This window comes from Salvelinus fontinalis, chromosome 2, assembly GCF_029448725.1.
Source record: "Salvelinus fontinalis isolate EN_2023a chromosome 2, ASM2944872v1, whole genome shotgun sequence".
Classification (NCBI taxonomy): domain Eukaryota; kingdom Metazoa; phylum Chordata; class Actinopteri; order Salmoniformes; family Salmonidae; genus Salvelinus; species Salvelinus fontinalis.
Window position 1 is genome coordinate 71,956,268 of NC_074666.1, and position 60,948 is coordinate 72,017,215.

Consider the following 60,948-nt stretch of genomic DNA (forward strand, 5'->3'; position numbering starts at 1 on the left):
GAACCTTCCCTGTTGTTCGGGGATGTGTTGTGGAGTTGTTGGATTCATATCGGAATGTCCTGAACCATCGGCGACTATTAAAGGATGTGCTGAGCCAGCAGCTCCTCTCCTCTCAGAGGACAAGCTCGCAGTCAAGTCTCCCAACAGCAACACACATTCACCCCCCTCTGCTACTCTGCTCTCCTCTTCTCCACAACAACACAGCACACAGATTTACATTTTATTGGCACCTTGGCTCACCATCATATTCACACTCTGATGTTTGTTTGAAGCTGGGCGGCGGCCATAGCGTACATTACAAAGCTTTGAAGTGCAAATGGCGGTCTGCTGCACTGCATCCTATGGAGGGCCAGTGTAGAATAACCACGGTGTGAGAGGAATACGCAGCCAGGGATCATGTGTTGATAGTCGTTTCCTTGTGTGGGGATAGAGCGGCGTCAGCAACCCAGTGTGATGCAGGGTCAAGTTCAAACCAGACGCCAACACTGGTGGTCAGAACCTCCCTAGTCAGCCAGGCAGCAGAGTAGAGCTGGAGGAGGAGTCAGGGCTCTGAGGGCTGACCTGACTAAGTCGCTTAAAAGCGTTTGCTAAATGGCATAGAATTGTTCTATTATATTACCTCCAGAATCAATGCAATGAACCAACTTGAAAGGGAGAAGCAGAGTAGCAGTAAACATTCATCAATATGAAATCAAGTTTAATGGGGCAACCCTCAGTTCTAACAAAGCACCTCCCCGCCATTGTTTCAGTAAAAGGCTGAGGGATTGGGCAATGTAACCACTCTCAAATTCATAGGCAATGTAACCCCTCTCAAGTTCATAGGCAATGTAACCCCTCTCAAGTTCATAGGCAATGTAACCCCTCTCAAGTTCATAGGCAATGTAACCACTTTCAAGTTCATAGGCAATGTAACCCCTCTCAAGTTCATAGGCAATGTAACCCCTCTCAAGTTCATAGGCAATGTAACCACTCTCAAGTTCATAGGCAATGTAACCACTCTCAAGTTCATAGGCAATGTAACCACTCTCAAGTTCATAGGCAATGTAACCCCTCTCAAGTTCATAGGCAATGTAACCCCTCTCAAGTTCATAGACAATGTAACCACTCTCAAGTTCATAGACAATGTAACCACTCTCAAGTTCATAGACAATGTAACCACTCTCAAGTTCATAGACAATGTAACCACTCTCAAGTTCATAGACAATGTAACCCCTCTCAAGTTCATAGGCAATGTAACCACTCTCAAATTCATAGGCAATGTAACCACTCTCAAGTTCATAGACAATGTAACCACTCTCAAGTTCATAGACAATGTAACCACTCTCAAGTTCATAGACAATGTAACCACTCTCAAGTTCATAGACAATGTAACCACTCTCAAGTTCATAGACAATGTAACCACTCTCAAGTTCATAGGCAATGTAACCACTCTCAAATTCATAGACAGAGCTATGGATGCAAGTACTGACCTCGCATCCATGATATCAACACTCTAGCTCTAACTATGTTTTAAGGCTATACAGTGTTTGTTTACATTTATTTTGTTTACAAACATTGGAATAAAACAAGCTAACCGTTGAACTAAGCCCATGAGGCATTTAGAAGTTAGATTCTTCAAGAATCAATGCGTACATTGAATGAATACATCTATTGATGCTCATGGACACATCATCAGTGATGCAACCTGAGGTCATTTGGTGTTTGGGGTCTTTCAACATGAATTTATAAGGCCCTTTAACTGGAGATATTGATTTTGTCTTTTAACTTTTACATTTTTAAAAAACTTGTTGTCTCCCCCTGTCAGTTTGGGAGGTGTGCTGCTGTCCTCATTGGTGCTGATGTATTTATTCAGGCTGGTCTCCTTCAACCTCCGTCTCTGACACCCCCCTTTGATACTTTATTTTTACCTCGCTCCACACCATCAGCCACCAGCTGGCAGAGTGTGGCTTCTAATGGCCTCAAACCCTGGTGTTACTTAACACGTTTACCTCGTGTTTACCATACATTTACCTCACAGGAGGTTGGTGGCATCTTAAATGGGGAGGACGGGCTCGTGGTAATGGCTGGAGCGGAATCAGGGAATTGGTATCAAATACATCAAACACATGGTTTCCAGGTGTTTGATGCCATTCCATTTGCTCCGTTCCAGACATTATTATGAGTCGTCCTCCCCTCAGCAGCCTCCTGTGCTTTACCTCATATATCCAACATGGTCGCCCACAGTGTATACCTCACTCACCACAGAACAACCCTTTTCCCCTCAGGCAGACAACTCCCTCTCACAGACAGAGAGACAGAGAGACAGGCAGAGAGACAGGCAGAGAGACAGGCAGAGAGACAGGCAGAGAGACAGGCAGAGAGACAGGCAGAGAGACAGGCAGAGAGACAGGCAGAGAGACAGAGAGAGACAGAGAGAGACAGAGAGAGACAGAGAGACAGGAGGAATGAGCGATGAGGTTGACTGTCAGAGGACACTGAGACGTCCTGTCACTCCTTATCCTGTCTGGGTACTGGCCTGGGTAGGCAACACTGTATCTGTGTTTATATACACTGTATTTGTGTATATCTGTGTGTGTACAAGTGTGTGTGCCTGTCTATATGTGTGCATGCATTCCCATGTGCTTGTGCACAGTTGTGCGTTTGAGTGTGTGCAGTGTGCTTGGGTATAAGAGCATGTGTGTGCAGCGTGTGTAAGAGCATGTAATGTGTGTGTTGTGTGAAGAAGAGAGAGGGACATGAGGGGGAACGCTGCGGTGCTTATATGTCAACCAGTGCTGGAGGGGCCGATGACTCCAATCCTCACCCACGGAAAGCAAAGGAGCATGGCTGACTTACCCCCTTTCTCCTTGTCTCCCTTTTATCACCCTGTCCCTCAGAAATGTAGATTAAGCATCAGTCCCTGCCTGTCCCTGCCTCGCTCTGAGTCACACACACACACACACACACACACACACACACACACACACACACACACACACACACACACACACGTTACTTCAACCCTAACCCTCTCTCAGGAAAAAAGGGAAAATTAACACTACAACAAGCCAACACTTGAGATATTTCCTTCCCTTTGTTTAATTAAACATAGACTCCATCTGCTCTTTTGGTTTGCTTCTTCTTTTCTTCTGCAATATTGACTATGGTTGTTCTCGTGATTGTTTCTTATGACTCTGTTCTAGCCTGTTCTAACCATGGGTGTGTGTATTAACACTGGAAACATGTCACGTGTGTGTGGAGGAGGGGTCATTTGTTCTGCTTAAAGGTTCCGTGACAAATCTTTTTCAGACCATTCAACCTCTGTTCATGTGCCATACTGAGACATTTATGGAATAAAAATGACGTTGTTTTTTCACATTATCCCCATTGAGATGCTGGTCGTTATTTTGAGTGACAAGTGAAGTTTGAATGTCTCAGAGAGAGTACAGATGAAGTCTGAAGTTTACATACACTTAGGTTGGAGTCATTAAAACCTTGTTTTTCAACCACTCTACAAATTTCTTGTTAACAAACTATAGTTTTGGCAAGTCGGTTAGGACATCTACGTTGTGCAAGACATAAGTCATGTGTCCAACAATTGTTGACAGACAGATTATTTAACTTACAATTCACTGTATCACAACTCCAGTGGGTCAGACGTTTACATACACTAAGTTGACTGTGCCTTTAAACAGCTTGGAAAATTCCAGAAAATTATCTCATGGCTTTAGAAGCTTCTGATAGGCTAATTGACAGAATTTGAGTCAATTGGAGGTGTACCTGTGGATGTATTTCAAGGCCTACCTTCTCAACTCAGTGCCTCTTTGCTTGACATCATGGGAAAATCAAAAGAAATCAGCCAAGCCAAAAAAATGTAGACCTCTGCAGGTCTGGTTCGTCCTTAGTGCGCAAGTATATGTCACGCCCTGGCCTTAGTATTCTTTGTTTTCTTTATTATTTTAGTTAGATCAGGGTGTGACATGGGGAATGTTTATGTTTTGTTGGTTTTGGGTGTTTATATGGTAAAGGGGTTATGGGGTGTAGTAGATGGTTTTGTGTTGAGTGTATATGTCTAGCGTTGTCTATGTTGGTTAGTTATCTAGGAGAGTCTATGGTTACCTGAATGAGTTCCCAATTAGAGACAGCTGATTTCGGTTGTCTCTGATTGGGAGCCTTATTTAGGGTAGCCATAGGCTCTCATTGGTTGTGGGTAATTGTCTATGTAAGAACGTTAGTAGCCTGTATGTTTGTGCACAACGTTTGTAGCTTCACGGTCGTTTTGTTGTTTTGTTATTTTGTATAGAGTTTTTGTGTCGTGTTCATCTTCGTTGTGTTTAATAAAGAAGATGGCTTATTTTCCAAAAGCTGCATTTTGGTCCGTTAATCCGCCACACGATCGTGACAGAATTACCCACCATAGGACCAAGCGGCATGACCAGCGGCAACAGGAGCAATACAAGGATTTATGGACATGGGAGGAAATTTTAGACCGGGAGGTACCAGGAGAATATAACCGCCCCAAAGCTGAGCTGGAGGCAGCGAAAGCAGAGAGGCGGCGATATGAGGAGCTAGCTCGGAGGCAGGAAAAGGAACCTACAAAGGATCTGGGTTACACTACGTGGGAGGAGATCGACAGGTGGGCGATCAACCCAGGGAGAGTGCCGGAGCCCGCCTGGGATTCTCTGGCGCAGTGCGAGGAGGGATACCGGCGAATGGAGGCAGCACGACGAAGCGGTAGGAAGCCTGTGGGAAAACCCAAAAAATTTCTTTGGGGGGGGCTTAAAGGGAGAGTGGCGAAGTCAGGTAGGAAACCTGCGCCTACTCCCTGTAATTACCGTGGAGAGCGAGAGTACGGGCAGACACCGTGTTACGCAGTAGAGCGCACGGTGTCTCCTGTACGTGTGCATAGCCCGGTGCGGGTTATTCCACCTCCCCGCACTGGCAGGGCTAGATTGAGTATTGAGCCGGATGTCATGAAGCCGGCCCTACATATCTGGCCACCAGTGCGTCTCCTCGGGCCGGTTTACATGGCACCAGCCTTACGCATGGTGTCCCCGGTTCGCCTACATAGCCCGGTGCGGGTTATTCCACCTCCCCGCACTGGTCGGGCAACGGGGAGCATTCAACCAGGTAAGGTTGGTCAGGCTCAATGCTCAAGGGAGCCAATACGCCTGCACGGTCCGGTATTTCCGGCGCCACCTCCCCGCCCCAGTTCAGTGCCACCAGTGCCTACACCACGTAACAGGCTTCCAGTGTGTCTCCAGAGCCCTGTTCCTCCTCCACGCACTCGTCCTATGGTGCGTGTCTCCAGCCCGGTATCACCAATTCCGGCACCACGCACTAAGCCTTTTGTGCGTCTCCAGAGTCCTGTGCATCCTGTTGCTGCTCCCCGCATTAGCCCTGAGATGCGTGTCCCCAGTCCGGTACCACCAGTTCCGGCCCCACGCACTAGGCCTAATGTGCGTCCCCAGGGTCCAGTATGCCCTGTTCCTGCTCCCCGCACTAGCCCTGAGATGCGTGTCCCCAGCCCGGTGCCACCAGTCCCGGCACCACGCACCAGGCCTACAGTGCGCCTCAGCCGGCAGGAGTCTGCCGTCTGCACAGCGTTGACTGAACTGCTCGTCTCCCCAGCGCCATCTGAGCCATCCGTCTCCCCAGCGCCATCTGAGCCATCCGTCTCCCCAGCGCCATCTGAGCCATCCGTCTGCAATGAGCCTGCAAAGCCGCCCGTCTGCCATGAGCCTGCAAAGCCGCCCGTCTGCCATGAGCCCACTGAGCCGTCCGCCAGACAGGAGCCGCTAGAGCCGCCAGCCAGACAGGAGCCGCTAGAGCCGCCAGCCAGACAGGAGCCGCTAGAGCCGCCAACCAGCCATGAGCAGCCAGATCCGTCAGCCAGCCATGAGCAGCCAGATCCGTCAGCCAGCCATGAGCAGCCAGATCCGTCAGCCAGCCATGAGCAGCCAGATCCGTCAGCCAGCCATGAGCAGCCAGATCAGTTAGCCAGCCATGAGCAGCCAGATCCGTTAGCCAGCCATGAGCAGCCAGATCTGTCAGCCAGCCATGGGCCGTCCCTCAGTCCGGAGCTGCAGTCCCTCAGTCCGGAGCTGCAGTCCCTCAGTCCGGAGCTGCCATTCCTCAGTCCGGAGCTGCCCCTTACCCTGGAGCTGCCCCTTACCCTGGTGCTGCCCCTTACCCTGGTGCTGCCCCTTACCCTGGTGCTGCCCCTTACCCTGGTGCTGCCCCTTACCCTGGTACTGCCCCTTATCCTGGTACTGCCCCTGACCCTGGTACTGCCCCTTACCCTGGTACTGGTCCTTAGTCCGGAGCTGTCCCTTAGTCCGGAACTCCCCCTTAATGCAATGGGGTTAATGTGGAGGGGGGTCGTTTGGAGGAGGCCTAGGAGGTGGTTAGGTACTGTGGTGACGTGGGGACTACGACCAGAGCCGGAGCCGCCACCGTAGAGGGGAGCCCACCCAGACCCTCCCCTAGACTGTGTATGGTGCGCCCGGAGTTCGCGCCTCAAGGGGGGGGTTATGTCACGCCCTGGCCTTAGTATTCTTTGTTTTCTTTATTATTTTAGTTAGGTCAGGGTGTGACATGGGGAATGTTTATGTTTTGTTGGTTTTGGGTGTTTATATGGTAAAGGGGTTATGGGATGTAGTAGATGGTTTTGTGTTGAGTGTATATGTCTAGCGTTGTCTATGTTGGTTAGTTATCTAGGAGAGTCTATGGTTACCTGAATGAGTTCCCAATTAGAGACAGCTGATTTCGGTTGTCTCTGATTGGGAGCCTTATTTAGGGTAGCCATAGGCTCTCATTGGTTGTGGGTAATTGTCTATGTAAGAACGTTAGTAGCCTGTATGTTTGTGCACAACGTTTGTAGCTTCACGGTCGTTTTGTTGTTTTGTTATTTTGTATAGAGTTTTTGTGTCGTGTTCATCTTCGTTGTGTTTAATAAAGAAGATGGCTTATTTTCCAAAAGCTGCATTTTGGTCCGTTAATCCGCCACACGATCGTGACAGTATAAACACGATGGGACCACGCAGCCGTCATACCGCTCAGGAAGGAGACGTGTTCTGTCTCCTAGAGATGAATGTACTTTGCTGCGAAAAGTGCAAATCAATCCCAGAACAACAGCCAAGGACCTTGTGAAGATGCTGGAGGAAACAGGTACAAAAGTATCTATATCCATAGTAAAACGAGTTCTATATCGACATAACCTGAAAGGCCGCTCAGCAAGGAAGAAGCCACTGCTCCAAAACTGCCATAAAAAAGCCAGACTACGGTTTGCAACTGCACATGGGGACAAATGTCGTACTTTTTGGAGAAATGTCCTCTGGTTTGTTGAAACAAAAATAAAACTGTTTGGCCATAATGACCATCATTATCTTTGGAGGAAAAAGGAGGACGCTTGCAAGCCGAAGAGCACCATCCCAACCCTGAAGCACGGGGGTGGCAGCATCATGTTGTGGGGGTGCTTTGCTGCAGGAGGGACTGGTGCACTTCACAAAATAGATGACATCATGAGGTAGGAAAATTATGTGGATATATTGAAGCAACATCTCAAGACATTAGTCAGGAAGTTAAAGCTTGGTCGCAAATGGGTCTTCCAAATGAACAATGACCCAAAGCATACTTCCAAAGTTGTGGCAAAATGGCTTAAGGACAACAAAGTCAAGGTATTGGAGTGGCCATCACAAAGCCCTGAACTCAATCCTATAGAAAATTTGTGGGCAGAACTGAAAAAGCATGTGCGAGCAAGGAGGTCTACAAACCTGACTCGGTTACACCAGATCTGTCAGGAGGAATGGGCCAAAATCCACCCAACTTATTGTGGGAAGCTTGTGGAAGGCTACCCAAAACGTTTGACCCTGTCACACCCTGACCTAACCAAATAATAAAGAAACCAAATATAACTAAAGTCAGGGCGTAACAGTAACCCCCTCCCCCCAAAGGTGCGGACTCCCGGCCGCAAACCTAAACCTATATGGGAGGGTCTGGGTGGGCAACTCCCCGCGGTGGCGGCTCTGGTGAGGGACGCAGACCCCGCTCCACCTCTGGCTTTACCCACTTTGGTGGCGCCTCTAGAGCGGGGACCCTCGCCGCGGGCCCCGGGCAGGAGGGAGACTCTGGCAGCTCCGGGCAGGAAGGAGACTCTGGCAGCTCCGGGCAGGAGGGAGACTCTGGCAGCTCCGGGCAGGAGGGAGACTCTGGCAGCTCCGGGCAGGAGGGAGACTCTGGCAGCTCCGGGCAGGAGGGAGACTCTGGCAGCTCCGGGCAGGAGGGAGACTCTGGCAGCTCCGGGCAGGAGGGAGACTCTGGCAGCTCCGGGCAGGAGGGAGACTCTGGCAGCTCCGGGCAGGAGGGAGGCTCTGGCAGCTCCGGACTGGCGGGCGGCTCTGGCAGCTCCGGACTGGCGGGCGGCTCTGGCAGCTCCGGACTGGCGGGCGGCTCTGGCAGCTCCGGACTGGCGGGCGGCTCTGGCAGCTCCGGACTGGCGGGCGGCTCTGGCAGCTCCGGACTGGCGGGCGGCTCTGGCAGCTCCGGACTGGCGGACGGCTCTGGCAGCTCCGGACTGGCGGGCGGCTCTGGCAGCTCCGGACTGGCGGGCGGCTCTGGCAGCTCCGGACTGGCGGGCGGCTCTGGCAGCTCCGGACTGGCGGGCGGCTCTGGCAGCTCCGGACTGGCGGGCGGCTCTGGCAGCTCCGGACTGGCGGACGGCTCTGGCAGCTCCTGACTGGCGGGCGGCTCTGGCAGCTCCTGACTGACGGGCGGCTCCTGGCAGCTCCTGACTGACTGGCGGCTCCTGGCAGCTCCTGACTGACGGGCGGCTCCTGGCAGCTCCTGACTGACGGGCGGCTCCTGGCAGCTCCTGACTGACGGGCGGCTCCTGGCAGCTCAGGACAGACGGGCGCCTCCTGGCAGCTCAGGACAGACGGGCGGCTCTGGCAGCTCAGGACAGGCGGGCGGCTCTGGCAGCTCAGGACAGACGGGCGGCTCTGGCAGCTCAGGACAGACGGGCGAACCTGGAGAGAGGAGACGGAGAGACAGCCTGGTCCTCGGAGGAGGCACAGGATAGACCGGGCCATGGAGGCGCACTGGAGGTCCCGAACTAAGGACCTGCACAACCCGTCCTGGCTGGATGGTGATTTTACCCCGGCACTTGCGGGGCGCAGGCACAGGACGCACTGGGCTGTGCAGACACACGGGAGACACAGTGCGCAGAGCCGACACAGGATATCCTGGCCCGAGGAGACGCACTGGCTGTCTGGAGAGCAGGGCTGGCACCAATCACCCTAGCCCGGCAGATGCGGGGAGCTGAGATGTAGCGCACTGGGAACACCGTACGCTCCACCGCATAAACCGGTGCCTGACCAATACGACGCCCGCCACGGTAAGCACGGGGAGTTGGCTCAGGTCTCCTACCTGACTCAGCCACACTCCCCGTGTGCCCCCCCAAAACATTTTTGGGGTTGCCTCGGGCTTCCTTGCCAGCCGTGTTCCCTCGTAACGCCGGTTCCCTTTTCCTGCTGCCTCCGCTCTCCTGGCTGCCTCCACCTGTTCCCATGGGAGGCGATCCCTACCAGCCAGGATCTCCTCCCATGTGTAGGATCCCTTGCCGTCTAGAATGTCCTCCCATGTCCATGAGTCCAGATTGCACTGCTCCTGGTTCCCACGCTGCTTGGTCCTTTTTTGGTGGGCAGTTGTCCTTGTTATTTGCCTGGATGCACTACGTTGGCTCACGTGTCGTTTTGATATTTTGTGTTTTTGTTGGCGACATCGGTAAATAAATAAGTATGTACGCTCAAAACGCTGCACCTTGGTCCACTCCTTTAAACGGCCGTGACATACCCAAGTTAAACAATTTAAAGGTAATGCTACCAAATACTAATTGAGTGTATGTAAACTTCTGACCCACTGGGGATGTGATGAAAGAAATAAAAGCTGAAATATTGTCACGCCCTGGCCTTAGTTATCTTTGTTTTCTTTATTATTTTGGTTAGGTCAGGGTGTGACATGGGGGATTTATGTGTTTTGTCTTGTCTAGGGGTTTTGTATGTTTATGGGGTGTTTCTAGTCTAGGTGTTTTGTATGTCTATGGTTGCCTAGATTGGTACTCAATTAGAGGCAGCTGTTTATCATTGTCTCTGATTGGGAACCCTATTTAGGCAGCCATATTCTTTAGGGATTTCGTTGGGTTATTGTCTATGTGTAAGTTGCCTGTGTCTGCACTTTTCGTATATAGCTTCACGTTCGTTTTGTTGTTTTTTGTATAGTTTGTCAAGTGTTCTTCGTTTCGGTAAATAAATAGAAGAATGCATTACTATCACGCTGCGCCTTGGTCCTCCTCTCTTCCACATTACGACGATCGTGACAAATATTATTACTATATTTATACTATACTATATTACTATTAATATTATTACTATTATTCATTTCACATTCTTAAAATAAAGTGGTGATCCTAACTGACCTAAGACAGGGAATTTCTACTAGGATTAAATGTCAGGAATTGTGAGTTTAAATGTATTTGGCTAAGGTGTATGTAAACTTCCGACTTTATCTGTATCTGATTGAGTGTGTATAATCTCAGTGTATAGAAATTAGAATTTGAAATGTAAGGTTTAAATATGTGTGGGTTTTTTGTTTGAAAAATGTAATTCTTCAATGCATATGTCAAATATTTGTTTTCCTTTTGAGTGCATCTGCTTTTTAGTGTGTACCATAGTGTGTGTGTGTGTGTGTGTGTGTGTGTGTGTGTTTAAAAGGCAAGGCGTTATGTCAGTGTGTTAAAGCTGATTTGACACTACAGTATGGCTGTGGACTGGCTGGCTGCGGGGGTGTGTATTTTGACCCTAATGGCTGACCACCGCCTGCGCCCGCCTGACATCTGTCTGTGTGTGTGTATATGTGAGTCTGTGTGTGTGTGAGTCTGTGTGTGTCACAGTTTTTAGCCTGCGGTATACATTGCTCTCGTGCTGGCTGGACTGGAGGTTAGCCAAAGGGTCAGCTTCTGAATGCTACGGACTCAGGGTTACAATTCTTGGCTAACCCAAGGGTGTGTGTTTGTGTGTTTGTGTGAGAAGACAAACAGCTAAAAACCAGTGGCCTGCTTTGCATACAGTATGTGCTGTGCATATCCATATGTGTGTATTTAAGCATATCATTGTAAATGTGTTTGCGGGTTGCTTCTTGTGCGTCTTCAGTATGCCCTTGTGAGTCTGCATGTATTCCTTGTATCTATCTCTGGATCTGTAGATGTGCAGTAATCCAGGTAAGTAAAAAACATCAACAAGCATTTTAATCATGGGAGTCTTGTGTGTGAACATGCCCTTCAAATTGCTGATGCTATACATCACTCCCATAGCATACATCTTACCTACTGTATGGTGCAGTACACGGTCACACTGAATAGATTATGCAAAACAATCCTAACAGTTATAATTTTCAGCTCTCTGATGGTGGGATCTGCATGACTCAAGGGTACAGCAGCGACTACTTATTTAAGATCAAAAACGGACTGTGTGAAATCCAGGTCTTCGTATGTAATAGAACTGAACTTTGCAGTACGTGTTTTACTCATTCCAACCATTAGCTCCTTATTCATTCTGCGGTGAGAATCGGTTCTGTCGGGTTTGAAGGAGTTTTAACCGAGCAGACCGCAAAGGAAAATAGAAACTGATGGAAGATAAGGAGAGAGGAGGAAAGGACACAGAGGAAATGGATAGCGATTTGAGAGGGAGGAGGGGACAGAGAGAAGCAAACAAGTTTCCTTTTTTTTTGCTTTTTAAAGGTCAATTCTTGCAGTTGGCTGGAATCTAAGCGTTTTCTCTTGCTCGCTGTTATTGAGGTCTGTCATATCACCCATTTTTCACCATCCCTCTCCTTCACATCGTTTCTGGTCTGCTGGTCATGGTTAGTGTTAACCGTGTTGAATGTGACGCAGGTATCATGGTGTTTTAGTCTGGAGGTCAGGACCAGCGTTAATCCTCAATGTGAAGTTCAGTATCAGAGGGTATCAGAAGGTCAGCCTCTGCCTTCTTTAATTCAGTCCCCTGTGATGGACTGTCCATGTCACCCCCTCCTCCCTCCCTCTGCGGTGATACAGTTGTAAAGTGTAACCTTGGAGACAGGGGGTAATCATCTATCCCATAACTACCCTTTCAATATCCCCCTCTTTCTCACCTCTCTCCTGCTCTCCTCCCTTCCTCCGGGGTGGCACGGACAGCTGTTTAGGTATTTTATCAGGTTTACAGTATTTTTGCTAAATTATCCTCTCTCCCTTTCCTCCCTCTCTTTTCACTTTCCTCTGTTTGTCCTGTGGAAGGACGTTTGTTTTCCTGTGGGGGAAGAGGGTAATCGATGTCGAGAGAGGACTTATTGAGCAGGAGAGAGTGAGAGGAGACAGAGAGAGAGGGGTGACAAGATGACACACCAAGCACATGACACATACAACGTACAAGCACAATATCTGATGACTGGACATACAGGACAGTATATAACACACACACACACACACACACACACACACACACACACACACACTCCTAGAAAAAAAGCTTATACACTCCTAGATAAAAAGGCGCAATTTAGAACTTAAAAGGGCTCTTCGGCTGTCCCCATATGAGAACCCTTTGAAGAAAAATGTTTTGTTCCAGGTAGTACACTTTTGGGTTCCATGTAGAACCCTTTTCACAAAACGGGTTCTATGTGGAACGAAAACAAGTTTTATGGCGACAGCCGAATAACCCTTTTGGAACCCTTTTTTCTAAGAGTGTACAAACACATTCATATATTCACATCTCAACAAGCTGCATGTTTTCTACCCACATGAAGCTACGACAGGTTCATATATTATAAATATCATTTTGACAGAACGTATACCAGTAAATGTAGAAAAGAGAACACATGACATGCAATATCTATAGGAATTTATCAAGGGACCACATTTCACGCACAACTATGCATGAAGAGACGTCTTTTATGTGAAGGCAGACATATGTTGACAGTTTGCACTCCACGCCACACAGCCAGAGTCATCAACATAACACAACACCTACCAGCCAACGCGTGTGTGACTGTGACTACGTGGTAAAGAGCCCTTGAAAGCCAACGCGTGTGTGACTGTGGCTACGTGGTAAAGAGCCCTTGAAAGCCAACGCGTGTGTGACTGTGACTACGTGGTAAAGAGCCCTTGAAAGCCAACGCGTGTGTGACTGTGACTACGTGGTAAAGAGCCCTTGAAAGCCAACGCGTGTGTGACTGTGACTACGTGGTAAAGAACCCTTGAAAGTAGGTGGCAGGAAGAGTTGTACTGACTGTAGACTTTCCTCACAGTATGACAGAACACACGGCTTCAGCACAGACCCCAGTGACACTGACAGCTACTCATCCACACGTCTGTTTCCATGGCTCCCCAAATCCTGAAGCCGTGTGACAGACAGGGCTCTGACTGAGGAGACCACGGAGGAGTGTTTCCGACAGAGGACTTGACACTGTTGTTATCTGTGTGATAGGATAATTATCTCTCATATTCAGCATTCCAGACTAGAACAGAGAACAACTGGTAAACATCCGAACACACACACCCGGCTATGAACACATTCATTTCTACACTAGACAGGCAATCGACAAACGACGGCTTGTCGCACGCCCTGTAGAATTATGGGTACCGGCGCACACAGATTTCCTATACATTAGTGATGATTGACATGGATGAGACGACTTATTGGCTAGATCAACGTAGATACAGCATAAACAAACACACAAAAGGTGAATTAACAGTGAGTGGATTGCTGCACACAGTGTAATTTACTGTGGTGATTGACATGCAGATACAGTATACAGTGTGGCTGGGCTGCATTATACACTGTATGTACTGAGGGTAGGCAATCTCTCTGTACACAGCAGATCAAAAGGTTCAGTGTCAACTGGTTGAAAGAGTTGCACCAGTGAGTGACTGAGGCTGTGGAGACATGGTGAGATGGAGGTGGAGAGGTGAACCTCTAATCAATACCTTCAATCCATTGATTAGCTGCAGAGTAATGACAGGCAGCAGACAATGTGGTCCTGGAAGACTGTGTGTGTGTGTGTGTGTGTGTGTGTGTGTGTGTGTGTGTGTGTGTGTGTGTGTGTGTGTGTGTGTGTGTGTGTGTGTGTGTGTGTGTGTGTGTGTGTGTGTGTGTGTGTGTGTGTGCCTGAGTGTGAGAGAACAGCAGGTAGGCTAACTAACTACAGGACGTAAAGCCACTAGTGGAGCCTGCAGCGGTGGACACCTGTGTGAAGCATCCTGAGAGACTGGCTCTTATTTACTTCACTCCACTACCTGGTGTATTGAGTCAGCTTCAGCCCTCTTAGACAGGTTCTGCTGCAGCTGGCTGCCTGTATACCTGCCTTCCTGGCTGTGTGCCTGTAAACCTGCCTGCCTGTAAGCCTGCCTGCCTGTATACCTGCCTGCCTGGCTGCCTGCATACATGCCTGTCTGGCTCCCTACCTGTATACCTGCCTGCCTGTTTACTTACTTGCTTGACTGGCTGCCTGCCTGTATACCTGCTTGGCTGGCTCCCTACCTGTATACCTGCCTGCCTGGCTGGCTGGCTCCCTGTATACCTGCCTGCCTGGCTGCCTGTATACCTGCCTGCCTGCCTGGTTGCCTGTATACCTGCCTGCCTGGCTGGTTGCCTGTATACCTGACTGCCTGCCTGCCTGTATACCTGCCTGGATGGATGGCTGTATACCTGCCTGCCTGGCTGTCTGCTCCCGCAGGCCCAGGGGCCTCTGCTGCTACTGGTGTGTGATATGCTATGCTTGCCCTGCTAGCATTAGCGCATTAGCATCACTGTTTACGCCCCCTGAGGTCATACACACACACACGCCTGTTTACTCCTGGACTGGTGGGAGTGGTGTAATGAGATGGCGTTATGTACAGTGGGATGGGACAGGAAGAGTTTCACCATTAGACTGATAATGACTCCTAGAGATGTTGATGGATTCTGTCTATATTTGTATTAACCAAGGAACCAAAGTCACTTCTCCACGTTGCCCTGGATACAGACGTCTGCTAAATGACCCAATAATGATAATGATAACAATGACAGCACTATTTAAAGATTGGCTTTTAAAACCACAGGGAGAGGGACACAGTGAGATGAAGAGAGTAATGAGGATACAAAGAGGTGGAAAGAAGGAAAGAGAGAGAGAGAGAGAAGGGGGGGTACACAATCAATGATCAGTGAAGTAGCATTAGCATTGTTCACACATCCCCAGCCTCGTCTCCACTCCCCCTTCCTCTTGCGGCCTCTCTTTCTTGCTTGCTGCAGCGTTACCATGGCGACCGAGAGATGTGGGAATACCTCTGTCCTTCAGAGAGAAGGAGAGGTAGAGAGACAGTGAGAGAGAGAAAGAAGTGGAAGCAGGGAGAGGTATAGTGAGACAGAGAAAAGAGAGAGTGAGTGAGGGAGGAAGATGCAAAGAGCATGGGGAACGAAAGCAGACGTGCTGACTGACTGAGTAGACCTTAAAGGCCTTGTTCTGTCCTTAGAGGAGCCGTTAAAGCATGGGACATCATGATTGTACACCCTCACATCACACACACACACACCCTCACATCTCACACACGCCTCTGCTGTGAGGCCACTGTTACTATGACAACCTGTGGCCTAAAATAGTCCACTCTAACCCCCTTTGCTTCCATAGCGTGCCTTGTTTTTGTTTTTCTCTTCCTCCTTGTTACCTGAAACTCCCACCCCACCTCCGCCCTTGCCCCTACATCCACAACCTCAACCCGGTGAAGTGACTGTTGTATTCATAGGGGCTCAGTCTGTCTGGGGATCTGTAGTACCCCTCTCTCTTTCCCCCTTGTTGCCGTCCTCTCCCCTACCCGTCTCTCACCTTCCTGCCATCTCCCTGCAAAGACTCAGCTCAAATTCATTTCATTGGCAGCTTGTGTTTCCATGGAAACATCTTGAAACCATGGCAACTATTTGAATTGAGCCAAACGTTCTTTCAAAACTGCTGCATCCTCCCCCCTCTCTCTCGCTCCCTCCATATCGGCACTGTGTTGCTATTTCATCCAGTCAACTAGTGTGTGAGTGTGTTTGTGTAAGCGTGTGCAAGAAATCGGCAAGTGACGGTTGTGTGTTGGTGAGCATGTGAAAATGTCTCCAGGAGTGTTAGAGTGAGCATGTAAGCCGGTTTGCATAAGTGTGAGAGTATGCCTTCTGCTGTCTACCTGCCATGTGAGCTAAGCATGATTATGTCTGTGTTCCCAATCCTCCCCTAATTTCTCCCTGCACCTTGACTCTTCTCAAGTGTTACGCAAGAACATACTGACCTGTCTGTCTAACTCCTCCCCCTGGGCCCCTGGCTTATAGCATGCAGTCTCTCTCTCTCTATCTCTCTCTCTCTCTCGAGCACGTGAACCGTGAACAGTGCTGCTGCTGCACTTCCTATGTGAAGCTGAGCAACGTGGATCCATCCAGACCTGCCTGCCTGAGCAGCCCTCTCCTGGCTACAGGTGGGATTGCCACAGAGCACACAACGGACCAACATCATGGACAAACGACCAGAGAGAAAGAGCGAGAGGGAGAGAGAAAAAAGCCAAATCGTACCCATAATCCATGGTAAACCGTATGTGTTGGAGACCGGATGGTTTATGTCACAGCCAAGTGATGCTCACTTACTATAGCCAGATAGCACATAAAGTATACAGGCGTTTTAGGCCAAATGGCTCACCACAGGGTTCATCCAGTCAAACATATTTACTACCTGATTTACTGGGCCTAATAGATGGGAGGTGGGACAGTGTAGCACTGGGAATGGATGGTCAGGGCCAGGATACAGCCAGCACATAATGGTTACATATGGCTAATTGCTTCGAGGAGGCTCTTCAACAGTAATACTTTGGAGTTTCTAAAACCATGCAATCCTGAGTAAGTCTCTGCATAACTTGATCCCATGACTACCGCTGCAGAGTTAGCGTCTACCAACCATCAAAGAGTTTCTTTTTTTCAGTTTGGTTGATGTAAGAGGAGTTTCTTTCATATTAGGGCTTTGATTGTGACGGTGAAACTAGCAATGTAAAAAGATGTCTCCTACAGAAGAAGAACACAGATACAGACAATGCTCTCTGTGACTTGACTTCAAAAGCCCCAAAAAAAGACCATCTGTCAAAAGTGTGAAATCTAATCTGGCCTACTTCAGATTTGTTGGATATAATGGATATCTTACTGCTGCTAAGATGCTTTAGCAGGCTGTGATTTTATCTCCTGGATCTGATTGTAAGACCCTGATTATACACACATGGGGAACCTAATAACACTACTAATGACATCACTCTCTTTACTCACAGTCTAAAATGTACAGATAAAAAATATGTAATAATTTGAGAGGAAGAGAAGTGGGGGGAAGGGGGGAGAAAGAGAGAAGGGGGAGAGAGAAATAGAGGGGGAATATCCCTGTGCTTCCCCCAACCTTTTCATTTTTATTTTTAAACGTTTGTTCTTTTCTCTCCCGCTCTGTCTTAAAATAAAAGCATTTCCATTCCCCCTCAGCCAGTAAAGTGTAATTAGCGTAATTGTTTTAATGAAAAGGCCTCCGGGCGTTTTCCTTCTGCCAGTCTGTGATAGGAGATGAGTTCACTCACCTAAAACGCAAGTGTCCCCAAGATAAAACGCCAATCAGAAACAGAATAAAAAGCACATCAGTTTTTACTGTTCATCAAATAACATGAATAGAAATGTAGTGAGAATATGAATCATTAGTAAAGTACCCCAGTAATACTACATATATAACATAACACAGTAATAAACATACGGCAGATGAAAGCACTTTATTCACAAGCCAATTCTCCAAAGACCTGCTCAGGATTTATACGGTGAGAGAGAGAAAAAAATAATTACCAAGCCGTGAAATTAATAAAAGGTATATTCCGCTATCTGGGTCTTTGAAGATGGGCAGAGAGTAAGCAAATGGAATTGAGCACACAGGCTTTTCCTAGTGCTGTGGGGCCCATGAGAACAGGCCCTATCTCCCAAAGTGCAGAGATTAGTAGGTGGTTCAACCAGCTCCCTGGACTCTGGGGAGGGCAGTGAGTGGGTTGGGCCGCAGTAATGAGAGAGATGATTGATACAGGCTGAAGCACAACCATGAACATGAAGAGACTGAGTTTTACATTCAAGGATCTGGAAGTCAGGCAGGGACTTTATGAGGAGGAGCCGTTTGGGATAGAGAAGAACAGGGGATGATATCATGAGGAAACACGCTCACAGAGACACACACAGATGCACAACAAATACACACAGACAGACGGGGACACACACATGCAGTGGCTTCATGCCCATAGGGGTCACAAAGGCATGTGCCCCCTCAGATTTGTCCTGTTTTAAACATTTTCAGGTTTAAAGGGCTCTATTCAGTCAGATCCGCTTTAGCCGACATCCACAGTGGTTGTTTTGGTGGTGTCAAAGGTGGAACTGCGTTAGAATTGTCAAATCCACAAGCGGCTCCTGGAATTATACCTAAAGCGGACATTGCCATTGGCCGCACAGAGTCGCATTAACAGAAAACCCATGCAGCCCTGTTTACAAGTTTGAACATTGAAATGTGGATGTAATATATTTTGTATAATGATTTTTCAATTTGAGGGTAACTGTCTATATAGCCTACACTTTCTCATTCAGAACTTATAATGGTAGTGGGGTGGGTGTGGCTCACTGGCGTAATGCAGTTCCTCTGGACCCCTGCAAGGTCACTGATTTGACGGCTCCAACGTAGTTCCACCTCCGACACCGCCAAAACATCCTCTATGTGGGTGTCTGCTATCACTGGTTTACGCTAAATTAATTACTAAACGTAAGTCCACATTTTATCATACTTTCAGGCATAGGGATGGCTACATCATGTTATAGGTATGCTTGTAATCGTTAAGGACAGGGGAGTTTTCATGATAAAAAAGAAAGGGATTGGAGCTAAGCACAGGCAAATCCTAGAAAACCTGGTTCAGTCTGCTTTCCATCAGACACTGGGAGATGAATTCACCTGTCAGCAGGACAATAACCTAAAACACAAGGCCAAATCTACACTGGAGTTGATTATCAAGAAGACAGGGAATGTTCCTGAGTGGAAGAGTTGCAGTTTTGACTTAAATCTACTTGAAAATCTATGCCAAGACCTGAAAATGGTTGTCTAGCAATGATAAACAACCAATTTGACAGAGCTTGAAGAATTGTGAAAAGAATAATGGGAAAATGTTACACAATCTAGATGTGGAAAGCATTTCGAGCCTTACCCAGAAAGACGCTGTAATCTCTGCCAAAGGCTCAGGGGTGTGAATACTTATGGAACTGAGATATTTCTGTATTTTATTTTCAATACATTTGCAAACATTTCTAAAAACATGTTTTCCCTTTGTCATTATGATGTGTACATTGTGGGAGAAAAAAATATATTTAATCAATTTTGAATTCAGTCTGTAACACAACACAATGTGGAATATGTCAGGGGGTATGAAAGCATTCTGAAGGCACTGTACCAATGTGGCAACTCCTAAGGCATGAAAGTTCTTAAAGAATCAATGTGCATCATTCATTTAAATGACAATTGAATAGGTAAAGAGGTATGTTAGATAACCTATGCAGAAAAATAGACATTTTTTTTATTACATAGAATTAGGCATAATGATTATGGCTCTAGATTGCTGTGTCAGTTGTTTGAAAAAGGCTACATTCTCCAACTTCTCCAAGCATAAACACAAAGTTGTCCTTTCCAGTCACACCAGCGTGATGTAGTTATTGTGATCTATCCGTCTCTCTGCTCTCTTTCTCTTTAATCAATGAACACAATGACACAGGGAATAAGTCACACTGATATGGAATAAGTCACACTGATATTCAGTAGAGCATACTGTAACAACAACAAAAAGAAACATGAGACTGTGTTGGTGGATGAGTGTGTTTTAAAATCTATTTCAGCAACGGGGAGGCAGGTAGCCTAGTGGTAAGAACGTTGGCCTAGTAACCGAAAGATCTGCAAGTAACCTGCAAGATCGAACCCCTGAGCTGACAGGGTGAAAATCTGTCGTTCTGCCCCTGAACAAGGCAGTTAACCCACTATTCCTAGGCCATCATTGAAAATAAGCATTTGTTCTTAACTGACCTGTCTGGTTAAAAAAAGCTCTCATAGTCTCACTGCAGAATTAGATGGTCATCTACATTCTCCAAATTTCAAAGTTGCACCAAACATCACATTTCAAAGTGTTTTTGTTGCTCCTGCTTCTCTGTATGTTCCATTTCCCCAAACATCTAATTTTGAAGTTAAGTTTAGGCACTCATTCAGAATTGTTAAGGTAAGGGTTAAGATTTGGGATAGGTTAAAACGTCAAATAAAAAGCCAGTGTCCACTACTGGGATCGAACACGCAACCTTCTGACCCAAGCCTACTTGATGGTAACAGCGCTCACTGTTACCGCTAGTGGCTGGCTTTGGCGGCATTTCCCGTTTATTTTTCAGTCTTGCATCTTGTTTTGAGCTATTAGTTATGAATGTATACTTGTGTGCTCCTGTGAATGCACATGTACTGTACTAGTCAAAAGTTTGGACACACCTACTCATTCAAGAGTTTTTCTTTATTTGTACTATTTTCTGCATTGTAGAATAATAGTGAAGACATCAACACTATGAAATAACACATGGAATAATGTGCAAAAAAGTGTTAAATCAAAAAAAAATATATATAAATCAAAATATATTTTATATTTGAGTCTCTTCAACGTAGCCACCCTTGCCTTGATGACAGCTTTGCACACTCTTGGCATTCTCTCAACCAGCTTCATGAGGTAGTCACCTGGAATGCATTTCAATTAACAGGTGTGCCTTGTTAAAAGTTCATTTGGGGAATTTCTTTCCTTCTTAATGCGTTTGAGCCAATCAGTTATTGTGACAAGGTAGGGGTGGTATGCAGAATATAGCCCTATTTGGTAAAAGACCAAGTCCATATTATGGCAAGAACAGCTTAAATAAGCAAAGAGAAATGACAGTACATCATTACTTTAAGACATGAAGGTCAGTCAGTCTGGAAAATTTCAAGAACTTTGAAAGTTTCTTCAAGTGCAGTTGCACCATCAAACGCTATGATGAAACTGGCTCTCATGAGGACCGCCACAGGAATGGAAGACCCAGAGTTACCTCTGCTGCAGAGGATAAGTTAATTAGAGTCACCAGCCTCAGAAATTACAGCCCAAATAAATGCTTCACAGAGTTCAAGTAACAGACACATCTCAACATCAACTGTTCAGAGGAGACTGCGTGAATCAGCCCTTCATGGTCGAATTGCTGCAAAGAAACCACTACTAAAGGACACCAATAAGAAGAGACTTACTTGGGCCAAGAAACACAAGCAATGGACATTAGACTGGTGGAAATCTGTCCTTCCATCTGATTAGTCCAAATTTGTGATTTGTGGTTCCAACCGCCATGTCTGTGAGATGCAGAGTAGGTGAACAGATGATCTCCGCATGTGTGGTTCCCACCATGAAGCATGGAGAAGGAGGTGTGATGGTGTGGGGGTGCTTTGCTGGTGACACTGTCTGTGATTTATTTAGAATTCAAGGCAAACTTAACCAGCATGGCTACCATAGCATTCTGCAGCGATACGCCATCCCATCTGGTTTGGGCTTAGTGGGACTATCATTTGTTTTTCAACAGGACAATGACCCAACACACCTCCAGGCTGTGTAAGGGCTACTTGACCAAGAAGGAGAGTGATGGAGTGCTGCATCAGGTGACCTGGCTTCCACAATCACCCGACCTCATCCCAATTGAGATAGATTGGAATTAGTTGGACCGCAGAGCGAAGAAAACGGAGCCGACAAGTGCTCAAAATATGGGGTAACTTCTTGAAGACTGTTGGAAAAGCATTCTAGGTGAAGCTAGTTGAGAGAATGCCAAGAGTGTGTAAAGCTGTCATCAAGGCAAAGGGTGGCTACCTTGAAGAATCTCAAATATAAAATATATTTCGATTTAACACTTTTTTGGTTACTACATGATTCCATGTGTGTTATTTCATAGTGTTGTCTTCACTGTTATTCTACAATGTAGAAAATAGTACAAATAAAGAAAAACCCTTGAATGAGTAGGTGTGTCCAAACTATAGACTGGTACTGTGTGTGTGTGTGTGTGTGTGTGTGTGTGTGTGTGTGTGTGTGTGTGTGTGTGTGTGTGTGTGTGTGTGTGTGTGTGTGTGTGTGTGTGTGTGTGTGTGTGTGTGTGTGTGTGTGTTTTAGCAACTGAACATGGGTTGTGTTAGAGTCTCTATGCTGTAATGAGACATCTACGCAGTGAGTTGGTAAGAGAGAGAGGACTATGTATAAGTGGATGAGCTGTACTGTATGATGTTCCTGTGTTTCCTCCTCTGTGTTTCATTTGGTTCTTATACTGTAATTACACGGTGGAGACTCGCTCCCTCCCCTGTTTCTTCTCCCCCTCCCTTCTCCCTCTCTCTCTCTCCCTCCAACTCTGTGATTGCATGTATAATTAGTGGCATAATTATAGTTCTCTCCATCTCACTGTTTCAGGAGTTCTGTCTCTGTCTCTCCTGAACACCTCACTATTTCACCCCCCTCCCATCTCGCTCTCTCTCTCCCTGGGTTAGTCTGTCTGTCACTCTCTCTGTAGATGTCTCTCTGTCTCTAGCTGTGTGAGAAGGAGCTGTGCTAATATTGGGATGATGATAGAGATTCTGGTCTACTCCTGGGCTGCAGTGGCCCGGTTTCATCATTAATTAATCATTATTAATTCAGGAATCTCAAACTTTAAAAACCTTGAGGTGTGTCACTGTGAGAAGCAAAACAAAATGCATTATTTCTCTTCAAAGCCACTTTTTTCCCCAAACTCCCAAAAAACCACAATGTGTGTGTGTGTGTGTGTGTGTGTGTGTGTGTGTGTGTGTGTGTGTGTGTGTGTGTGTGTGTGTGTGTGTGTGTGTGTGTGTGTGTGTGTGTGTGTGTGTGTGTGTGTGTGTGTGTGTGTGTGTGTGTGTGTGTGTGCGTGCGTGCGTGCGTGCGCGCGCGCGCGTGCGTGCGTGCGTGCGTGCGTGCGAGAAAGAGAGAGGGGGGATGGGGGTGTAGGTTCCCCATGTATTACCTTTTTTTTATTTTTATAATGAAAATATGTGAAAGCTTGCAAATGTTGTCCCAGCAGGTACAATTAGTTTGATTGCTTAGCCACAGAAAGTGACATCAGAGAGTGTGAAATGGTGGGAAAGCTCAGATGGAGCATTGGTTCCATGCTCCATCTCCTTTGTTTGTAGTGTTCACAAGGAGTTGTTTCCCTAAACTTTTCAGATCACATTTTCATAGCGGCTCTGTGCTTTAAATCAGGAACACTTAAAACGCTGATTTCATAAATAGAAACATTTAAAAAACAAAGGACAGCTATTTAGAATCACACATGCACTTTGACGAAGCATACAGTGGAGCTAGTTTTAAAGTGAAATGTTTTTTGCTCTACTGTAAGCCAAGCTACTACAAAACAACCATGTCCTACTTAACAAATGCCACAGGGTTTCCCTCTGCCTTTACAATTTCAACTAATGACATGTGCAAACTTCATTATTTTCACTTTTGACCAACATGAAACCAATGGCAAAACATTTGAGTTCTTTCACTTTCAATATGGACCCTTATGTAGGCCATACCTAAGTACAGCGGTTATATAAAGTGTAGGCCGTGAATAATGTACTGTATCTTCTTTAGAATGAATACATTGCTATAAGGAGTCTATGAAAGCTTGGCCTGATGCTATGGTTGATAAAGTACTTAATGACCTGTCAATCAAAGGATCCTGTATGGGCTGGTCAGTGCTAGGGTCCCTCAGTGGTTGAGCCACTATACTCTCACTCCCTCTAGAGGTAACACGTAGGCCTACAGTCAGTCAGTCAGTCAGTCCAATGGCCAACTCAGCCCTGAAGTCGCAGCGAAAGCATATTAAACATAAAGAGGCCCAAAGACATGACTCTGGATAGTCCTAATCCTCACAACTCAGCCCACTTGCTAAAATTCTCTCAGCTTTCTCTCCACTTTTATCTTTTGTAAATCTTGTGTTGTCAGACCGATGAATAGCGGGCTCCACTAGGGGCCTGGTTGGTTGGGGCTGCAGCGCACCGTACAAGGCTTTAATTTAGTGTGCAAGGCGCGCGGCGGTCTTTCCCAACGGAGACGGTGCTGTGTTTGTTTTGCGGGTGTGTAAATTAGCGGTAATTCGTTTTCTCAGTAATGACGTGGGAGAGCTAATTAGGGCAGTATTGATGGGTGCTTTAATTAGTCTCCAGTGTGTTATGCTAATGAGACCCTAATTCGTGAGTGTGTATATGTGTGAGAGTGAGTTTGGTTGTAAGTAAGTAGTAATTCTTAAGATATATGATGCTGGATACGCATGGATGAGTAGTGATCTCCTTCACCCAGCCTGTGTATCCAGCTCAGTGCTAAGAAGGCTTTGGTCTGAGAGCCTCTTCCCTCCACTCCCCATACCTATTACCTGCCCTCCCCATACCTATTACCTGCCCTCCCCATACCTATTGCGTACCCTGCCCTCGCCACACTTATTACCTATCCCACCCCCCACACCTATTACCTACCCTCCACTCCCCATACCTATTACCTACCTTCCACTCCAACTCCCCATACCTATTACCTACCCTACCCTCCACTCCCACACCAATTACCTACCCTCCGCTCCGCTCCGCTCCCCATACCTATTACCTACCTTACCCTCCACTGCCCATACCTATTACCTACCCTACCCCCCACTCCCCATTACCTACCCTCCACTCCCCATTACTTACCCTCCACTCCCCATACCTATTACCTACCCTACCCTCCACTCCCCATACCTATTACCTACATTCCACTCCCCATTACTTACCCTCCACTCCCCATTACTTACCCTCCACTCCCCATACCTATTACCTACCCTCCACTCCCCATTACTTACCCTCCACTCCCCATACCTATTACCTACCCTACCCTCCACTCCCCATACCCTTCACCTACCCTCCACTTACCATATCTATTACCTACCCTACCCTCCACTCCCCATACCTATTACCTACCCTCCACTCCCCATACATATTACCTACCCTACCCTGCCCTCCACTCCCCATTACCTACCCTTCACTCCCAATACCTATTACCTACCCTACCCTCCACTCCCCATACCTATTACCTACCCTCCACTCCCCATACCCATTATCTACCCTCCACTCCCCATACATATTACCTACCCTACCCTGCCCTCCACTCCCCATTACCTACCCTTCACTCCCAATACCTATTACCTACCCTCCACACCCAAAACCTATTACCTACCCTCCACTCCCCATACCCATTATCCACCCTACCCTACCCTCCACTCCCCAAACCTATTACCTACCCTCCACTCCCATACCTACCCTACCCCCCACTCCCCATACCCATTACCTACCCTCCACTCCTATACCTACCCTACCCTACCCCCCACTCCCCATACCTATTACCTACCTTACCCCCCACTCCCCATACCATTACCTACCCTACCCTCCACTCACCATACCCACTACCTACCCTCCACTCCCCATACATATTACCTACCCTATCCTACCCTCCACTCCCCATACCCATTATGTACCCTCCACTCCCCATACCTATTACCTACCCTCCACTCCCCATACCCATTACCTACCCTTCACTCCCAATACCTATTACCTATCCTCCACTCCCCATACCTATTACCTACCCTCCACTCCCCACACCTATTACCTACCCTACCCTCCACTCCCCATACCTATTACCTACCCCCCACTCCCCATACCTATTACCTACCCTACACTCCCCATACCTATTACCTCCCCTACCCCCCACTCCCCATACCTATTACCTACCCTACCCCCCACTCCCCATACCTATTACCCACCCTACCCGCACATACCTATTACCTACCCCCCACTCCACATACCTATTACCTACCCTCCACTCCCACTCCCCATACCTATTACCTACTCTCCACTCCCCATACTTATTACCTACCCTACCCTACCCTCCACTCCACATACCCATTATCTACCCTCCACATACCTATTACCTACCCTACCCTCCATTCCCCATACCTATTACCCTACCCTACCCTCCACTCCCCATACCCATTACCTACCCTCCACTCCCCATACCCATTATCTACCCTCCACTCCCCATACCCATTATCTACCCTCCACTCCCCAACAAAATTACCTACCCTCCACTCCCCATACCCATTACCAACCCTCCACTCCCCATACCTATTGCCTACCCTCCACTCCCCATACCTATTGCCTACCCTCTACTCCCCATACCTATTACCTACCCGCCACTCCACATACCTATTACCTACCCTCCACTCCCACTCCCCATACCTATTATCTACCCTCCACTCCCCATACCTATTACCTACCCTACCCTCCACTCCACATACCCATTACCTACCCTCCACATACCTATTACCTACCCTCCACTCCCACTCCACATACCCATTACCTACCCTCCACATACCTATTACCTACCCTACCCTCCATTCCCCATACCTATTACCCACCCTCCACTCCCCATACCCATTACCTAACCTCCACTCCCCATATCTATTAACTACCCTACCCTCCACTCCCCATACCCATTACCTACTCTCCACTCCCCATACCCATTACCTACCCTCCACTCCCCATACCCATTACCTACCCTCCACTCCCCATACCTATTGCCTACCCTCCACTCCCCATACCCATTACCTACCCTCCACTCCCCATACCCATTGCCTACCCTCCACTCCCCATACCTATTACCTACCCTACCCTCCACTCCACATACCTATTACCTACTCCCCACTCCCATACCTATTACCTACCCTACCCCTACTCCACATACCTATTACTTACCCTCCACTCCCACACCCCATACCTATTACCTACCCTACCCCCACTCCACATACCTATTACCTACCCTCCACTCCACATACCCATTACCTACCCTACCCTCCACATACCTATTACCTACCCTACCCTCCAGTCCCCATACCTATTACCCACCCTCCACTCCCCAACAAAATTACCTACCCTACCCTCCACTCCCCATACCTATTACCTACCCTACCCTCCACTCCCCATACCCATTACCTACCCTCCACTCCCCATACCTATTGCCTACCCTCCACTCCCCATACCCATTACCTACCCGCCACTCCCCATATCTATTGCCTACCCTCCACTCCCCATACCCATTACCTACCCGCCACTCCCCATATCTATTGCCTACCCTCCACTCCCCATACCTATTACCTACCCGCCACTCCCCATATCTATTGCCTACCCGCCACTCCCCATACCCATTACCTACCCTACCCTCCACTCCCCATACCCATTACCTACCCTCCACTCCCCAAACCCATTACCTACCCTCCACTCCCCATACCCATTACCTACCCCCCACATACCTATTGCCTACCCTCCACTCCCCATATCCATTACCTACCCTCCACTCCCCATACCCATTGCCTACCCTCCACTCCCCATACCTATTACCTACCCTCCACTCTCCATACCTAATGCAACCAATATGATGGTAGGTAGGTGTACACACACACACACACACACACACACACACACACACACACACACACACACACACACACACACACACACACACACACACACACACACACACACACACACACACACACACACACACACACACACGCTTTCACTAGCAGAATTACAATCATAAATCCCACCAGCCGTGATAAACCCACCCGGGACCTTACACACAACACTGACAATGCTTTGGTAAATGACTGTTTTATGTGTGTTGCACTGACAGGTTCATGTCACAGATAAGAATAATCCATCTCTGAGCTGTAACATTCAGCTATTATTAAGGTACTCTATTGCTTGTCTCAATGTAGAGGTCTGTTATTATCATAATTCATTCAGTTATTACCGATATGGTATTTGACATGCCACTGGTGAGGATGTGAGAAAGAGAGGGATAGAGAGAGGAAGAAAGAGAGAAAGAGGGAGATAGAGAGAGCATATTTAGAAAACATCACCAGTTTTTTATTCTAATCATATATATTCATGTCTATCCTGTTATACATAATCCATTATGATTCCTGCAGAACTGAATCCTCTGGTGTTTCTATCGGTCACTCTGTCGCTCATTTCTTCTCTTCGTCTCCTTCTTTCTTCTCCTTTAAGACTAGGGAGGGCAGAGAGAGAAACTCACCATGAAAAAGAGGCTAGAGGGGGATCATCCTACTTTAATCTCCCTCCCTCCCTCATATATATACACTGCTCAAAAAAATAAAGGGAACACTTAAACAACACAATGTAACTCCAAGTCAATCACACTTCTGTGAAATCAAACTGTCCACTTAGGAAGCAACACTGATTAACAATACATTTCACATGCTGTTGTGCAAATGGAATAGACAAAAGGTGGAAATTATAGGCAATTAGCAAGACACCCCCCAAAACAGGAGTGAATCTGCAGGTGGTGACCACAGACCACTTCTCAGTTCCTATGCTTCCTGGCTGATGTTTTGGTCACTTTTGAATGCTGGCGGTGCTCTCACTCTAGTGGTAGCATGAGACGGAGTCTACAACCCACACAAGTGGCTCAGGTAGTGCAGTTCATCCAGGATGGCACATCAATGCGAACTGTGGCAAAAAGGTTTGCTGTGTCTGTCAGCGTAGTGTCCAGAGCATGCAGGCGCTACCAGGAGACAGGCCAGTACATCAGGAGACGTGGAGGAGGCCGTAGGAGGGCAACAACCCATCAGCAGGACCGGTACCTCCGCCTTAGTGCAAGGAGGTGCACTGCCAGCACCCTGCAAAATGACCTCCAGCAGGCCACAAATGTGCATGTGTCTGCTCAAACGGTCATAAACAGACTCCATGAGGGTGGTATGAGGGCCCGACGTCCACAGGTGGGGGTTGTGCTTACAGCCCAACACCGTGCAGGACGTTTGGAATTTGCCGGAGAACACCAAGATTGGCAAATTCGCCACTGGCGCCCTGTGCTCTTCACAGATGAAAGCAGGTTCACACTGAGCACATGAGCACATGTGACAGACGTGACAGAGTCTGGAGACGCCGTGGAGAACGTTCTGCTGCCTGCAACATCCTCCAGCATGACCGGTTTGGCGATGGGTCAGTCATGGTGTGGGGTGGCACTTCTTTGTGGGGCCGCACAGCCCTCCATGGGCTCGCCAGAGGTATCCTGACTGCCATTAGGTACCGAGATGAGATCCCCAGACCCCTTGTGAGACCATATGCTGACACATGCACATTTGTGGCCTGCTGGAGGTCATTTTGCATGGCTCTGGCAGTGCACCTCCTTGCACTAAGGCGGAGGTACCGGTCCTGCTGATGGGTTGTTGCCCTCCTACGGCCTCCTCCACGTCTCCTGATGTACTGGCCTGTCTCCTGGTAGCGCCTGCATGCTCTGGACACTACGCTGACAGACACAGCAAACCTTTTTGCCACAGTTCGCATTGATGTGCCATCCTGGATGAACTGCACTACCTGAGCCACTTGTGTGGGTTGTAGACTCCGTCTCATGCTACCACTAGAGTGAGAGCACCGCCAGCATTCAAAAGTGACCAAAACATCAGCCAGGAAGCATAGGAACTGAGAAGTGGTCTGTGGTCACCACCTGCAGATTCACTCCTGTTTTGGGGGGTGTCTTGCTAATTGCCTATAATTTCCACCTTTTGTCTATTCCATTTGCACAACAGCATGTGAAATGTATTGTCAATCAGTGTTGCTTCCTAAGTGGACAGTTTGATTTCACAGAAGTGTGATTGACTTGGAGTTACATTGTGTTGTTTAAGTGTTCCCTTTATTTTTTTGAGCAGTGTATATATATATATATATATATATATACTGAACAAAAATATAAAAGCAACAAAGTGTTGGTCCCATTTTTTCTCAAATAAAAGATTCCAGAAATGTTCCATACGCACAAAAATGTCGTTACTCTTAAATTGTGTGCACAAATTTGTTTACATTCCTGTTAGTGAGCATTTCTGTAACAAGCCCTTTTTGTGGGGAAAAACCTGGCTCCCAAGTGGGTGGGCCTATGCCCTTCCAGTCCCACCCATGGCTGCGCCCCTGCCCAATCATGTGAAATCCATAAATTAGGGCCTTGTGAATTGATTTAAAATTGACTGATATCCTTCTATGAAGTGTAACTTCGTAAGTTGTTGTGTTTATATTTTTCTTCAGTATAATACGATGATTTGTATTCTGTACAACTGCCTGAATCATACACTCACAATCTCTACATTTAATCTTGTTAGGGAAAATGACATACTATCAGAGTGTTCCCAACAAGCGATAATCATAAGTCATAGATTGTGAATCCATGACCAGCTTTGTAATAATGGGTTTAACGGATGATAACTGATGATTAGTTAGACAACTATCGACTGCCAATAAAAGTCTGTCTCATGCTGAGTATGATAGGAGTTGTAGTGTGTGTGTGTGTGTGTGTATTTGTACATGTCTATGTGTGAATGCGTGACAGTGTGTGTGTGCCAGTACCTCGGACTTCCAGCCTGCACTCCACCTCGTCCTCCCCCAGGTCGTTGATGGCCTTACAGGAATACTTGCCCCCGTCAAACTGGCCGGGCTTCCTGATGTTCAGGGTCAACACCCCCTGGTTGTTCTGCATCAAGAATTTAGGATCCTCCCCAATGATCATCTTGTTCTTCATCCACACTATCTTAGCCTGAGGTGAAGAGAGGGCGGTAGAGGGGGGGTTAAGAGAGGAGGGAGGGACTTTAATTGGGGAAACATTTGGCCTTGAAATATAAATCACCAACTCACTAGGCAATTTTCCATGGAAATGATGTTTTTCATAATAAATGATGATTTTCTAATCATTTAAGGTACCCGGGTCACGTGATGTCACCGAGTAACTATAAAGCTCCATTCCACATTTAATTCTAATTCTATGCTTACAATATACATTTTTCCAACTACACTGAACAAAAATATAAACGCAACATGTAAAGTGTTGGTCCCATGTTTCATGATCTGAAATAAAAGATCCCAGAAATGTTCAGATTTTCAGCTCAGATTTTGTGCACAGATTTGTTTACGTAGCATTTCTCCTTTGCCAAGATAATCCATCCACCTGACAGGTGTGGCATATCAAGAAGCTGATTAAACAGCATGATCCTGGGCCTCCCGGGTGGGGCAGTGGTCTAGGGCACTGCATCGCAGTGCTAACTGCGCCACCAGAGTCTCTGGGTTCGTGCCCAGGCTCTGTCGCAGCCGGCCGCGACCGGGAGGTCCGTGGGGCGACGCACAATTGGCATAGCGTCGTCCGGGGTAGGGAGGGTTTGGCCGGTAGGGATATCCTTGTCTCATCGCGCTCCAGCGACTCCTGTGGCGGGCCGGGTGCAGTGCACGCCAGCCAAGGGGGCAAGGTACACGGTGTTTCCTCCGACACATTGGTGCGGTTGGCTTCCGGGTTGGAGGCGCGCTGTGTTAAGAAGCAGTACGGCTGGTTGGGTTGTGCTTCGGAGGACGCATGGCTTTCGACCTTCGTCTCTCCCGAGCCTGTACGGGAGTTGTAAGCGATGAGACAAGGTAGTAATTACTAGTGATTGGATACCACGAAAATTGGGGAGAAAATGGGATAAAAATTAAAAAAATATTTAAAAAAAACAGCATGATCCTTACACAGGTGCACCTTTTGCTTAGGACAATAAAAGGGCCACAGATGTCTCAAGTTTTGAGGGAGTGTGCAATTGGCATGCTGACTGCCGGAGTGTCCACCAGAGCTGTTGCCGGAGAATTTAATGTTAATTTCTCTACCATAAGCTGCCTCCAAAGTCGTTTTAGACCAGCCCAGGACCTCCATATCCGGCTTCTTCACCTGTGGGTGTCACGCCTGCTCCCGCTCCCCCTCCCTGGCCCTCGAGGGCGCCAGGCTACCCGTCATCATACACACCTATTACCAACATTACGCGCAGCTGCGCTCATTGGACTCACCTGGACTCCTTGACTTTGTTGATTACCCCCTGTATATCTGTCTGTTCCTTGGTTGTGTTCCGTGTGTCCGCATTATTCCGTATTTTGTTTGTCATATGTCCTTGTTTACCTGTGAGCTGATGCTGTTCCTGTCGTGTTCTATGTCTTTTCCTGAATAAATGTTTGACTCCCCGTACCTGCTTCTCATCTCTGGGGTCAGGTCCTTGCAGTGGGATTGTCTGAGACCAGCCACCTGGACAGCTGATGAAACTGTGGGTTTGCACAATCAAATAATTTCTCCAAAAACTGTCAGAAACCGTCTCAGGGAAGCTCATCTGCGTGCTCGTCGTCTTCACCAGGGTTTTGACTTGACTGCAGTTCGGCGTCGTAACCGACTTCAGTGGGCAAATGCTCACCTTCGATGGCCACTGGCACACTGGAGAAGTGTGCTTTTCACGGATGAATCCCGGTTTCAACTATACCGGTTAGATGGCAGACAGCGTGTATGGTGTCGTGTGGGCGAGCGGTTTGCTGTCAACGTTGTGAACAGAGTGCCCCATGGTGGTGGTGGGGTTATGGTATGGGCAGGCAGGCAGGGGAGCAACTTTGGTTTTTATCCAGTTGGATAAATACTCTAGACAGCCTACGCGACCGCTCGGAGACATCCACAAGGTCCTAAAGCAGTTTCCTCGTTTTGTATCACATTCCAATGATAAAACTGTGGGGGACAAAAATGCAATTTCAGAATGTGGGGGGCATGTCCCCAATGAAAGTTGTGCCGCTGTGGACATGCATAAGCTACGGACAACAAACACAACTGCATTTTATCGATGGCAATTTGAATGCACAGAGATACCGTGACGAGATCCTGAGGCCCATTGCCGTGCCATTCATCCGCCGCCATCACCTCATGTTTCAGCATGATAATGCATGGCCCCATGTCGCAAGGAACTGTACACAATTCCTGGAAGTTATTCCATTGCCTGCATACTCACCAGACATGTCACACATTGAGCATATTTGGGATGCTCTGGATCGACGTGTATAACAGTGTGTTCCAGTTCCCGACAATAACCAGCAACTTCACACAGCCATTGAAGAGGAGTGGGACAACATTCCACAGGCCACAATCAACAGCCTGATGAACTTTATGTGAAGGAGATGTGTTGCCCTGCATGAGGCAAATGGTGGTTTTCTGATCCACGCCCCTACCTTTTTTGTTAAGGTATCTGTGACCAACAGATGCATATCTGTATTCCCAGTCATGTGAAATCCATAGATTAAGGCCCAATGAATTCATTTCAATTTGACTGATTTCCTTATATGAACTGTAACTCAGTAAAATCTTGAAAATTGTTGCATGTTGAGTTTATAATTTTGTTCAGTGTAGAAAAAAAATGTTTCTTTGCAGTACATGGATTTTCCTGACTTTCAGGAATGCCTGAATTCGGGCTCCCGAGTGGCACTGCATCTCAGTGCTAGAGGTATCACTACAGACCCTGCTTCAATTCCAGGCTGTATCACAACCTGCTGTGATTGGAAGTCCCAAAGGGCGGCACACAATTGGCACAGCGTCATCCGGGTTAGGGTTTGGCCGGGGTAGGCTGTCATTGTAAATAAGAATTTGTTCTTAACTGAATTTCCTAGTTAAATAAAATAAAGAAAAAAAGAATTGCTTCGCCTTGCTTTTCTGGTTAGCTGGATGCAAGTTCCACCATCCAACTATTTCAGATCTACAGGAGTGCAGGTTTCACAGTGGCACGGACCGTGGAGTTATGTTGGTACAGGAGAATTATTAGAATATGGCAAATATTAGTCAATTATTGCATTCTATTCGCGGGCTATTCTATTCGCTTTCGCGGGCTACCTGAAACATGAAACAGATAGGTGGGAGGGGATACAGGTTGTTGCCAATTTATTCATGTAAAATTTGCCTAAATGGGTAATGGAACCACTTCAACCACTACATTTGTACTTTAGGTGTAACATCATTACGTCCAGCTGTTTTTATCGACACAAGATCGTTAAATGGAAACACACCCTAGCAGGCAATTGTCGCATCTATTTTCTATGCCAATTTTCTAAATATTGAAAAATCACCGGACAAGTTAATGGAAACATTGCTTGTGACACACAAAGGCACCTTCAAACAGCTTCTTGTTCTCGCTCTCTCAACACACACTCAAACACTTAATTACAGTACTGCCCCCCCCACACACACACACCCTCACCTTAGGGTAGGCCCGGACAGCACAGCTGATGGCAGTACTGTAGCCTGCAACGACAACCCTGTCCACTAGGGGAGCTGTAAACTTGGGGGAGCTGCTCATGTCCTTCTCTTTGAAGGCTGGTTTGTTGTACTCCAGATCTGAGGGAGGATATAGATGGGGACTGTGATAGCTGTGTTTATTAGGCTATATAATAATAATATTAATAAATGCCATTTAGCAGGTACTTCTATCCAAAGGGACTTACAGTCATGCGTGCATACATTTTACGTATGGCTTGTCCGGGAATCAAACCCACTATCCTGGCATTACAAGCGGCATGCTTTAGCTTTACCAACTGAGCTACAGAGGACCACATAGTATATCATGTTGTCTATTATATCTACATACTACATTTGGTGTAGTGTGGTGTAGTGTAGTGAAGTGGTTCTCAAACTGGGGCTAGCAAGAAGGTTTAGGGGGGTGGGTCGCAAGTTTGATTTTTTTCACACATATTTTAAATCAACTACATAAAGTTTAGCAATCTGCTATGAACACATCTTTGCCAGAACAATAGGCTACCTTGCAATTTCATTGATTATTTTCACATTTTAGAAGGTTTGGGTGGCTGGTACTGGCTATATTTCTAAAGATAGCTGTAACAGTCTTTTTTTACTTATGGGATGAAGATGTAACATATTCTGGTGAATTTATTACGATATTTTTGAGGAAGGAAAGACTACAGTAGGACCATGGTTAGGCTGTTACGAAGACCGTATTACGGCAACGCTGGCGGTCACAAGTCATGACCGCAGTCAAATTCCATGTGACCGTTTAGTTACAGGTACTAGGCTTCTCCAAGCTCTGATGCTGCTGATGGTCGTTAGCAGCCTACCAAACTTGCTAACTGCCTGGTACTCAGCACTCCATTGTCCCTCTAATCACTCTGACATCAATGCAAATGTAATCGAAAATCAAATCAAAACACTTCATGAGAGCCCGTGAGAAAAGCCCATGCGTGAGAAAACAGAGTTTTGATGGCCTCTATTAAAAAGAGGAGGCTCCCGTCAGCTTTCTATAGGCTAGGACTACTATATTTATTTCTGAACTTTCATAATATTAAGCACATTGCTTCTCTTTATAAAGGGAGTATAGCCGACCTGGCTGGCAAGGAAATGAACCGCGTGAAAATCGTCCTCTAATCGCTATTTAAGTGCATAGATGACATGTCTTTTTTCCCCCTGCCCCTGTTCTGAGACCGGTGCATGATAATGGTACATTCTTAATAAAAACTAATTTCATACATATATTATTTAGTATATGTAAAGACAAGATTAAATCAAGAATAGTCTGATGGGTGACAATATTAGTCTATCACTTGTGAATGATGTGTTATCACTTGTGAATGATGTGTTATCACTTGTGAATGATGTGTTATCACTTGTGAATGATGCCCAGCTTGTGTGCAGTAAGGCAAGAAACAGCACATGCCTTTTTCATAGTCACACACCTCATGTAGCCTAGCCCATAGGCCTAAATGTTTTGATAAGGTTTGTATCACACAAATAAAGTGGCCAAATAACTTCTTAAAATTAAGCACATTAATCCGCTTTGCAACCAGTGTAGAGCCTAACTGGCATACATGTGAGTTTCAAATTTGGGGAAGATAATCTTCACCATAAAAATGCACCTTTATAATAAAGCATTACATGCATAATCTCATTTGTGGTTACTTTTTAGAATGGTGTTTTCCCACTAATTTATACAATTTTGGAACATTCGCATTTACTGTCGTGTGCGCATTGCTGCGCTTATAATGTGAAGAAATAGCCTAATAGTTTATCAACATTTTAAGCTAAACGTTCTGATCTGTTGCATCAGCCTCATTGCCTTTAAAAGTTATTTTGATGGGAGTTGTTGTATTAATTTGGGATCTATCGCATCCTACAACTGTACAAATATTTATTTCTCACACAGAAGGCCAAGTTGACCAACAGAATAGGTCAACCTTTGTACTATGGGGGATAGTAGATTGTAGATTGACATACTGTAGACTAGCGCTTACCCTAACCATGGTTTCCATCCGATCCTGCAACCTCTGATACATACAGGTAGGCCATATGACCCAGCTTGCTCTGGACTCCAGAGAAGTGACATGATATCCCTAGTTGATATTGGCTGCTAATAGCTATGAATGACTTTAATCTCAAAATGCTGGTGTAAAACTCAGTTTATTTCTAGATCTTGCCTTTTGAAGGTGCATCACTGTTAATGGTTGTAATGACAGGCTACATTTGCGCAGCGATGGTGCGTGCGTGTTTGCGTGAGCGTGCAGGGGGGTATAGTATGGTGTAGTATTGTAGTGTGTTACCTGTTTTGCCTATGATGGCAGTGTTCTTGCTGAAGGCCACCTCATCGCTCAAGCCACAGATGTTCTCACTGAACACACGGAAGGAGTACTCGTTCCCCATGACCAGGTCAGACGCTGTGCAGCTGGGCCGGCGGTTGTGCTCATACACTGTGAACCAACCCTGACCGGAGGGAGGGAGGGAGGGAGGGAGGGAGGGAGGGAGGGAGGTGAGGGTGGGAGAGAGGAAGTGGGAGGGGATGTTTACAGAGAAGTAGAGAGGTTGAAAGAAAAGGGGAGGATATGTGGATATATAGAGGCAGATGTTTGAGAACAGAGGACGAGGGTAGAGAGGGCAGAGAAGGAGAGGTGAGGTGGATACACAGTAAAGAAAGAGAGAGCTATAGAGAGAGATGAGGAAAGACAGAGGAGGGAGTTGGAGACCTGGGTCTTCTTGTCAGCCTTCTGGATGGTGTAGCCGGTGATATCAGTGTTGCCTGTGTCTTTGGGGGGCTTCCACTCCAGAGCAGCGTTGAAGCCCCACACCTCTGTTACCATCACATTTATAGGAGGACCTGGCTTGTCTGTGGGGGGGAGAGAGAGAGAGAGGAAAAAGTAGGAAGGAGGAAAAAGTACATCTGTGTGTCAGTGAGAAAGAGATCTCTTTTAACAGACAAACAGACAGGAAAATGGAGCATGTGGAGTGTGTCTCATGTACGTCAGTACTCCAGTATGTTTGTCATTAATCCTGGTCTCTGCCGTGCTGCTGCTGCTGTGACTAAACGTGTGTGGGGGCTGATCTGAGGAGGCTGGGCCCTCTCATTAGCTCACCTCCCAGCAGGGGAAAGGAGACAAAGGCCCCTAATCCCACCCTAATCCCAGTCTACACACCAATAAATCCAATGGAACCCCACTGCATAATCCACCCACCCAGCCATACAGCACCCTGACCCTCACACGGGTGCTAAAAGGAGCAGGAAGGAGGGAAAGAGGGGAGGGAGGGAGCAAAGCGACGGTACGGTGGCAGTCAGGGCAGGAGGGAAAGATTAAGAAAACAGGAAGAGAGGAATCAGCCTCTTTGATGATTCCCTCCCTACTTTGGAGTCTTAGATCCCCTCTGAGGATTAAATGAGGAATTATCATCACATTAAACTCTGGGGTGTCATCCTAGATTTAAGTCATTGCATCATGGTGGCTCCATATTTGACTGTAATAAATCGTAAAACACACTAGGTATAGTGACTGAAGGGTGAGCGGGGACATACATTTACAGTGGCAAGAAAAAGTATGTGAATCCTTTGGAATTACCTGGACTTCTGCTTAAATTGGTCATAAAATTTGATCTGATTTTCATCTAAGTCACAACATCAGACAAACACAGTTTGCTTAAACTAATAACACACCAACAATTATTCATTTTCATGTCTTTATTGAACACACCGTGTAAACATTCACAGTGCAGGGTGGGAAAAGTATGTGAACCCTTGGATTTGATAACTGGTTGACGCTCCTTTGGCAGCAATAACCTCAAACAAACGTTTTCTGTAGTTGCGGATCAGACCTGCACAACTGTCAGGAGAAATTTTGGACCATTCCTCTTTACCAAACTGTTTCAGTTCAACAATATTCTTGGGATGTCTGGTGTGAACCGCTCTCTTGAGGTCATGCCACAGCATCTCAATCGAGTTGAGGTCAGGACTCTGACTCCAGAAGACGTATTTTCTTCTGTTGAAGCCATTCTGTTGTCAATTTACTTCTGTGTTTTGGGTCGTTGTCCTGTGGCATCCCCCAACTTCTGTTGAGCTTCAATTGGCGGATAGATAGCCTTACATTCTCCTGCAAAATGTCTTGATAAACTTGGGAATTCATTTTTCCGTCGATGATTGCAAGCTGTCCAGGCCCTGAGGCAGCAAAGCAGCTCCAACCCATGATGCTCCCTTCACCATACTTTACCGTTGGGATGAGGTTTTGATGTTGGTGTGCTGTGCCTTTTTTATCCACACATAGTGTTGTGTGTTCCTTCCAAACAACTCAACTTTAGTTTCATCTGTCCACAGAATATTTTGCCAGTAGCGCTGTGGAACATCCAGATGCTCTTTTGCGAACTTCAGACGTGCAGCAATGTTTTTTTTGGACAGCAGTTGCTTCTTCTGTGGTGTCCTCCCATGAACAGTGTTTTACGTATCGTAGACTCGTCAACAGAGATGTTAGCATGTTCCAGAGATTTCTGTAAGTCTTTAGCTGACACTCTAGGATTCTTCTTAACCTCATTGAGCATTCTGCGCTGTGCTCTTGCAGTCATCTTTGCAGGACGGCCACTCCCAGGGAGAGTAGCAACAGTGATGAATTTTCTCCATTTATAGACAATTTGTCTTACCATGGACTGATGAACATCAAGTCTTTTAGAGCTACTTTTGTAACCCTTTCCAGCTTTATGCAAGTCAACAATTCTTAATCTTGGGTCTTCTGAGATCTCTTTTGTTCAAGGCATGGTTCACATCAGGCAATGCTTCTTGTGAATAGCAAACTCACATTTTGTTAATGTTTTGTATAGGGCAGGCCAGTTCTTACCAACATCTCCAATCTCATCTCAATGATTGTATTCCAGGTAAGCTGACTCCTGACACCAATTAGCTTTTGGAGAAGTCATTAGCCTAGGGGTTCACATACCTTTTCCAACCTACACTGCGAATGTTTAAATGATGTACTCAACATAGACAAGAAAAATACAATACTTTGTGTTTGTCTATTGTTGTGACTTAGATGAAGATCAGATCTAATGTTATGACCAACTTATGCAGAAATCCAGATACATCCAAAGGGTTCACATATTTTTTCTTGCCACTGTACATATGTCCTCCATCCCAAATGGAAACCCTTTTACCTATATAGTGGACTACTTTTGACCAGAGCCCCTAATGATGTTGGTGCCAGTGACTGACCTACGATCTGGATGTGTATGTCAGCCTTGTCCTGCATGTTGTCTATCTGGACAGACAGGGTGTACGTCCCAGAGTGGTCCCTTTCTGCCGAGCGGATGAACAGGATGGTGTCAAAGTCACTGGTGCGGATGCCCACCGACTTATTCTCCAGGGGCTCACCGTCTTTCAACCAGTTGACCACGGGGCGAGGCTTCCCCTGGGGAAAGACAGGGGTGATATGGTCAGTGAATGAAAATGACATTTACTGAATTAAAGAGTGAGATGCTGCTACAGGAGAAGTGCAGGAGGAACACCCTAAACACCCATTTTCTGATTGGTTCGTTTTTGCATTACAGGACAATGATTGCTCTTCTTACCACACACTGAGACCCAGCTAACATGAAGTCAGCCCTGTCTCTAGCCTGGGGAAGGTTACTACTGTGTGGTGCTAGGTGTTCTCAGACCTGGAAGGGGATGACCAGGTTGATCTTCTCTCCCACTTTCCTGATGAACTTGGTTCTTAGCTGGCGAGGCAGGCGGATCTTTGGGTACTCTGAGACATGGAGGGAGACAGAGAGGAATGTCAACACAGAAGTAATGTGTATACCGTGTGTGTCAGAGGTCTATGGAGAAGTGTGTGCGTGTGCATCCATGCATGCGTGTGAGTCTGACCCATGATCTCTCTGATGGTGACAGACTGTTTCATGGTGCAGGGGGGGCTGCGTCCAGCGATGTTCATAGCCACCACTCTGAACAAGAGCTTCTCTCCTGTTGGCAGCCCCTTCACACGGTACGTGTTCTTGTCCACTGGCTCCTTATTGGCTGCCACCCAGTTATCCTCTGAGGGATGGACCAATAGCAGAAGAGTATTCATTGTCATCCACTTGGAAATGAGATGGTTCATCTGTAGGGTTTTATAGGAATTCTATAGAGGAATTCTATGGGAGCGAATAGTGAATTAGAAGGAATAATAATGTTATTGAACAATCCCCAAATCCTCCTTCACCTCCTTCTTTGCACCACTCGATTATGTACCCGTCAACGCCCCCTGCTCCAACCCTCTCTGGAGGACGCCACTTCAGGGCACAGGTGCTGTCTGTCACATCCTCCACCGTCAGACGAGTGGGCTCACTGGTAGGGGCTGAGAGAGAGAGAAAGAGAGAGCGAGAGAGAGAGAGAGAGAATAGTTAAGAGGAGAGGAAGAACGAGGTAAGCTGTATAAGTAGAGTATCAGGAGATTGAAAGGCTTCTCTCCACTGCTCTAGTAATAAGTGTCTACCCACCTATTGGCATGAAGGGCTTTGAGTTGCCGCTGGGCTGGGAGATCCCGATCCCGTTGACAGCAAACACTCTCATCTCATAAAAAACACCCTCAATCATCTTCTTAGCCTCGTATGTGGTTGACTCAAACACCTCAAAGTTCAGCTTGGTCCACCTGGAGGAACCCTGCTTCTTCCTCTCCATCAGGTAGCCTGCGAGTGATGTCATCACAGAGCGACATTACATCATTACAGACCGACATTATCACAGTGACATCCTCACAGAGCGACATTACATCATCACAAAGCGACGTCATCACAGAGAGACATCTTCACAGAGCGACATCTTCACAGAGAGACATCATTAGATCTTACCAATGTAATGAGAGAGGTTAAAAGATGCCTGTTAACCCAGAGGAAAGAGAGTCTGATAGCTCAACAGATAGATGTAAAAATAGGGAAGGTGCACCTTTGATGGGCGCACCCCCGTCAAATTTGGGGGGATCCCATGTAATGGTGGCTGTGTCCTCGCCAACTCCCATACATCTGACGTTCTCTGGAGGGTTAGGCACATCTGGAGTGGACAGGGAGAACAGTCAGGACAGAACATAGAGGTGTTCTCACCAGCTCAGAATGGGTTCTAACTTAATGTCACATCTATTGTTGAATCTCTCTTAGTGAATTGTTTTTAAATATCTGTTTACATATATATTGCATAAGAGGGGAGAACAAGACACAGAGAGAGAAAAGGGAGAGAGCGGGGAGATGTGGGGGAAAGAGGGGAGGAGTGTAGAGAGGAGAGTAGAAGACTGGAAAGAGAAAGGAGAGAGAGAGAAGGACCACTGACCAACAATCTTGACGGTGAGCTCAGCCCTGTCCTCTCCGGCTGGGTTGGTCACTATGATGGAGTACTGGCCTTCGTCTGGCCTCTCCGCCCCCTCAATGACAAAGCTGCTCAGAGTGGTCCTGGTCTCCACCCTCACTCTGCCCTCCGCCTCCGATATCACCTAGAGACAGGAACAGGGAGGGCACTTAGACAACTGGACTGACACTGTCTGGTGACTCAACTACTGGGTATAACCTGGATGGCCTAATGGTTGGTTAATGTGAGTGACACCCTGCCTTCCTTAGAGAGGCATGCTGGGGCAGGGGTTTGATGTGTGTGTGAGGAGGAAGTAACAGAAGGACTAGATCCTCACAGTATCTCCTTTCATCCAGCACACAGTGGGGACAGGCTCTCCTGTGATCTCCACATCAAGGCGGAGCTTGTTGCCAGCCACCACAACAATGGTGTTCTTGCTGCCCGTGCTACTGGTGTCCAGGTGGATTTTGGGAGGGTCTGTGAGAGGCAGAGGAATGTCAGAGAGGGACAGGTGGTCCTGGGTGATTATCACAGTATTAAATACACTGTAATAAATAGGTAATGCCAACGGATGATAGATGACAATAGCCACACCTACCTTGGCGTGGAACATATTCGATCTTGATTTCTGAGATTAACAGGGAAAACACATGAATCAGTATCATTTAAAATGCATGCTCTGCTTCATTGTACTCAGTAAAACTTAGGAGTCTCTCTCTCTTTCTCACTCACCAATGAAGTTGAGTTTAGCGGAGAGGGAGAGTGCGTATCCTTCAGGGACAAAGGTGTAGTTTCCTTCGTCCTGCGGCTTCACGTCATCAATCGTCAGCTTGTGGATCCTGGAGAACCAACGGCAACCCAACGTTACCAAGGAGACAACAGACACTTGCAGTGACCCACAATTATGCAAAGCACAGTTACCCTGGCAACATGCTTCATTATGCAATATCAAGTAAAAAAACGCATGGGAAAGCTCTCTCTCTGCATGACCAGTGTTGCCATGGTAAAACACCTGCCATAGGTGGGTCTAGCTAGTGAGAATATGTACTGTACTGACAAGGTCCCATGGAGAAGGAGAATTTGAGGATGTTCAGGCCTGTCTGAAGTTACTGCAACTCAATGAGGACCCCCTCCCCAAGGCCCCAGCAATGTGATGCCATACCTTCCGATGTGTGACATCTTGATGCGGTTGCCGGGTTTGACCTCCACACCGTCCTTGAACCACTTGCCCACCACCTTCTCATCAGACACCTCACACTTGAACATGGCCTGTTCACACGCTTTCACCGACAGGTCAGCTATACTCTGCAGAACCTCCAGCTCCTTGGCTGAGCACCAGGGGTAGAGATGAAGGAAAGGAGAGAGAAAGAGAAAACAGAAAGGGACAGCATTTCAGACTTTTAATTTCAGACAGTTTAACATTTCAGACAGTTAATTAAACATTTCCTTATTTAGTGTACTGTATGATATCTGGAAGTGGTACCTTCCACTTCCAGTTCTCCTTTGGATTCTCCCCCGTTAGTGTAAACATAGTACATTCCGATGTCCTCTATGGTTGCTTCATTGATGATCAGAGTGTGTTTCTTCCCATCCTTCTTTATCCTGTACTTCCCATCCTTGGTCAGCTCAACTCCATCTTTCATCCTGAGCACGGGTGAGACACACACAGACATAGAAATAGCGTTTAACAGCGGTGAGAGACACATACACACACAAATGCCACAGCTGTAACAGAGATTGATTGATTTAGTTACTTAGTCATTTGATTAAAAAGGGTATTAGTATGAGTCCCTCACCATTTGACATTGGCTCCTTCCTCTGACACCTCACACTCAAACTCCACCTTCTCTCCCACCACTACATGCACATCGTCCAGCAGCTTGGTGATGGTGACCGGGGGCTCTGTGGATAGACACAGAACGTCAACGTCAACACAACTCATACACCTCATACACACACCATGGGGAAGTTACACACACACACACACACACACACACACACACACACACACACACACACACACACACACACACACACACACACACACACACACACAGGAAAACTCACCAACAAAGACTTGATCACTCAACAACAAAGTAAGCAGAAGAATAAGGAGGAAGAAATGGAAGAATGATGAAGCTGAAGATTTCATGGCACAGAACTGTATACTGTGCTAACACAAAGACACGAACACCTAACATGTACCAGTCCGCACCAGGATTCGATACCATGTTTCACAACAACACAATGTCCTCCATAGTCTCCGTTAATACTGCTATAGAAACAGAGAACTGAGCTGTTGTGGTACGGGGGAGACAGTACCTCAGGTCTCCGGGAAGGTGACAATCATCATCACTGTGTCAATGTGTGATGCTAAGCTAGCATCCGTTAGCTGCCGTCCTCTACATCCACCTCCCTCTGACCTCCTCCTTTTCCGCAGCAACCTCAGCAGATGATAGACATCAACTCTGGGATCTGAGTCACGGCACCACTGTAACATGAACCCGTCCGCTGTGGGCTCCCATACAGTACCATGCTCACAACAACAACACAACAACGTACTCAGAAGTTTCCGCCAAAAGTGCTATACCGCAAAAGCCCTGGATGTTGTTTTTGGGGGGGAGACAGTACTTCAGGTCTCCAGAAGGTGACTGAACTGTGCGATCGATGCTAAGCTAGCTTCCACTAGCTACCATCCGCTAAACACAAATACACTTTCTCTCACTTTAGATACATCAACACGGACGGAATTGATATAAACACTGACAGAAACAATAGGGACGTCTAAATAGACACAACAACATACAGTAGACTGTGGTTGTCGCACTGGAATGGCGTCTGTGTGGTGAAAGCTTACCCGTTGCTGTAGGGTCTGATAAATGCAAAAACAGGATGAAATGAATGGGCACAGAGACAGAGCAAAGCACGTGATGATTAAGGAGCAAATGCATCTTTGCCCCTCTACCCAAAATCAACGAGACACACAGAACACGCATTAGACACGCTACAAACTGGACAACAAATACAGGATGACAACGTTGTGCAAACTTACTGTTCATAGACATTAATACACACATACATATAAACATTGAGACATGTACTGCATACACAGTAAATGTTGACTGCCCTACACACTCAAAGACACTGAACTAAGCAGGGAACAACTCCCTCCCCTCAAACATCCTATGGAAAGATGAGTGTTTACCTTTGACAAAGACTTCAGTGAAGCTCTTCTCCTCTCCCACCACACACTCATAGGCTGCATCGTCAGACAGGTTGCACTTGTTGATGGTGAGTGTCCGTTTGTTGCCTACGCACTCAAACACATACCTGACATGACAGACAGACAGACAGGGGCAGAGAGAGACACTGGCAGAAAACAGAGAGGACAGACAAAGACACTAGTGACCGAGTGTCGCTAACTCAACTCATCGACAAATGAATGACTCACACGCTCATATTGTCAAATATACTGACAATCACGCACGCACGCACGCACGCACGCACGCACGCACGCACGCACGCACGCACGCACACACACACACACACACACACACACACACACACACACACACACACACACACACACACACACACACACAAAGCAGCCAGTCTCACTTGGCAGAGGGTTTGATCTCCACTCCGTTCTTCAGCCATTTGACCTGAGCGTTGGGGTCATGGAGCTCAACATGCATCTGGGTCCTCTTGCCCTTGTCCACAGAGTAACATTGCTCTAGCTTCTTCAGGAAGGCTGAGGGAGGGAAAGTACCACTGTTATGTCTCCAGCCTTTACACACCAGACACAACAACCAGAATAACCCAAGCAAAACTACACCAGACTACCTCCCTTTCAGAGCCCATCAGGCATTCACTATAATAAAGCATTCCCTGTCCCAAACACTCTCAAGTAGAAATGCCCACAGCTTGCTTACTTCCTCCTCCAGTATCCCCCCCCCCCTTTCTCTCCCCTCACCGTCACTCTTCTTGGGTTCCACCTTCTTCATCTTCTTCAGTCTCTTGAGCAGGCCCCTGAGGTCTGTGATGCCGTAGTCAAAGGCAATCTTCTCATAGTCACATGGCTTAGCATCCTTCAGGATCTCCCACACATCCACATCCTCTTTGGGCTCGTCCCTCGCCTTTTTTTCCCTGAAAGAGAGGGGGAGAGGAGATTGATTGTGTGCGTGAGAGTGTGAGTATGTGTGATTGCTCATAATGGAGTTAACTCCACTCCTACCTTTTTTTGAGGAGGGCACTGAAGTCCAGGTCACCTGCATCCTCTCCTGCATCTCCCCTGGGGACAAGAAAGGGTACGAGTGGGAGAATTAGGTTTCCTACAGTGTTAGGTCAGGTTAGAGGAGTCGGTCATTTCAAACATAACATACAGTATACTGTACATACAAATATACTTGTTGTATATTAAGGTTTTACATAAGATCAATCAAAAATGAATATCTGTGCTATTTCAATGCTATAGTAGTGAATCATTGTTTGTTTACAAAAAATATGGTAGTGAACGAATGGTACTGGACATACAGTAGATGGTACTACACTGTACTCTGCTAAGACGAACACACACAAACAAACATCCACACCCACATTCACTTTCCCTGACGTAAAGACACATCAACAATACAGTATTGATATAAACGTTATAACAACAGGGACGGAATTCCCATATACACACAAATATACAGACAGTACACTGTGGTTGCACAGTATCGCACAGTGTCTGTAGCCATGTCTTACCCTTTTTTGGCGCCTTTTATGCCTCTGATAACACAAAACAGGATGGTAATGAGTGAGCATATAGAGCATATTGGGAATCAATAAGGCGCATACTGACACTTTGCCCGCCTAAATTCAATGGGACATAAAAAACAGCATACTAGTGTACACACACACAAACATTCAGTATTGACCTCTATTTGTTACTGTATGTACCCCAAACACAGATACACTGTACATGTACAAGGCTGTACATTGACACATATATACAAGGTAAATACTGTGTAAATGTACACGCACAGGTACTGCTGATACACACCCACACAGAGCTTTTCTTACACTATCAATAAAGATCCACACATATGACACCTCATGATTGCATCTCTAATGAATGTAATCCATGGGAAATATACACTAGTTCCACTTGAGGCCTTGTCAATGGGTCACACTCAGACAGACGTACAGTACCAGAAATAGCCTCACATGACAAAGAACACATGAGGGGAAGCACGGGCTATTTTAGATCTGAACACACACAATGGACAGATGAAGAATTCCAAAGGTGGGAATATGGAAGCACACGGAAGGAAATCCCAAATAATATATTCTGAACACACACAATGGATTCAGGTTCTGGAATAAGCTTAGGACAAGGCTGCCTTATAACAGAGAGGCAGCAAGGCCAGACACGGAATCGCTGAGGAGGAAGATGGGGGTACACACGGATGAATCGCAATGACTGGATTCTCCATACTTACTGACAGTGGGAGTTGGAACGCAAAGACCGCCACATACTGTGGCAAGGTCAACACTAACCCATCCAGCTCCCTTTGGGGTGTTGAAGGTTTTTTGGCATCTTGGGTTTTCACACTTTAATTCACGCTTGTAACGCATCTATTTGTTCACATTTTTTCATTCTCTTTTTCTTTTCTTCATACCAAAATTCACAAAATAAACACAAAAACACAATCTGAAATGGTCCTTTGCACGTTGTGTTTCCTTTCTTACCCTTGCTTTTTGTCTTTTTGTTTGATTAGGAGAGGAAATCATATTTGAAGCAGTAACTAGAGTGAACTGACTGGCGGCAGCACTATGCCAACCAACACAGAGGGATTTTCTACAGCTTCACAGTGAGAAACAGAGCTGCTGCACACATATTGAAACACAAGTCTTCGGAGACAGGGAAGAGAAGACACACGAATACAGAGATACAGACATACAGACATACAGGGATATACATAGTGAACAGACACAGAAATAGAAACATACGGACACAATGTACAACTGAAACATAAAAACACACAAACAAACATACAGGTTAGTCACAGAGACACATAAGTAAGTCATAGAGACACATTAGTAAGTCAGAGAGACACACCAGTAAGTCACAGAGACACACCAGTAAGTCACAGAGACACACCAGTAAGTCACAGAGACACACCAGTAAGTCACAGAGACACACCAGTAAGTCACAGAGACACACCAGTAAGTCACAGAAACACACCAGTAAGTCAAAGAGACACACCAGTAAGTCACAGAGACACACCAGTAAGTCACAGAGACACACCAGTAAGTCACAGAGACACACCAGTAACTAACAGAGACACACCAGTAAGTCAAAGAGACACACCAGTAAGTCAAAGAGACACAAATAGACATGAATGCACAGATAAAGACATAAAGAAAAGGCAGATGTATAGTACAATGACAGACATACAGTGAAGCCAAAATGCACACAGACAACGTGAATGACAGCAGCATACCACCCTGCATACCACTGCTGGCTTGCTTCTGAAGCTAAGCAGGGTTGGTCCTGGTCAGTCCCTGGATGGGAGACCAGATGCTGCTGGAAGTGGTGTTCGAGGGCCAGTAGGTGGCACTCTTTCCTCTGGTCTAAAAAATATCCCAATGCCCCAGGGCAGTGATTGGGGACACTGCCCTGTGTAGGGTGCCGTCTTTCGGATGGGACGTTAAACGGGTGTCCTGACTCTCTGAGGTCATTAAAGATCCCATGGCACTTATCGTAAGAGTAGGGGTGTTAACCCCGGTGTCCTGGCTAAATTCCCAATCTGACCCTCAAACCATCATGGTCACCTAATAATCCCCAGTTTACAATTGGCTCATTCATCCCCCTCCTCTCCCCTGTAACTATTCCCCAGGTCGTTGCTGCAAATGAGAACGTGTTCTCAGTCAACTTACCTGGTAAAATAACGGTAAAATAAAAAAAATAAAAAAAAATAAAAAAAATGACACAGATATACCAAAGACACCTACAAACACAGATATGGGAGCCAGAAAGACAGTCAGGGGAAGATATACTCACAGAGTGGGACAGATGCCCGGAGGCAAAGATAGAATAACCAACATATGTGAGGTGGGAGAGAAAGACAGATGATATATTGAATGGAACCACCCTGACAGTGACACTCACGATCGCTTGAAGGCATCCAGGATGTTGGCGGGCTGCTCCTCTTGTACGGCTGAAACATGGCAGAGGGAGGGAACGGTGAGAGGAACACTGGACTAACTGACAGACAGTTGAAAAATCAGGATGAATAATGGACTGAGTACTGACACTGAAACACATATACACTACCTGCTTTATCATTATACATTCTGTATCAAATATTGAATGACTTACTGACAAACTCACTGACCACAGGTTAAGTGACAGATACATTACTAAATGGCTGATGATGGCCTGGAATGGACCCACCTTCCACTGTGACTTCAAATGTACAGCTGTCACACTTGTCTTTGGAGGTGACCTCACAGCGGTAGCCACCTGCGTCTCCTTCCACTACTTTGATGATGCTCATCTCATATGTGTAGACCTGGTTGAGATAGTGAGAGAGAAAGACATACACCCTTACAATATATACACACACACACACAGTACACACACACACACACACACGGTACACATACACACACAAAAGTGTAACACAGATGTACAGTAGACTTTCACTTGTGCAGATTTGAGAGAATGTGAAAACAGTGACACACACACACACACCTTGGAGTTCCTGTCATAGGCCTCTTTAAACTGCACGTGCTTGCCAGCCTTGCTGCCCAGGTCCAGCCACTTCCCTTTCAGCCATTTCATGTTGGGCTTCCTCAGCAGGTCAGATGAGTCCACTTTAGCCACAAAGGTGACGTTCTTCCCTGCCACCCACAATTTACATCAGCAATCAGAAATTCTGACCTCTGGATAATGGTGTTTTTAGGGTTCTTATCCATGATCCATATGTGAGTGTTAATCCAAACTTCAGAGTGCTACAGTGTGTCAGAGAGGGGGAAGGGGCAGGGGTCTCACCTTTGATTACTGTCGTGCTCTCTGGCCTCTCCACAAATAGTCCGGTCAGCTCGGACTGCCCCCCTGGGACAGTCTCTAGAAGTAGGGAGAGGTCATAGAGGTCAGGGGTTAGAATAAGGTCATTGATGACTGCTCATCAGACATCATAGACACAACAACATCAGTGAACAGACAAGTAGAGACAGAAAACCAAACATTAGACCAAAGCACCTAACCTTTGTTTATAAATACCATTCATTTATTGATATTTTGTCTACTAGGCAGTAAGATCAAAAGGTCAGAGGTAAAGCTCGTCTTTGTTCACCCTGTGACTTATTGAGACTTCTTGTATCCACATTTAGCAACAGCTTTTCTCAAAGACAGAGAAAAGTGCTGCGGCATGTGTTTCCACTCCCTGAAATGTCTCCACTATTCTAATGGATGATCATGAGAAATCATGTCACATGACATCAGTCTAGTATTTAACTGAGGGTCAGTATCCAAGCGTCTAGTCAACACCAGAAGAGGGCCTCTAACAGCAGTAAGGTAAGGCCACCTGGGAACCAACAAGGAACTAAAAACACATCTGAAGACGTGTTTATCCATCCCTTTCCACGAGTCTTCTCCCACTTTGACAAAAGTAAATATAGCTCTTTAATGTTGTGATATTATCAAAGCATGACTGCCTGCTCATGTTCCTTTGCGTGCTCCCTCCTTTTCAAAAAAAGGATTGCATTGTTTTGTGTCAGCAGATAGACAAATACAAGCTTAAGTATTTGTTTGTCTTACCATCATCGGGCAATTCTGTATCAGGGAGAAAGAGAGAGAGAGAAACACAGCGGGGGAACACATTAGCTGCAGTATCTTTACTGTAATCTGAAAGATGAGCGTTTACTGAGCAGCTATGAAAACCTGACCTGCAGGTGCTCTCTCTCACACACACTTAACGCCTCTCTCTTCCCTTCCTACCTTGGATGAACATTTCCTTTCTTTTCAAAATGGAGGTAAAAACTAGACGGTTAATGAGTTATTTCCTCAGTCGTCAAATTCAAACCAGTTGGTGACACTGTACTCATCATTACTATTATTATTATTGAGAATTTAGGGGAATTATTAGCTGTGCTAACGGAACACAATTTATTTGTTCTCTCACCTTCTGAATCTGACAAGAGCTCTATGGAAAAAGAGAGTTTATAAGCATAGAGAAGCAGGTAAAAAGCCATATCGATTGACCAATCGATTGGGTGAAAAGGTTGTCGAGAGAATGGAACAAGGGTCAGGAATCAAGTGAGGTCATGCACCTCCATAAACTCAGAGTCACACCGCCTATGCCCCTCTCTCTGCTTTTATGGGCTCAGTTAATTTGATTGGAATCAAGTGACCCCTGTGCATAGATCCAGGCTCAGTTCCCTAGTGTGATTTAAATAATTTCAGTAAGAATGTGAATAGGTCAAACTGATCCTGGACCAGCACCCAAGGGACACTTTTCCTTCAGCTCTTTACACCATTTCACTCTCACATTGGAAACTCGCTGCGGTTTGAAACTGTGAGAGGTTGGGAGTGCAGCGATAAACACCTCAAATGGAACAGCAGAACCGGCAACCATCAAAACCATAACAGTTCTTCAGTAAGATCATTTTGGGGGATAATGCGTATTATGGGAAATATTACTGTAGGTAAATATCACTTCATTCATTATTACTGTAACACTTGAGGAACAGATAATACCTTGATATTTCATATCAACATCTTTTGCAATACAGTGATTAATGATAAGGGATATGGTATTGTGCAGGAACAGTATTTGAACTAACTCAACAAAACAGCAAAACTTATCATCAACTTATCCTTCTATTAAACCATTACCTTAGTAAGTGCACACATACACACAGGTCACGATATATACCCAGAGTAAATATATACAGTATATATCATTTTGTCATTTGTAATTTAGATTACTTTTTCACTCCGCATCAATTTCAAGTCAAGGTCATTTGATGTTTAATACAATTCCTTCACTTGGATGCTTTGGCGAAACCATGATACTGTATCATGTAATGTCTAATCTCAACAGATCAGAGGTGACTTTCCCAAAAACATGAATATCATATTTATCACTAAAGATCATCTTAAGTCCATTCATAAGAAATAGAAAAATGATGATTTTATGCCATTTTGCCAATATGATCTTTATGTTTTTGGGAAACTCACCGCTGATCTTTAGTAATTAGTATCAGTCGGCGCTGATATCACAACAACTATCTGTCAGACTGATTCTCTGCGTCTAACTCCTCAACAGATGATTCCTAAAGACCTCTACATAAATGATACAGTGTCCATAAACCCATAAAATAGGCCTGCAGGATCTTTTCCATTACTGACTGCCATCTACAATGGTCTGTACTGCTACAGTCAGACTATGAAGGCCTTCGCCAGAGCAATCCCAGGATTCAGTAGTCTCCGTTTGTCAGTCCACCGTGACGGACACTCAGGTCACCGACACACCGTGCCGTGACTGAGACTGACAGACATGCACGTTAAACAGGTGATTGACAGGAAGCAGGGAAGCATACGAACACACAAACACAGAAGGGGAGTTGTGCATTGTTTCCTTTCCTTACCATCTCTGCACTCACTTCCCTCTGAATGAAAAGAAACAATTGGTACATAGACATTAGTACTGCGGACAGCGAAGGGTTAAACAACAACCAAATATACTGTCCCTGTGTATGGAGTCTGTGACTGGAGAAAAAAGTTGTGGATATATGAAATACTAGATCATAAAAACAAGACATACAAAAATACACAGGCTTACCCATGATGACACTGGCATACATGCTGGTTCATACAAACACACACACACACACAGAATGCTTTGATACATTTGTGCATTCATACAGTCACTGCACTACAATCCTTTTTGTTACAGTGCCCTTCCTTGTTTCAGGGTGTTTCACCTCTGATAAAAGAAAGTAAAAGGTTTTATGGTTAAGTATGAGGAGAATGCTAATATATACAGTTGCAGTCAAAAGTTTGGACACACCTACTCATTCAAGGGCTTTTCTTTATTTTTACTATTTTCTAAATTGCGGAATAATAGTGACGACATCAAAACTATGAAATAGCACTGATGGAATCATGTAGTAACCAAAAAAGTGATATATTATATTTCAGATTGTTCAAAGTATCCACCCTTTGCCTTGATGACAGCTTTGCACACTCTTGGCATTCTCTCAACCAGATTCATTTGATATTCACCTGGAATGCATTTAAATTGTTAAAAATACATTTGTGGAATTTTTTTCCTTCCTAATGCGTTTGAGCCAATCAGTTGTGTTGTGACAAGGTAGGGGTGGTATACAGAAGATAATCATATTTGGCAAAATACCAACTCCATATTATGGCAAGAACAGCGCAAATAAGCAAAGAGAAATGACAGTCCATCATTACTTTAAGACATGAAGGTCAGTCAATGCAGAACATTTCAAGAAGAGTTGCAAAAACCATCAAGCGCTTTGATAAAATTGGCACTCATGAGGACTGCCACAGGAAAGGAAGACCCAGAGTTACCTCTGCTGCAGAGGATAAGTTCATTAGAGTTAAATGCACCTCAGATTACGGCCCAAATAAATGATTCACAGAATTCAAGTAACAGACACATCTCAACATCAACTGTTCAGATGAGACTGCGTGAATCAGGCCTTCATGGTCGAATTGCTGCAAAGAAACCACTACTAAATGACACCAATAAGAAGAAGAGACTTGCTTGGGCCAAGAAACACAAGCAATGCATATTTTAGCTCCGCAACTATAGAGGATTGCCATTTTGCCTAGCTTATTGTAGTTGCATACATCGTAGGGTGTAAATTAAGGCTTAACACATTGACTGAAAAGCTCTTACCCTCTGTTGTGGCTGGGCCTGTGTTAATGTTGCAGGCTGGACCTGTGTTAATGTTGCAGGCTGGGCCTGTGTTAATGTTGCAGGCTGGGCCTGTGTTAATGTTGCAGGCTGGGCCTGTGTTAATGTTGCAGGCTGGGCCTGTGTTAATGTTGCAGGCTGGGCCTGTGTTAATGTTGCAGGCTGGGCCTGTGTTAATGTTGCAGGCTGGGCCTCTGATAATACAATATTTTAGCAGATTGAAATAACACAGTGATTATGCTAGCATGTTGCACCTTGTATGTACACAGACAAACACACACGCACAAACGCACACACTCTCCCACACACATTATGCACAAGTGACATGTTAGACCAGAAAACATCTTAGCCTCAGTAGCAGGCTGGGCCTCTGTTAAGAAAAGATCATGAGGATTTAGGGGATACATTTAACTAACATGAGTTGTTAAGCATGAGGCACGCATTTTAAAAAGACAAACACACACACACACTCTGTACAAGTGACATGTTAGGCCATCTATAACAGAAAATGATAATATATTAGGCAGGGGGTGAAATAACTTAATGCTAGCATGATGCGCCAGACACTCATACATACAATCACACAGGTACACTTGGTAGGCACACACACACACACATTCACTAACATGACTAGTAATGCTAGCATGTTGCATATTGCACACCCACTCTGTACAAGTAACACATCCAGACAGAAAAGCTTATCCTTTGGAGCAGGCTGAGCCTCTGTTAATTAAAATTATATGATTTTACTGTTAGCATGATGCAACTTGTACGCACAAACAGAGCCGGCTCCAGGCATAAGCGTCAATAGCGGTCACATACGGCCTCAGGCCGCCCCCCCCCTAAACTCAGTCGGGGTCTCAACCCCCATTGATTTTGTTAGCCAACCAAATCTCGCACAGGGCCCCCAACAGGCTAAAGCCGGTCCTGCACACAAACACACACACACATCACATACACATTTTTACAAGTGACGCAATAGGCCAGAAAACCTCTTGCCATCTGTAACACCATCTGCTAATGAAAATGATAAGATATTAGGCAGGGCATTAATTGAGCATGAGTATAATTAGAAAAACTGTTTTATCCATTTGTAAAGCTAGCATGATGCACCTTATCCACACATACAGGTACACTTCCACATAACAGTATGCACACACATACAAGTAACACATTCAGCTAGAGAAGCACTTACCCTCTGCAGCAGGCTGGTGTTGGGGGATGAACTGAATAAGTAGTATTGCACCTTGTAAGCATTTACACACACACACACGTATACACACACACACACGTACACACACGTACACACATTCCGTACAAGTGACATTTTAGGCCAGAAAAGCTCTTACCCTCTATAGCAGACCGGTCTTCTGCCAAGAAAATGAAGGGATTTTAGAAGAGGAACTTGAGTAATTACTTAGTTAATATGGCATGATTTACATACACACACACACACACACACACACACACACACACACACACACACACACACACACACACACACACACACACACACACACACACACACACACACACACACACACACACACACACACAAACACACCTGTTCATACAGAATGCTATCTTCATACATTGCATACACCCACGTAAGTATCACATTCAGCCAGAAAAGCTCTTACCCAATATAAATAAGAGGGTTTAAGGAACCGGACTTAAATGTCGAGCAGAGCTGCCTTACATGATGTAATATGAACTCACACATACACATCCACAAACACATAGGGTACACAGACGGAACTAACACATTTAGCCAGAAAAGCTCTTACCCTCCGTAACAGGTTCGACCACTGTCAATACAATGACAGAATTTCAGTGAAATGAACTAGACTGTACCAAATGATCTGAGTCTGTACCAAAGCTAGCATCAATGCAGTATGCATACAGATGTAGGTTCTTAATTTGACCACTCTTTTGTTGATCAGAATTTTCCTGCAAAGCAGGAAATGCAAACTTGTAGTGTATTCAAGGTTTAAAAAGGCTTCTAAAGTTTGTAATTTCCACTTTAAAACATCAAGCGTAAAATGTATCCCTACAAAAAATATCCATGAATTATAATCAACATAATAATTCACATTTCCAGTTACTGCAGGATTATTTTCCTGCTGTAGCAATCTGGCTCAAATTAAGATCCTACATGTACTTATACACTCTTACACTGATAAGGGAATTATATGCTTAATGGTAATGACTAAAAATATTCCACCCTGAAACCATATAATTGTATGAAATTTATTAGAATCATAAAACTATAATCTGATGTGTGTAGTTTTAGACTTTTTGTTCCTTTTTAGTATGGAAGCAGGGTGCAAGTGTGAAACAAATGATAAGAGGAGCGATCGACAGACAAGCTGTACTACTGTGTTCCTTACAGGACATTCTGTCCCCACCCAGGGAGGGGAGAAACCTTGGGCATGTAGTAGATTGTATAACAGGTGGCAGGCAATGTAGGAGAAGACTTGTGAACTATATTGTCATTGTCTCTGAGAGGAGGAGGGACATTTATGATGAAATGAGAGGTATATAAACCAATGTACAGGAAATGATAAGCAGAGCTCTCGTAAATAAACATTCTGACTATTGTAGACTGGCCTCTGTCTGTTTCATTTCAACAAGAACCTTACAAATTCTTGGTAACAGACCGAGTAGTTTAATGGAAGTTCAGTTTATGAACATTGAGAACATAATTCTCTTAACACACACAAACTACTCGTATACCCACAAGCAAATGCCTCCACCATCTCTCTGATGAACCGTAGATAACACACTAACTTCAACTTAATGCTGTGTGTGTTATACTTTGAAGGACCATATTAAGCCAGAACAGCTCTTACCCTCTACAGCAGGTTCGGCGTCTGTCAGTAAAGATAAACAGGGCTATCAGGGAGGACGACTGGACTTCATTGTTGAATAGAGCTGACATGATGCACGGTGTACACATACAGCATACTCACAATATATGCAAACTTACCGTGTACACACACCCAACCTATGTACTCGTGCTGCATACACATATTTAAGTAATACATTCAGCCACAAAAACTTTTCCCCTCTATAGCAGGCTGGGCCTCTGTTAATACACACAAATGGATTTCAGTAGGAGGTACAGGACTTAAGTCCGTATTGGAGCTAGCATTATGTACACACAGTCACACACACACCACACACAGACGTACAAAAACAGTCACAAACACAACACGGACAAAAGCCTATACCTGCACACATCCACATACAATACATACACAAATGACACATCAGACAGAATAGCTCTAGCCCTCTTCAGCAGGCTGGGCCTCAGCCACTAAAACGAGAGGATATCAGTGTCGAGTAAGTGTGTAATAAAGGTGGTATACTGCAGTAGCAGACACTCACAGAAACTCGCACACTAAGTACAAGGAAATACACATCTGAAACGTTTCCTGAACAATCCTCCACATATGCATGTATGTATACACTGTAACAAAAAATATGTTGAATCAACATACAAATGTTTTTTGGTTGAGCAAACTCACAATCCAATTGCAGCTGGTTGTTTACAAATGTACGTTGAACCAACATTTTTTTTTTTACAGCGTACACACACACAAAATAAATAATAATAAACACACACACACACACAGACCACACCACACACACACCCCATGCACACCCAGATACACACACGCACCCGGAAACACACACTCCAGTGCTTGCCAAAATAACCCACATAACAAACATCACCTCAACCTTAACATAGGTAGTTCATACCAACTGATTGGTGACCTGTTATCTCAGGTAATAAAAACCCCAGTAAGAACCAGAAGAATAATGACTAATATATAATTTAAATGAATATAGTCTGCTTTGTCAGGCATAAACCGGTGGGATATTGTGATAGGCATGAATATAAACGTGTGAAGCCTAAGTTAAGTGTATTGGCGTTCTATCTGATCAACACTGTCATGGTGCGTGATGAGAATCATGCATGGCCACTCTCAGTCTCATCCCCACAGAAAGCTACTTCTGTGATTGGTCTTAGAGGCCTTACCATGATCCTCCGCTGGCTTCGCTGAGTGAGGGAAAACAGTTAACCGACATTACATTGGAATGATGAGGGGATGGTTATACCCTACTGACTAACACAAACACACACAAAGGGACACAGGTTAACACACACATGCCCTGTTCTCACCCACCCTTATCTGTAAAAAACAAAAAGAGAAAAAAAAGGTGAAATGTAATCAGACATTGATTATGGTATAGGCCTAACCATTCATTGAAGTATTTCATGTATAAGTATTTGTCATCCATTTGTTATGAGTGAACTCACCAGCAGGTGCTGCTGCAGCCTTATCTGTCTTGGCCGCTACAATTAAAGACAAACATATACAATAATGAATAACTAAGTGACATATGTTTTCATCAGTTGTATGTAGAGGTTCTGTAAAGAGAGCAAAGGTTCAATCCCAACCATACCATCTCGAAAACATCATGGACCATTAAACGTACAATATAGTTAAGATAATATAAAATAATCACCACTGTGAATGATCAATATTTGACTTCACACTGTGCAAACATGCATACATACAAAAATTCACAAATTATTTGAATGCACATGTATTATGTAGAAGTCTAGATATGCATAATCCACGCCTGCACACAGCACTGTAGCGTAAATTCAGAATGTTGATACATTAATGGTATTATACCGGTACGTAAACATATAAGTTCATACGATAATCAAATACATATTTTAATGTAACCACAGAGGAGTAGCACATTCACTCAACCTTGCTTTGTGCAGTTCTTACCAATTTCTTCAGGCTCTGCCTCTGGCAAAGAAAGAGTATTGGAATTGGAGTCAAAGTAAGTACAGTGGGGCAAAAACGTATTTAGTCAGCCACCAATTGTGCAAGTTCTCCCACTTAAAAAGATGAGAGAGGCCTGTAATTTTCATCATAGGTACACTTCAACTATGACAGACAAAATGAGAAAAAAAATACAGAAAATCACATTGTAGGATTTTTAATCCATTTATTTGCACATTTATTTTTAAGTGGGAGAACTTGCACAATTGGTGGCTGGCTAAATATTTTTTTGCCCCACTGTACACTGTATATAGAAAAAAAGGTTGGCATTCATTGGGATGACTCATGTACTGTAGGCAGCTCTGCCATGTAGTCACTAGCTGGCACAGCCACAAAATCATAAAATAATTAACCCTAACCTTAACCACACTGCTAACCTTATGCCTAACTCTAACCTTACATTTATTTTTTACAATATATAGATAATTTTGACTTTGCAGCTGGCCCATCTAGTGGAAATCCCTCAATTATGCCTCCAGGACAAGATTCATCCCAATAAACATCAACATGCTATAGAAACAGTGGCTACTGTGTGTATATTCTTGATAGAGATGGGAAGTTTTAAAGAGAAGATAATTTTGATTTTTGATAGGTAGGCTAGTTGAGAACAAGTTCTCATTTACAACTGCAACCTGGCCAAGATAAAGCAAAACAGTGCGACACAAACAACAACACAGAGTTACACATGGAATAAACAAACATACAGTCAATAATACAATAGAAAGAGTATATGGCCCATCTAGTGGAAATCACTCAATTATGCCTCCAGGACAAGATTCATCCCAATAAACATCAACATGCTATAGAAACAGTGGCTACTGTGTGTATATTCTTGATAGAGATGGGAAGTTTTAAAGAGAAGATCATTTTGAGAGTTACACATGGAATAAACAACCATACAGTCAATAATACAATAGAAAAAGTCTATATACAGTGTGTGCAAATGAGGTAGGATAAGGGAGGCAAGGCAATAAATAGGCCATAGTGGCGAAATAATTACAATATAGCAATTAAACACTGGAGTGATAGATGTGCAGAAGATGAGTGTGCAAGTAGAGATACTGGGTTGCAAAGGAGCAAAATAAATAAAATAAATAACAGTATGGGGATGCGGTAGTTGGATGGGCTATTTACAGATGGGCTATGTACAGGTGCAGTGATCTGTGAGCTGCTCTGACAGCTGGTGCTTAAAGCTGGTGAGGGAGAAATAAGACTCCAGCTTCAGTGATTTTTGCAGTTCGTTCCAGTCATTGGCAGCAGAGAACTGGAAGGAAAGGCGGCCAAAGGAGGAATTGGCTTTGGGGGTGACCAGTAAGATATACCTGCTGGAGCGCGTGCTACCGGTGGGTGCTGCTATGGTGACTAGTGAGCTGAGATAAGGCAGGGCTTTACCTAGCAACGACTTATAGATGACCTGGAGCCAGTGGGTTTGGCAACGAATATGAAGCGAGGGCCAGCCAACGAGAGCATACAGGTCGCAGTGGTGGATAGTATATGGGGCTTTGGTGACAAAACGGATGGCACTGTGATAGACTGCATCCAATTTGCTGAGTAGAGTGTTGGAGGCTATTTTGTAAATGACATCGCCAAAGTCAAGGATCATGAAGAATAATGTGACTGAAAAATATCAAAGAACACAGCCTCAAGACTAAGATGATTTTGATAGGGTTTAAGACCATCAAAGTACTGATGTCTGAGATAAACAATACCTCCACAAGAGTGCCTAATGAATGTAGAGATTAAGACTTAGTTACTGAAAACAAACAGAACCACACAGTAACGGTAATGATCTCTGGCTCAAACTCTGGCCAGACACATGGATCTGCCATCCAAAGCTATAATTTGTACAGACAGTGTCCTTGTTCAGAGCACCTGTTAAAGTGATAACATAAATAGTCTCAGTGCCTTGGGATTTGTAGTCAGCTAAATCCATTAAACTACCCAACCACAGAATGTAGAACATCAACCAAGTCTCCCGAACCATCTCCATCTGATCAATCACAACTGACTTTTCAGAACTATTGTCCCATGAGTATACCGAACTGCGATTCTGAGATTTCAGCCTTGGCCTTGACACTCTGGTTGTGCTGAACGACCCTGGCTGTGTTCTCAGTGTTGGCATACTGAGCAGCTGACACGTCTATTTTTGAAAAGGTTTGTTTTTCAGGCAGCAATATTTTAACGTTCTCAGCATATCTAGTTTTATCCCTGGCAACACCCACTGTCTTATGTCTCAGGGGGTCTTTGATGCACAGGGCATTAAAAGCCTTCTTTAGCCCAGGTTCTGTGCCTTTTTTAGCAGGCCCAGTCCATAGATGGGTAAGTGGGTCAGTGAAGTTCTGGTGCTCCATTTGCTGCTCAGTCCACTATTGTTGACTGGGATGGGTGTTATGCACCATTGAGCACATGCCATGAGACGGTAAGCCCCGATGACAAGGCCTTGTGTCCTAAGCTGGCACAAAGCATTTGTTTAACCACCCATCATGACATTGTTAAAGGACACAGGATGAGTGGCTGTTGTGAAGCACAGGA

General features: G+C 45.5%; 2 protein-coding genes across 2 annotated transcripts in view; one reads left to right on the forward strand and one right to left on the reverse strand.

Annotated features, from left to right (window-relative positions):
* LOC129824880 (leucine-rich repeat-containing protein 4B-like) overlaps positions 1–3,360 on the forward strand; it is a 14,324-nt gene extending 10,964 nt beyond the window's left edge. Inside the window, exon 2 of the mRNA XM_055884420.1 lies at positions 1–3,360. This exon is cut by the window's left edge and continues 8,833 nt beyond it. The gene's annotated coding sequence lies outside the window, so the exon portion shown is untranslated.
* Positions 3,361–27,828: 24,468 nt separating this feature from the next.
* Positions 27,829–60,245, reverse strand: LOC129824892 (myosin-binding protein C, fast-type-like). The gene is made up of 33 exons (XM_055884445.1): positions 60,171–60,245; positions 58,360–58,378; positions 57,876–57,911; positions 57,742–57,747; positions 52,251–52,271; positions 50,783–50,803; positions 50,419–50,433; positions 49,651–49,725; positions 49,351–49,499; positions 49,051–49,168; positions 48,766–48,814; positions 45,844–45,900; positions 45,583–45,755; positions 45,228–45,360; positions 44,815–44,939; positions 43,406–43,511; positions 43,093–43,253; positions 42,772–42,937; positions 42,342–42,448; positions 42,208–42,237; positions 41,947–42,086; positions 41,595–41,754; positions 41,217–41,321; positions 40,772–40,960; positions 40,495–40,629; positions 40,161–40,328; positions 39,953–40,041; positions 39,510–39,705; positions 37,012–37,151; positions 36,592–36,751; positions 34,245–34,381; positions 30,577–30,763; positions 27,829–28,228 (listed from the first exon to the last, which is right to left on the reverse strand). The coding sequence occupies exons 1-33, from the start codon at positions 60,243–60,245 to the stop codon at positions 28,188–28,190; spliced, it is 3,489 nt and encodes a 1,162-aa protein (XP_055740420.1). The 3' UTR covers positions 27,829–28,187.
* Between the last annotated feature and the right edge of the window lie 703 nt (positions 60,246–60,948).

Bases quoted from the DNA above. Each gene is read 5' to 3' on its own strand.
- LOC129824892 (XM_055884445.1), bottom strand. From the start codon at position 60,245: ATGGCAGATCCATGTGTCTGGCCAGAGTTTGAGCCAGAGATCATTACC. The intron at 41,755-41,946 runs GTGAGGATCTAG...TCCTGTCTCTAG, and splicing joins GCTGGATGAAAGGAGATACT to GTGATATCGGAGGCGGAGGG. The intron at 40,329-40,494 runs GTGAAGGAGGAT...TCCATCCCTCAG, and splicing joins CGAGTGGTGCAAAGAAGGAG to AGGATAACTGGGTGGCAGCC.